This window comes from Pelophylax lessonae (genome assembly GCF_965119305.1).
Source record: "Pelophylax lessonae genome assembly, chromosome: 5".
NCBI lineage: Eukaryota > Metazoa > Chordata > Amphibia > Anura > Ranidae > Pelophylax > Pelophylax lessonae.
This window is the reverse complement of record NC_138772.1, coordinates 259,587,487-259,659,575: the sequence shown is the minus strand read 5'-3', so window position 1 is coordinate 259,659,575 and position 72,089 is coordinate 259,587,487.

The window sequence follows — 72,089 nt, the reverse complement described above, 5'->3', positions numbered from 1 at the left end:
GCAAAAGCCAATTGAGGGGGCAGGAGAATGCTAGGAATGTGATTGGAGTGACTAGGGGGTCCCTAGACCAATCATTAGTGAATACGTCCCCGAGTATATAAGATCGCCCCCGCCATATTCCTAGCATTGTTATACTGGACATGGAAGAGAGTGGAAGCAGTTCTGTTAATTTTACTTTAAAAGTGTCATTTAGCTATTTTTAGTGTGAGGAAAGGAATATCTAGTGTAGTTAGAGTGCTCCTTTACACTTAAGTTAGCTTCAAAAATTTAGTTTCTGTAGGGAAAGTGTTAAGTGTAAGGGGACCGTAGTGTAGTGTAGGGTTAACTGGCAGTGACTGCTATGGCAGGGTGACAAAACCCTTCCATAGCAGGGTGACCGCTATAGAGAAATGATCATTTCTCTGAATTGCTTCGGCACACCCATATGGCTTCTCACCAGCCACGCATTTTTCATGCTGCAGGGGCTGCCACTGCCAGTGCTTTTTTGAGGACATGTTTGATGTCAGACATGACATCTGAACATGTGTATAGGGGGTATATATAGACATATATGTCTGAATATATACCCCTAGACATATATAGGTGTGATAGTAGCAGAAATAAATGCTTGCGCTAATGAAATCATTTACAGTAATATATTTCTGCTACTATCACACCTATATATGTCTATGGGTATATATTCAGACATATATGTCTATATATACCCCCTATACACATGTTCAGATGTTTTGCCTGACTCAAAAGAACCCAAAAAAATGCCAAAAAAACGCTAGCGTCCAAAAAAAATGCCCAGGTGTGTTTTTGCTGGCATTTTTTGGGGGGTTTTGGAGGCAGGCAAAACATCTGAACTTGTGTATAGTGGTGTCAAAAAAACGCTAGCGTCAAAAAAAAATGCCCAGGTGTGTTTTTGCTGGAATTTTTGGGGGGTTTTTGGAGGCAGGCAAAACATCAGAACTTGTGCAAAGTACCACTATACACAAGTTCAGATGTTTTTCCTGACTGCAAAGAACCCAAAAAAATGCCTTCTATTAAACCGGCAAGGTGTTACAGCAGCGAAGCCAACCCCCTGTCTGAAAGTTTTCTAATACAAACAATCTTTTTTTTTTATGGTTCTGGACATGCTACAGAGCTGAAACTTCACATGTACATTTTTTAGACCCCCCCAGATCTGAAATCCAAAGTAAAAATCAAAAAATCTCTTTTTTTTTTTTTTAATTTTTCAATAATTGGCTTTTTTTTTATCAAAAATGACAATTTTTAAGAACTTTCTTTGTGTGATTTTGTGTCTGGGGGGTCTAAAAGGTGTACCTGTGAAGTTTCAGCTCTGTAGCATGTCCAGAACCAGAAAAAAAGATCATATAGGTGTTAAAGTTAAAGGAGGGTCCCGACCCACATCCCTGTTCTACTGAAAAATTATCTTTTTTTTTTTCATGGTTCTGGACATGCTACAGAGCTGAAACTTCACATGCACACCTTTTAGACCCCCCCCCCCCAGATACTAAAAAAAGTAAAAATCAAAAAATCTCTCTTTTTTTTTAAATTTTTTCAATAATTGGCTTTTTGATCAAAAATGACAATTTTTAAGAACTTTTTTTGTGTGATTAATAGTTAATGGGGCATGACCCAGAACCCTAGGCACTTTTTAGGGGCATTTATTGGGTTTTAGGGCTTAAAAATGGTGTTTTTTGATTACCGAAGTTCGGGTCCCATTGATTTCAATGGGGTTCTGAAATCCGAACCGAACTTTTGGGAAATTCGGGTGTTCTGGTCGAACCGAACTTTTCAAAAGTTCGATCATCCCTAGTGAGATAGATACACCTTTTGATATCATATTTTCTATTCCGCTATTCAATCTACACCCTTGGGGTAAAAATAATTAAATTGCGGGATAGTCTGTATCGGTACGTGTGAGATACACCTTCCAATCTTTTGGGGCCCATCATCAAACCGCCGAGGATTGCAGGGTGCTTCAGTTTGCCTCCTGTTCCAAACTCCTCCTACTCCTCATCCTCATCCTGCCTTTAGGGTAAAAAAAATTGTAATCGGGGCCCCGATATGTCAGAGCTGCTGCAGAAAGTGGGGGCCGTCTGTGCGCACTTTTGGCGTTTTAAAACTTGCCTGTTTGGGGGAAAAACCACACACCGCGCAGGAGTTGTGGAGGAGCATGGAACAGCAGACAAATGAGTGGTTGCTGCCAGCGAGCCTCAAGCCCGGCCTGGTGGTGTGCGATAACGGGTGAAATCTCATAGCAGCTCTGGGCCTAGCCGGTTTGACGCACATCCCTTGCCTGGCGCATGTGCTGAATTTAGTGGTGCAGAAGTTCCTTAAAAATTACCCCAATATGTCAGAGCTGCTGCAGAAAGTGCGGGCCTTCTCTGCGCACTTTTGGCGTTCTCACCCTGCTGCTGCTCGCCTGTCAGCGCTGCAGCGTAACTTCGGCCTTCCCGCTCACCGCCTCATATGTGACGTGCCCACAAGGTGGAACTCCACCTTGCACATGCTGGAAAGACTGCGCGAGCAGCAGCAGGCCATAGTGGAGTCTCAGCTGCAGCACGCACGCGTGAGTCGCTCTGCGGAACAGCACCACTTCACCACCAATAATTGGGCCTCCATGCGAGACCTGTGTTCCTTGTTGCGCTGTTTTGAGTACTCCACCAACATGGCCAGTGCCGATGACGCCGTTGTCAGCTTAACTATCCCACTTCTATGCCTCCTTCAAAAAACGATTCGGGCAATGATGGAAGAGGATGTGGCACAGGATGAGGAGGAGGAGGATGAAGAGGTAACATTTCCAAGGCTTTCAGGGCAATCATTCGCAAGTGGCTCCGAGGGTGGGTTCCTGCACCCACAAACACCAGGGACACAATTGTCCAGCAGGGGCACAGTTCTGGAGGATGAGGAGGATGAGGAGGATGAGGAGGAGGAGATGGAGGAGGAGATGGAACCATGTTCACACCAGGGTGGCACCCAGGCCAGCTCATGGCCATCACTGGTGCGTGGCTGGGGGGATACAGAGGACACAGACAATACACCTCCCACAGAGGACAGCCTTTCGTTGCCTCTGGGCAGCCTGGCACACATGAACGATTACATACTGCAGTGTCTCCACAACGACCGCCGAGTTGCCCACATTCTAACTTGTGCTGATTACTGGGTGGCCACGCTGCTGGATCCCCGTTACAAGGACAACATACCGTCCTTAATTCACTCACTGGAGCGCGATCGCAAGATGCGCGAGTACAAGCGCACGCTGGTAGACGCGATACTGCTGGCATTCCCACCTGAAAGCGGGGCCACAGTGGAAGCACAAGGCAGAGGAGGAGGAGGAGGACGAGGTCGCCAACGCAACCAGGGCACCGCCAGCACCTCAGAAGGCAGGGTTAGCATGGCCGAAATGTGGAAAAGCTTTGTCAGCACGCCACAACAAACAGCAGCACCAGCAGCTCATATGGAACGTCTTAGCAGGAGGCAGCATTTCACCAACATGGTGGAGCAGTATGTATGCACACGCCTACATGTAGTGAATGACGGGTCTGCCCCCTTCAACTTCTGGGTCTCCAAATTGGGCACATGGCCTGAGCTTGCCCTTTACGCCTTGGAGGTGCTGGCGTGCCCTGCAGCCAGTGTATTATCTGAATGTGTATTTAGCATGGCTGGGGGCGTTATCACAGACAAGCGCAGCCCCCTGTCCAGAGACAATGTGGACAAGCTCACGTTCATTAAAATGAACCAGGCATGGATCCCACAGGACTTTTCCGTACCTTGTGCAGAATAGAGATGGATACCGACCTTACCCAGCCATTGTTCTATTTTTGATCTTTCTCACTCTTTTGGGGTGTACCCTCATTTAAAATGACTGAAAAAAAGCAGTGTTGGCTACCTCATCCTCCTCCACCGCCGCTTCCACCTACACCGCCCATAGGTGTGCGCAGCCTATTGCGTTAGGGTGTGCACCCCAAAGTTTAAATACACATGCATGTGTTTGCCTACATGTATATGGCCCCTGGTACATTACTCTCCCTGCTGGCAAAGTGAAATAGAAGTGTGTGGCACTTCTCTTATGGCAGAGCAGGTCCGAGGGAGATCTTTCCCATCTCCTCACTGGCAAACAGAGCGATAATGCTAATGTGCCCTAGGTGATTAGGGTGTGCCCAGGCACACCCGGCACACCCTGTGCGCATGCCTATGACACCGCCACATCCACCACCACCTCAACCTCCCTCCTACTCCATATGGGCCTCGTCCTTCACAGATGAAGAACATTGTTTTATTTTTCTGTTTTTTTTTTGTTGTTTTAAGTTATTTCCCTATCCACATTTGTTTGCAGAGCACTTGCTCTTAACTACATTTTGCTGTCATTTGCAGCACTCTAGCCCTTTCCATTGGTGTTTTAGAGCCATTTTAGTGCCTGAAAGTTCGGGTCCCCATTGACTTCAATGGGGTTCGGTGTCCGGGTAAAGTTCGGAAAAAGTCAGAGACACGGACCCGGACTTTTTTTTCAAGTTCGGCCGAACCCGCCGAAACCTGGACATCCAGGTGTCCGCTCAACTCTACTGCTTACCAGTTTTACACTGCACCATCCTCTGCAGTATCTTAATTATTGTAGTGACACCTGAGGTCAGGACTCTGTGCAGGCCAGTCGCATTCCTCCAACCCAAACTCGCTCATCCGTGTCTTTATCGATCTTGCTTTGTGCACTGGTCCAAATCTTTTGGTGGAGGGGGAGTATGGTGACGGGTTGTTTTTTAGAGGTTGGGCTTGGCCCCTTAGTTTCAGCGAAGGTAACTCTTAAGCCGTCAGCATACCAGGACATTTTGGACAATTTCATGCTCCCAACTTTGTGGGAACAGTTTGGGGATAGACCCCTCCTGTTCCAACATGACTGCTCACCAGTGCACAAAGCAAGGTCAATAAAGACATGGATAAGTGAGTTTGGAATGGAGGAATGCGACTGGCCTGTACACCTAAATTTCCATAGACACACTCCTAAACCTTGTGGACAGCCTTCTCAGAAGAGTTGAAGCTGTTCATGTGTGTGTGTAAAGGCAGGCATCCCAATACATTTGACAATATAGTGTATAGAAAAAGTAAAAAAATGTTTAGCATTAAAAAATTTGAAATATGCAGTTATAGGATGACACAGAGTTGTGAGACCTTTAGACGCTAAAACTTTCAAAATGTGTCATATAAATGTGTTACAAAAATAAAATATTTAGGGATAAATATAATACCATTATCAGAAGATCTTTACCTGGCTAAATATGTACCTCTGCTAGAGGAGATAAAATTAAGTATTAGGAAAATATTGATCTGTCCAATATCCTGGTTAGGTAGCACAAATATGTTCAAAATTATAATTTTACCAGAAATAATATATAGATTTCAAATGTTACCTATTGCTATCTCTCTGGCATACTTTAGGACAATTAAATCATTGTTATTGAGGTATATATGGCATAGGAAAAAGTCTAGGGTGCAGTACACATCTTTCAGTAGAGAAAAGATGCCAGGGGGAGTGGGGGCACCGGATATTAGGAAATATTACACAGCGGCAGTATTGTCACGGATGATAGATTGGACAAAAAAAAATTAGAAAAAAGATGGGTAAAACTGGAGACTATATTAGGTCGGACACAATTAGATAAGAATATATGGATCCCACCAAAATAAAGAGTAATACACGATGACACACACAAACTAACGAGGGTTGTATATAAAACTTGGGATGCGGCTTAGAAGCAAACCGGGTGGAAATTCTGTTATTACCATTAGAAGGCACAATTTTGTTTTTCTACCTGGTAATGGGAAACATTTTTGAGGTGGGTTCATTTACAATTGGAAGATATACTACACAAATGGAAAATTAGGTCACTTCACAAACTCAACACAACAACTAGCGTTTCCTACACGCAATATGGCTTTATTAAGATTCTCTTGGGTGAATTTGTGCATAAATTTACTAGGACTGAGACAGATATGCCTCAAACTCATGGTAGTGTCAAACCTGAACCTCATCCTTGCAGGTCAGAGATTTACTAGGTAGCAAAACCAGAGTGAGGATGATTCTTGAGGATTAGTGATGGGCTTGATGTTCGAATTGAACGTAACGAACGTAACATTGGGTGTTCATGTGTTCGCCGAACACACGAATATCCAGGGGCGCTCGGTGGCAAGTTTGCCCGCTGATTGCAGTGCATTAGGTGCTTGCGATTGGCCAAAGCATGCACCTGATCTGTATGCTTTAGCCAATCACAGCACAATGTCCTGTCAGAGCCATGATTGGCAAAAGGCAGGGTGCCTTTAGCCAATCATGGCTCAGGGGCTTAGTCCACGCCCCACACTATATAAGGCTGCTGCTTACACGGCAGCCATGTGTAGTATGCAACAATAGAGATTAGGCAGGTAGTTAGTAGATAGTGTGTTGAGTAAGTTTAGTGCAGTCAGTGTAGTGTACAGGCATACCCCATGTTTAAAATGTATAGATATGTTGTAGTCCTTGGTCCCCTACTGGTGCTCCCCAAGCTTTGGGTCCTTGTCACTTATAGTTCGTGAGCAGTGCCATGCCGTTTCCCATAGATGCCAATGAGCACTGAAAGCTGAAAGTTGGTCTAGACAGGAAGGAGGTGAAAGTGCCCTATATTTAAGTAGTTAAGGGGAACCCTATGACAGAATTTAAAAAACAAATGGCATGGGGTCTCCCCCAAAATCTATACCAGGCCCTTTGGGGTGTCCTACATTAAATCTTGCTCTTCCAGTCTCACCGAGAGCTTCCAGATATCAGTTGTAGACGACATGGTCCGGCAAAGACAATATTCTATCTCTTCTATCTATAAGTTAACCATTCAGTATTCATTAGGGGCCAGGTCGTCCAGAGGAAAGTCAGTATTCCATTTATCAAAAAGGGTTTCCACCAAAAGCTTATTGGTGTGTACTTGAAGTTGGTTTTAGATAAAGGAGATAGCATATTTTCTTTGCCGGACCATGTCGTCTACAACTGACCACTGGAAGCTCCCGGTGAGACTGGAAGAGCAAGATTTAATGTAGGACACCGCTTGATGGTAATAGATCAAGTGAGACTGGGGTAAGTTGAATTCCTCAGCCAACTCTTTGAATGTTTTTATAGAGACATCTTTAGGGCGCACAAAAGAGTAGGCCTTGTTAAGGCTCTTTTTTTACCATAACTGATAAGCTGCGTGGTCCATGGATTGGGGAAATAGAGGATTACCATGTAGTGGTAGGAACTTGGAGATGTTGAATGGTGTTCCGAGGAGTTGCCTTACTTCTCTCCATGCAACCAGTGTATCCCGAATAAGCATGTGATGTTGGAGAGATCCTGAAGGATTTGGACTGCTTGTGCAACCTCTATAGGGTTCAGGTATCAGCTCATGCTACCAGTAGTAAAACTGACCCTAGCCTAATGCAAAATTAGTAAAAAACAGTCAGAAAAAGTGAGTAGGGAAAATCAATTTAAGTTGCCTCAGACTATAAAACCATTCCTGGTTTGGGGATTGTCTGATTGTTGCCCATCTAGTGCACCTGTTGTTAATTTCATTAACACCAAAGCAGCTGAAACTGATTAACAACCCCTCTGCTACTTAACTGGCCAGATCAATATCCCAGGAGTTTAATTGACTTGATGCTGTACTCAGAATAAAAGTGTTCCATTCATTTTTTTTGAGCAGTGTACAGTATTTGTTCTGGAAACTGGATTTATGGTTAGTCTTGGTTACAGTCCCAGCATTAGCCTTAATTTAAATGTCTTTAATGAATGTTTCAGAAGACTTGCACGTGGTCATTTTTACATTATTTGTCTGGGGACAGCAAGAAAATGCAAAAGCTAAATTAAATTGTGTTATGGATTTTTTACCTAAAAGAATAATATACCTTCCTACCTACATCTTGTGTTTTTCATCTGCATAAGACTTGCATTAATGATGTGGTGTTAACATGTTGTTTGTTGTTTTTAATTTCTGTTTTTTGAAACATGAGGCATGCAGCATGGCACTGCACAGGGTAATACATGACCACTGCCTCTAGTCTAAGAGCCAACACTTCCTGTAAAGAAAATACAAATCCCACAATCCCTGGGTTTCTCAATCTAGGTGCTGGTGGAAGCAATTAACAGAGCTCACCATGCTGTAATAGATGTGTTTGTTTAATAAACTTAGCACTCACATATTTGTGATGCAACACAGAGCAATGGTGAGGCATTGACTGGACACTGCATGACCCAGAACAAGTTGTTTGTCCTTCTAGTGAATAATAATAGAGTAAATGGATTAATGCATGGACATAGGAGAAATAATCAGCCATGACACTACAAATTACAGCCACAGCATATAAGCCCATCATTACAAAGTAAGGTAAACTAACACCACAGGGAATATAACTACACTCATACCTAGTTAAAACAACAAAAACATTTAACCGCTTGCCGACCGCCGGACAACTATTTACTGTGGCGGTCAGCCCCTCACAGGTGCAGAGGGAGAAAGGCAGGCGGCTGATGTAAACAAGCCGCCTGTCATTCTCCCCTGTGTAGAAACAGTGATCATACGGTTCTACTATGAAGAAAACCATTGATCACTGTTCCTACACCTCAAGCAACAGCCAATCACAGTTAGAATCACACCCCTAGGGACACACACCACCCCTCCCTCTCAAAAAAGTTAACCCCTTCACTGCCAGTGTAATTTTACAGTAACAGTGCATATGTTTAGCACAGATTACTGTAGAAATGTCACTGGTAACCCCAAAAGTGTAAAAAATGTCAGTCAAGGGTCAGATCTGTCTGCCGCAATGTCGCAGTACCGCAAAGAAAATCGCAGATCGTCGCCATTACACGTTAAAAAAAACAACAAAAATGACAAAAATCTTTCCCTTTGTTAGTAAAAGCGATAACTTTTGCGCAAACCAATCAAAATACGCTTTTTGTGATTTTCTTTACCAAACATTCATCTCTTTTTCATGGATAGTGTAGGACCCACTGATAATGGGGTACTTTGACGCAGTAGTGGGCTTGAGCACGATATGGCCATATGGTGGGACCAAACCCCCATTTTTATTTATGGACTCTCTTCAGATTTGGTAGTAATTTCTTTTGCATTTGCGCGCTATTCTTTTTTAATATACATGTCTTTTGGTTCATGGCTGCAGCAGCTTTGGAAATACATGGGTATGCTCCCCCAAATTTTTTGCCTGTTTATTATGTATTCGGTCTGACCAGACTATCGAGGTTGAGCAGCCCTCCCCACCCCCCACACACACCTGTACTCAATCAGTGTCCACCATCAAGTGGATATAGGAGGAGTCCCCTGTAGTGCATTTGCACATCCATCCCAGCAAGGAGTATTATCTCCAAGGGTTAGAAAGGCTGGATTCATCTCTTTTTCATGGATAGTGTAGGACCCACTGATAATGGGGTACTTTGACGCAGTAGTGGGCTTGAGCACGATATGGCCATATGGGGGGACCAAACCCCCATTTTTATTTATGGACTCTTTTCAGATTTGGTAGTAATTTCTTTTGCATTTGCACGCTATTCTTTTTTAATATACATGTCTTTTGGTTCATAGCTGCAGCAGCTTTGGAAATACATGGGTATGCTCCCCCAAATTTTTTGCCTGTTTATTATGTATTCGGTCTGACCAGACTATTGAGGTTGAGCAGCCCTCCCCACCCCCCACACACACCTGTACTCAATCAGTGTCCACCATCAAGTGGATATAGGAGGAGTCCCCTGTAGTGCATTTGCACATCTCTCCCAGCAAGGAGTATTATCTCCAAGGGTTAGAAAGGCTGGATTCATCTCTTTTTCATGGATAGTGTAGGACCCACTGATAATGGGGTACTTTGACGCAGTAGTGGGCTTGAGCACGATATGGCCATATGGTGGGACCAAACCCCCATTTTTATTTATGGACTCTCTTCAGATTTGGTAGTAATTTCTTTTGCATTTGCGCGCTATTCTTTTTTAATATACATGTCTTTTGGTTCATAGCTGCAGCAGCTTTGGAAATACATGGGTATGCTCCCCCAAATTTTTTGCCTGTTTACCAAACATATGTAGCATAAAACAAATTGGCCGAAAATTTTAAAAAATTTAGATTTTTCATTTTTATGGGGGGAATTTCATATAAAAAAAAATGTGAAAAATATTGTTATTTTTGCAAAATTTACACTCTTTTTTTGTTTATAGCGCATGATCAAAAAATCGCACAGGTGATCAAATACCACCAAAAGAAAGCTCCGTTTGTGGGAAAAAAAGGACGTCAATTTCGTTTAGGTACAGCGTCGCATGACCGCGCAATTGTCCGTTAAAATCACGCAGTGCCGAATCGCAAAATAGGCCCTGGTCAGGAAGGGGGTAAAATCTTCCGGGGCTTAAGTGGTTAAAAGTGGACAGTGCATTTAATACCCTAGCCCAAAATATTGAAATTCATTTTTTTACTTGATATCCAAGTCCTGATTTTTTTTTTTAAATATTAGCGTTACACCATGCAGTAGGCAACAAAACACCTATTTGGCAGTAGGGATGATCGAACGGTTCGGGTCGACCATAGGTTCGACCCGAACATTGGCTGTTCGAAATTCGGCCGAATTCCAAACTTTTTGCTGAAAAAGTTCGGAATTCGGCAACCAGAACTGACCAAAATGCAATGGGACAGGAAATGGGCTTTAAAAGCCCGTGATTGGATCAGAACCATCAGTAAAAGCCAATTGAGGGGGCAGGAGAATGCTAGGAATGTGATTGGAGTGACTAGGGGGTCCAGAGGCCAATCATTAGTGAATACGCCCCCCAGTATATAAGATAGCCCCGCCAAATTCCTAGCATTGTAATACAGGGACATGGAAGAGAGTGGAAGCAGTTCTGTTACTTCTGCTTCAAAGTGTCATTTAGCAATTTTTAGTGTGAGGAAAGGGATATCTAGTGTAGTTAGGGTGCTATTTTCCACTTTAGTTAGCTTTAATAATCTAGTTTCTGTAGGGAAAGTGTTAAGTGCCAGAGTGACCGTAGTGTAGTGTAGGGTTAACTGACTCTGACTGCTATGGCAGGGTGACCAAACCTTTCCATATCAGGGTGACCGCTATAGAGAAAAGATCGTTTCTCTTAGGTCACTTATAGAACAGCGATATGGCTTCTCGCCGGTCAGCCTGCTTTTTGCTGCAGGCGTTCATAGGGATTTTTTGAGGACATGTTTGGAGTCAGGCATGACATCTGAACTTCTGAATAGGGGTATATATACACACACATGTATGTATATATACACCTACACATACATAGGTGTGAAAGTAGCAGAACACTATGTTTACGCTAATGAAATAATTAACAGGCATATGTCTCCGCTCCTATCACACCTATATATGTGTATGTGTATATATACATATAAGTGTGTGTGTATATATACCCCTATACAGAAGTTCAGATGTTTTGCCTGCCTCCAAAGACCCCAAAAAAATGCCCAAAAAAACGCCTGCGCCAAAAAAAAAAACGCCCAGGTGTGTTATTGCAGGTTTTTTTTTGGGCATTTTTTTGGGGTCTTTGGAGGCAGGCATGACATCTGAACTTCTGTATAGGGGTATATATACACACACATGTATGTATATATACACCTATACATACATAGGTGTGAAAGTAGCAGAACACTATGCTTGCGCTAATGAAATAATTAACAGGCATAGGTCTCCGCTCCTATAACACCTACATATGTGTATGGAAAAAAGGGGGTTCCCCTGGGATTGGGACTTTTTAGGCACCAGTTGACGAATCTTAGACAAGTAATAAAATGTAAATATTTTAATGAAAAAATGCACAAAACAGAAAAAACATATGAACAAGCAAATATTGTATAAAAACAATTGCAAGCGCAAGTGTATGTGCAATATAACCAGAGAAAACTCAACCAAAGGACCAGGAGATTCGACGCGTTTCGGGGTTCTTGAGACCCCTTAGTCAGGGATAACGCTGACTACACCTATATGTGTGTAGGTGTATATATACATACATGTGTGTATGCCTGTGTGTAACACACCTGGGCGTTTTTTTTGGCGCAGGCGTTTTTTTGGGCATTTTTTTGGGGGTCTTTGGAGGCAGGCATGACATCTGAACTTCGGTATAGGGGTATATATACACACACACTTATATGTATATATACACATATATAGGTGTGATAGGAGCGGAGACATATGCCTGTTAATTATTTCATTAGCGCAAGCATAGTGTTCTGCTATTTTCACACCTATGTATGTGTATGTGTAGGTGTATATATACATACATGTGTGTGTATATATACCCCTATTCAGAAGTTCAGATGTCATGCCTGACTCCAAACTTGTCCTCAAAAAAGCCCTATGAACGCCTGAAGCAAAAAGCAGGCTGATCGGCGAGAAGCCATATCCCTGCTCTGTAAGTGACAAAAGAGAAACAATCTTTTCTCTATAGCGGTCACCCTGAAATGTAAGGGTTTTGTCACCCAGTCTGAAACTTGCTGTTTCAACCCTGCCATAGCAGTCAGAGTCAGCTAACCCTTCACTACACTATGGTCCCCTTACACTTAAAACTTTCCCTACAGAAACTAGATTATTAAAGCTAACTAAAGTGGAAAATAGCACCCTAACTACACTAGATATCCCTTTCCTCACACTAAAAATTGCTAAATGACACTTTGTATCAGAAGTCACAGAACTGCTTCCACTCTCTTCCATGTCCCTGTATCACAATGCTAGGAATTTGGCGGGGACTATCTTATATACTGGGGGGCGTATTCACTAATGATTGGCCTCTGGACCCCCTAGTCACTCCAATCACATTCCTAGCATTCTCCTGCCCCCTCAATTGTTTTTTTACTGATGGTTCTGGTCCAATCACGGGCTTTTAAAGCCCATTTCCTGTACCATTGCATTTTGGTCGGTTCTGGTTGCTGAATTCGGCCGAACCTCGAACAGCCAATGTTCGGGTCGAACCGATGGTCGACCCGAACCGTTCGATCATCCCTAGTGATTAATAGTCCCTGGGGCATGACCCAGAACCCTAGGCACTTTTTGGGGCATTTATTGGGTTTTAGGGCTTCAAAATGGTGTTTTTTGATTACCGAAGTTCGGGTCCCATTGATTTCAATGGGGTTCTGAAACTTTTGGGAAGTTTGGGTGTTCTGGTCGAACCAAACTTTTCAAAAGTTCGATCATCCCTATTTGGCAGTAGCTGAATGTCATATATATAGTAGCAAGTGTCTGACCTGCTACTTTATATAAAAGCATCCATCTTTTGTCAGTGGTTGTTAAAGAAGGCACCAGCAGCATCCTTAGCAACTGGTAATGCTACCTGGCCACATCCATTTACCATCTGAGAATCCCTAGCCATATAAACAAACTAGACAGGTTTGGTTTTTAAGAAAGGGGGAATCCCACACAAAAATCAAGAAATAAAGCATGAGGTCCCTCCCACAAACCCACAATAGAGTTTAATGTGAAAATGTAGCCTGGTGGGCCAGGAAAGGGGGGGAGGGGGGAAGCATGTGCTCCCCCTCTGAACAATACGAGACTACTACATGCCCTCAACATGGAGGGGGTTACCTTTCCCACGGCAACCCCCCCTCCCACAAAGCACCTTGTCCCAGTGTTTATAGAGACAAAGGCCACTTCCCCAGAACCCCACATACTGGTTCCATTTGAATGTTTAAGGGGAACATTTCACAAAGAAAATATATAAAGTGTAAGTAAAGATAACACAGTTTTTGTCCATAAATAAAAAAATAAAACTGTCCCACAAGGTACATCCTTCGCTATTTAAAGTCATCCTGTGATACAGAATCAAGTCAATCATGATGCCAACTGCCTGCTGACATATAGCTGTTCCTGTTGCTTCCTTCTCTCAAATTGCTAATGACAGCTGAATTAAACAAGGGGATGGGTCCCCTGAGCCACATCATCCATCACATATGGTCATATCTGTTAGGTCAATGATGTCACCCTGAAGATCCCTCCTCTATGTTTACATTGTAGCTGTGGGGACCAGGAGCTGGAAAGGAGCAAGGAAAATGATGGGACATGTGTCAGTGTTTTTTTTTTTTTCTTTTCTGGCCTGCAGGCTGCATGCTCAGATAAGGTTCTGATGTGGATTTTTTGGGGGCCCACAGCTGACAATACATGACTTATGTAAATCCACTAAAAAAGTAGTGAAAGCTTCCATTTTACAGTGGTTTCCCCATGTTAAAGGTAAACACTAACATTGAGCTTCTCTTATTTGCTCCTATTTGGTGTTAAAAATATGCAATTGAAAGTATTGTGTTATAGTTGTTTGCAAAGTGATCTTGTCAGAAATCTTATCGGACAACTTCATATGCTCTGTCCCAGGCTGCACTGTTATATTTTATATTGTTTCTGAGGATTACAGGACCCCACCCATGTTAAATCATATGCTCTGTGCCCGGGCTGCACTGTTATATTTTATATTGTTTTGAGGATTACAGGACCCCACCCATGTTACATCTTAGGCCCCTTTCACACTAGCGGACCGTTCAGATCTGCCTGTCAGTTTTTCAGGCAGATCTGAACGGATGCCCCATGCATCTCTATGGGGCATCGGATGTCAGCGGAGACATGTCCGCTGACATCCGATCCAATCAGGTCCATCAAATCTGGATGGATAGAAACCTATTTTCCATCCGTCCAGCGGATCGGATCGAATGGGATCAGATGAGAACAGACAGGCGGTCTGTTCTCATCTGATTCCCCCATAGAGAACAGCGGGGACCTGACAGCTCTGTCTCCGCACACAGCACGGAGACAGAGCTGCCATCCACCTGCTCAGCGGGGGATCAGCGGATCGATCCCCCACTGAGAAAAACAGAGTTCGCCGACTGACTTCTATGTGTGAAAGGGGCCTTAATGTCAAAGAGGACAGGGGAGTTCCCAGTAGTCTTGTCCAGGTTCTGCTGTCCTGATACAGTATGGTGAGTAAGCATTGTCATACTAGTGCAGGCAATATGTTACTAACCAAGTCACACTGTTAAAATAAAGGAAAAAGCCTAAAACAAGAAGACATATGCTGCCAGCACATCTAAAAAAAAAGCAAACTACAATGCATTTTTTTTATTTGAGAACAGATTCACTTTAACGATATCTAATTTTGGAAAACAAAAGCTTTGTAGCAGAACAAAATGCCAGGATATTTTTAGTTAGTATAAATACTGTATGCCATTTAGTCTTGGATGTGCTATTCCAGGATACCTTCTTTCACACGAAGTAGTATCTGTAAATGCATACCTCACAAGCATCCCTGATTCCCTGGGACCGTCCCAGGATTTAATGTATGTCCCGAAGGAAATAAAGGCTTAGTCCTGGAATGGAGCCTAGTGTTGGAATAAGTTCTGGCACTTGCCCGGCAGAAGAACACTAGTGCTGCTTATGCGGGGTGTCTGGGATCCACACACCGCAAGCAAAACTTTGTATGACAGCTGGCATCTCTCCCCACTGGTTGCCTCTGACACATATACAATGCAGAGCACAGTGAGAGTGGGAGACATGGGAAAGTGGTGAGGGGGGCAAGTTTACAAAGTTCACTTGGAGTGATGAGAGGGTCGGGGAGGATATCTGCTAGGGGGCACTTTGGGATTGGAGAGGACTTGTACTAGAAGAGGGTTTGGATATGAAATCAAATGTTGCACTACCTTTTTTGTGAATCTCATTGTGTATATGAAATCCATTCCCCAGTCCCTCACACCCACCCCCTCACCCCTCTGTCCCCCCAGCACAAAACTTCTCTCCCCCAAAGCACCCACCTCATGTTGAGGGCAAGCGGCTTGGTATGGTTCAGAAGGGGGACGCATGCTCATCCCCCCCCCCGCCAGGCTGCATGCTCGGATAAGGGTCTGGTATGGATTTTGGGGGGATGCCACGCTGTTTTTTTTTTATTTTGGTTTGGAGTTCCCCTTTACAATTTATACCAGACCCGAAGGGCCTGATATTTGAATTTTTGGGGGGATTTTTTTTTTAATTCTGTCATAGGGTTCACCTTAATCACTTAAATAAAGGGCACTTTCACCCCCTTCCTGCCCAGACCAATTTTTAGCATTCAGTGCTCATTGGGATGGGATATGGGACCTCTTGGTCAGCTTGATATGGCACTGCTCATGAACCATAAGTGACAGGGACACAAACTTGGGGAGCACCGGGAGGGGACCCAGGACTACAACATATCCATTAATTTTAAAAGCGGAGTATGCCTCTATACTACACTGACTGCACTAAACTGACTGAACTCACTATCTACTAACTACCTGCCAAATCTCCATTGTCACACACTATACACGGCTGCCATGTAAGCAGCAGCCTTATATAGTGTGGGGCGTGGACTTAGCCCCTGAGCATGATTGCCCAAAGCATACAGGTCAGGGGCATGCTTTGGCCAATCATCGGTAATCAATGCACTGCAACAGTGCAGTGCATTATGGGGCGTTGATCGGTAGGCGAACGTCCCGCTGAGCGCTAAATTTATTTGTGTGTTCAGCGAACAAAATACATAAACAGAAATATTTGTTCACAGCAAAGTCCTTGCAGCCTATCTCAGTAAGGGAATGCTGTGTTAATAACTCTAGTCATTCACTGGGAAAAATCCTGGATCCTCTTTCTAGATTCTGTGGACAGAAATAACATTCCTGTGTGTATGTGACCATGTGTCCTCTGGGAAGGGCTTTCCTACAATGACCCACAGGAAGCAGGTTGATGACAACACCAGTCATTACAACTAGGGCACAATAGCCATGCCAATATTGGCAGAATGCATAAACTAAGCTTAAAGCTCAATATATAGGCTACGTCCATAAGAAGAGATAGCGATCATGTTACTATATATTTTTATGTCACTAGAAAAATCAGTCTAGAGAAGTAGAACGTTTTGGATGTTTTCCATATGCAAAAAAATTACTTTGCATTCCAATTTTATCATCTTAGAATAACATTAGATCCAACATTCATGTGTTTTCCCTTTGTAGCAGGATTTCCAGGCATTGGGCCTGATGTGGTGCCATGGTCACCGGTAACACCAACAGCACATTTAAGCGGATTGCCCAAGTGTGAGATCTGAGACAAAGAACATCTTTGGTTTGTTTTGTTTATTTTAAATGGGGATGGGAGAAGGGAATGAGTGGGATACTCCTCTGACTCAACTAGGTACAAAATGGGATACTTGAGAAAAAATGCCTTTCAGCGCTGACTTGACGCCGGCTGGATGCCGACCAACGCTTGCTGGTGCTTGAAATCACTGACTTGCTGAACTGTATTGAAAACTGACTTTTATCTTCCCACGTGGATGCGGGCGGTAGGTTCATAGCAGTCACTTTATCCTCAGGTCAGAGGGAATGGGTTCTCGCTACCACATACGCCCCCAATTCCCCGTCTAAACAATTCTTCGAAGATTTGGCTTCGCAACTAGCTCCATATCTCCACGCCCCTCTAATTCTTGCTGGTGACTTGAACGCGGTTATGGACGCCAGGGAGGACAGATCACGCCCCATGCATTCACAGCCCCCTGGTCGGCCCCCCAACCCCAACCACTTGTCCGACTTTGCAGAACACATCCGACTTACGGACTTCTGGCGTCTCTTGCACCCTGATGGCAGGGAATTTACATTTTTTTCCAACTCACACAATTCCCTTTCTCGTATCGACTATTTTTTTGCTAATTCCCTTTCACAGCCCTTGATCACGGACTCTACCATACATGATCTGGCGATCTCTGACCACGCCCCTGTCTCTGTGGACCTTTTGGACGCATTCCCTAAACCTCAGTCGAGTGGCTGGAGGTTCCCCACTTTTTTGGCCCATGATGCCCAACTAGGAAAGATAATTAGCGATACATGGCAAGAATTCACGCTTACCAACGCGTTGCATACTTCAAACCCTACCCTATTCTGGGAAACAGGGAAAGCTGTATTGAGGGGTCACATTCTCTCCTACGCCGCTGGTCGGAAACGGGCCATTAGGAAAGCCTACACTGAGGCAAGTGCCTGGCTGCGCAACGCAAAATTGGAATTGTCACAATCAAACACCCAGTCTAATAGACAACAATGGCAGGAGGCAAAGCTAGCTTTTGACACTTGGGCAGCGGCACAGGAGAAAATGTACTCTTCAATCCAAGATCTTCAATATCACAAGTATGGCAACAAACTGGGCAAACTGCTGTCCAAACTGCACAAAGGTCCATTCACCCCTACGCACATCGCAGCACTAAAATCTGATGAGGGGTCACTGACCACCTCTCCCACGGAGATTGCTGAGATCCTTTCGAAATTCTTTTCTGACCTGTGCAGTTTGGAACCCCATGACGCCCAAGCTGCCGAGTCCTGGTTGGCCATGGTAAACCTTCCCACCATAGCGGAGGACTTGCTTTCCTCTCTGAATCCTCCAATCTCACTAGAGGAAATCAAGTCTACCATAGCGCAGCTGCCCCCAGGCAAAGCGCCGGGACCCAATGGTTTCACCTCTGATTTTTACAAAACGTTGGCAGAGGTCATAGCGCTGACCCTTCAATCCCTTTACCAATACATTCTGGAGGGCTACTCATACTTTCCGACGGGTCTCCAGGCTCATGTCAAACTGATACCAAAACCTGGAAAGGACCCAACTGAACCTGGCTCCTATCGCCCCATATCTCTCCTGAATCTAGATGGTAAAATACTATCAAAAATCGTAGTCACCAGACTAGCCCCCATCATGCCCACCCTGATTCACCCTGCCCAAGCGGGTTTCACTTCTGGCAGGTCGGCCACGGCCAATATCAGAAAAGTTCTTGCGGCCCTGGAGGCATCCCAAACTAATCCATCATCTGACGTGGCAATTATCTCCTTAGACGCAGAAAAAGCCTTTGATAGGGTGGACATTGATTTGCTACATCTGGTATTACAACGTTTTGGGTTCCGGGGCCCCTTTGTCCACCTTATCAAGGCCATGTACACGGACCCATCGGCCAATGTGGTAGCTAATGGCCATATTTCAGACCCATTCTCGTTGCGCAGAGGTACAAGACAGGGGTGCCCCCTGTCCCCCCTCCTGTTCGATTTAGCACTTGAACCACTAGCTAGGTTCATCCTTCACCACCCTGATCTACATGGTATCCCCATAGGCAGTTCTGACCTACGCATAGCCCTATTCGCAGATGACATACTTATCTTTACATCTGACACGGTCTGGGATTCCAAGCTAGTTTACGAAATCTTCGAGGATTTTCGTCTACGATCAGGTCTCAAAATTAATTTCTCTAAAAGCAAACTTCTACCCCTCCGTCATACTAAACATAACCCATGGCCCTTCACGCCAATCTTCTCTATAGCCAAGACTTCTATCACCTACTTGGGCATCAAAATTGGTCATACCCCATCATCTATATACCATCTAAACATCCCCCCCATTATCTCTAAAATTACCTCGACCTTAGATACGTGGATATGCCTTCCCCTCTCCCTCTTCGGCAGATGTCATCTACACAAGACGGTGGGTTTCCTCAAACTACTATACCCTCTTCAAACAATACCTCTATTAGTGAGACATAAAGACATGCAGAAACTGACTAAAGCTATTACCACCTTCCTATGGAATGGCAGGAGGCCTCGCATTGCCCTCAAGAAACTGTATCTGCCGAGGAGGGAGGGAGGGGTGGCGCTCCCTAACGCCTGCCTTTACAACCTTGCATGTGTGTTCAGAGTGGGGTTGGATTGGATTGGCAAAACTTCCAGGTACTCTAACTTCAAACTCTAATCCCGACTGTCCTCACCCTATGACCTAGCTCCCCTCTTACATTGTGAGCACAGTGACCTATCGATCCCATTGAAGAACTATGTTCTAATCAGGGACACCAATATTGCATGGAGGGAAATACTCCGCAAAACTCAGGCATCGCCTACCATGTTACGCCATTTGCCCATCTGTGGACGCCCTCTTTTCCCACAAGCTCAGTGTTACCTCCCATTCCAAGACTGGCGTACCCGGGACCTCCACCATTTTGAACAGTTATTTGACCCAGTCTTGGGCACCCCCTTACCCACCTCAGTGATCGCAGAACGTTTTCACCTTCCCAAGGGTCACACACTGGGAGTCCTGCAGGCTATTAGTTTAGTGGTCAAAACCTGCCCTAACTGACTGACTCGGTTCCAGCATACCATTGCCGACAAGTTTCTGGAACAGGAACTCCACAAGATTTTGGACATTTACAAAATTCTCATGTCTTCCCCCTCTATCAGCAAATCTTCATTCAACTCTACAACCTGGGTCAAGGACTTCCCCGACCCGAACGCCCACTCACTTATTTTGGCAGGTGACCTGGCCACTCACAAGGCCATCACCAACGAATTTTGGAGGGAACAACAGTTCAAAATTATGCACCGCAGCTATGTACCGTACTCAAGAAACAATCAAAACCTCCAATCGACTTGCTGCCCGCTTTGCTCAACTCCAAAATCTACTCTTGCACATAGACTCTGGTCATGTCCACACATCTCTACCTTCTGGTCCTCAGTCGAAACATACGTCAACACTGTTACGGGCTTGACACCTCTTGACAACCCCTACCCACTCCTGTTTGGAAACTTGGACATGCTCCTCACTAAACTTCCTAAGAGTCAATGTCTCCTCCTCCGGTCGCATAAAACTTGGCTGATAACCTGCTACATGATAGCCAGGAGGAGTATCCTAGCCAAGTGGATACATACTACACCCCCACTCTGGCTGAGGTGATCCTTGGTCTGCAACAACTATACGCCAGGGAAGCCCTCAAAAACAAAACTACCTCTTCTCCCCATCCTACCAAGTTTGATCGCAAGTGGGCTACTTTCCTGCACTCACTGTCGAATGTGAGCCATTGATGGATGACTAGAGTACTTACACCGTTTGCCACAGTTCATCTAGCCATTGAGCTACCGCCTAGCTGAAATTTATGGAAGACCTCGACAGTAATTCTCTATAACACTTGTACCTTTATCGCAGCTTCTGGCAATCACTGGTCGCTCGCTCCTTCAATACGCTGGGAATCTTGCTAACCTGTACTTACACAGCTTGTGCCCCTCAACCCACCACATGGATTTGCCCAATACCACTTTCTCATACTTCCTCGCCACTGGACTACCTCAAGTCTGGTCATACCTGCAGTTATATGTCTCATGGGACTCAGGCCGAGCCACAGGTTTTACAGAGCCCCTTCTCTAACCTCTTGAGCTAAGTTTACTGTGCCCTTGTTCATTGATATCTAGCATACTGGTCTTCAATTCTTGTGTTGGTGTTTTCCCTAATCCCCCCCTCACCTCCCCTCCCCCCCTCTTTCTCACCCTACCCCTTCCTACTCCCCTTCCCTCCCTCCCTTTCCCCCTCTTCCCTCCTAACACATTGTTGTTTGCAATGCATTAATACATGCTTTTATGCCTCATCTCAGGTTTTCCCTGCTGATACGCTGCACCAAGTCAATGAGGCTTGTTTGGTTTATCATTATTCCTTGTGCATTGTTACACCTGTTACTATACCTGTTCATGTGTTGAAAATCTCAATAAAATATATTAAAAAAAAAAAAGATTACCTTAAGAAAGGTGCCAAAGCAAAGCAAGCTTTAATAACCTCCAAAGACATCACCGGATGTGACGAAATGCGTAAGCTTTGGAACGCACAGCGTACGTGACGTGTGACACAGGTGGAGCGCAAGCCGGAAGTTCTCCCGCTCGCCACCCTGTATTCAATTTGCGCTGACACACACGATCACTAGCGGCCTAAAGTGGCCCCTTTTTTAATTGGAAAACATTTTATTCGGCTAAATCCTTTGTATTACTTTGTATTACTGCCAGTACGTTTTTTACCCATGATTGGGGAATAAAATTTATATCCTAAAAATACTACACTATCCGGAGCTTTCTTGTCTTCCTTCCTATTTGGCCTGAGGTGAGAGAAGAGAGAGGGGGAGCCCGCCATCCTATCTACCCAAAGCAAGCCACGAGGAGACCCCTATCATAGCCTGGAAGGCTACCTAAGCCTGGTTGGTCTTGATGCCATAAGGCATACATGACCCACACCTTTTGGTAAGTGACACACTCTTACCATTTATCACGGTGGAAATAGAAGCTGCACCGATAATCACAGAGCGAACTGAGAAATCACCACGCTGAGCACTTGCACCTACTTTGTGAATAAGTATTGTTTGCACAAGAGACTCACCATTTACTTTGGATTTTAAAATTTTGGGAACCTTGTTGAACTCTCGATACTTTCACTACAGTCACCTTTGATGGACTTTTATGTATGAATTATTTTGTGTATATCACTATATGATACTTTCACTACAGTCACCTTTAATGAATTTTTATGTATGAATTATTTTGTGTATATCACTATATATAACTAGAGGATTTTTTATTTATCTATTTATTATCAACATTTTACTGAACACTTTTATTTAAATCAATTTTAGCAAGCGCTATAGGTAGCCTACTACAGACTACTTTCCTACAACACAAGCTTTAATAAGGTTATTCAGAGGGATATTAATTAAGCCATGCGGCAAAATGGTCAGAGAGGGTCAGGCAACAAAAATGTGATACTCCCAGAACAGCATAAACAGTAGCAGTGCCACTCAGAATAAAAGACAGGTGGTGAATGGATCTTTGATTTAGCAATAAAGGAACTTTACCACCCCTTAAGTTCCAACAGTGGATGTGCTAGGCCTAGACTGGCTGGGTCAACCAAATTAGTGTTCAAAAGCATACATGGTATAAAGATTAAGGAAAAAGGAACTATTGCATTTAGTTGAAGGGGCAGTCTCTAATGAGTGCTTTCTGCTGGCTAACGTTGGGGCACTTAGATGAGCACTAGGGGTAGTCCTTCTACTCTGAAAACCATAGGAGGTGCAGCATAACCTAAACAAGGCAGAATGGATGTGTCAACTGATGTGTCAAGGGGTGCACAATGAGTCTGTGTTATACCCTGAGTTTGTAATGGTGTGGCATAAACTTAGTTTAGATGGCTGTAAATGGATGCGTGTTAGATTACTGCTCTTGGTGGCTTGTCTTTTGGTTAATAGTATTTGTGGGCCATCATGGTGATGCAGTCTCTGATGGAAGGGCCCCCCTGTTGGTCTGGCCCAACATGATGTGACTTGGATGACAGATCATCTGGCATGATGATTGCTGTGGTCTCCCAGCAGCAACCTTGCAATGCAGACTAAACAGTCACCAATTCTGGCCTACTCCCAAGCTTCCTTGGGTAGCTCTATCTGTACCCCACTTGTTCTAAAAGGTCTGGATGCTTGGATTCCCTTGGCCCCAAGAGAGCGGCTGCCTCCAAGAGAGACTTTTCCCAGGCAAAGTAATATAAAGCCTCTATCAGTAGTTCAGAAATACAGTTGTTTCATTACATGGCTGCCACCTTGAACTACACTTTCCAGGATTTCAGGTGTTCTGCATTAAAGTATACAGGCTTGATGTAACTTGGTTCTCCTCCAGCAGGCTGGAGGAGAACTGTACAGCAGCATTAACAACTCAGCAGAAGGGAGCAAAAAGAAAATGTTTCAGAGCAGATCCTTAATCTCACACCACTGTAGCCCTGTGCCTGGCTACACAAAATCTCACACTTGCAATTTTACTTTGCCCATAGTTCCTTTGAAGTGTATCACCAACTGAGGTCATCTGATCTCTCATAATTTCCCAAAGCAATAGCAAACTACCTTATAATTTTTGTTCTATCACAGCAACTCTAAAACACATAGCCATAGCTGATCAGTGCATTTATATGCAACAACTAATTAATTTACACAAAGTGTCAGGAAGAACAGACAAGATAAGAAGGAAGTTGAAATGAAAAATTTGCAATGTTACAAGTAGTAGAGGAAATAAGCAGAGTTAGCCACTTGTTGTGACTTGAATCCAAGATGCTCTATATGTAAAGCATCATATATAACTGCTCCACAGTGCCTGTGTAGTGATTAGGTCAAGGAAGAGGTAGTTTTAAAAATATTGTAATGCTTATTATGAAGATTCAAATAGCTGGATGTCCGTGACTGGGCCAAAGGTTCACTTTAAGGTTCAAAATGCAATCATTACCTGTTACACTTACCTGACAATGGTTATGAAGTAACTTGGCTCTATCCCTGGTGTTATTTATTTGCAAGCAGTGTTTCCATTTGGCCACCTCTGCCTGAGCCGACAATCTGTTGCATTTCCTAAACTAACATACCCTCCCATACTGCTCCGTAACAACACTTCCTTCACTGCCCATGCTTTATTAGTAAGTAAAGAAACTTATTGGTTAAGTTTATTGCTAATATAGAAGGTTTACTTACATATTCTGACATTTATATAATTAACTCAGTAAAGACACAGCAATGTGAAATGCTATGTGTGTTAATTGCTAAATAAGCTTGCCATTATTATTGCATACAAAATATTCCTATGAGCTCACAAATTTTTTCAGCCAACTGTAGAACTGTATCATCTGTTTAAATCAAAAAAGAGAAAAGAGTGATGTCAAGTAAATTCTGGGCATGCATTAGCATCACTACACTTAACCAACATCAAGGATTAGAATTTGAATTCAGTATGATCTTCAGGTTTGGGTTGAGGTGAATCCAGCCTGTTCACAGTTCACGGATATTGCAAACTGATGCAACCGGCTATTTTCCTGAGGTCTGAACTTAAGTTAGGTGGTTTAGAATGGGCAGTAATTTGGGCTTTTTGTGTGCCAGCACCTCACTATAAAAAGGGTTTTTTTTTTTTACTATTAAAATATTATGATCCCCGCGCTATGTAGTGTGCGGAATGCATTTACAAGACTGCTGCTGAGATGTTAGGTGTATATTCCCCTCAGGTATTTTTACCCAGCACTGTCTAACCATAAGTGCTTAATATGTATCTCTATTCATTATTTGTGCAGAAACATAATATTTAAATCACAATACATACTTTTTAAAAAATTAAAGTGCAATCAGTGCAAAAATGTGTGTGAATGTGCATGAACAATAAGTTCTTTAAATTTCTGGTTATCTTATTCTTTCAGTGCCAGTATGCTCCAACAAGTGCCGTTGTGCTCCCCTCCTTATGTGCCCTTACTCACTGACTAGCGATGGGTTAAACGTCTGTGTTTTAAAAATAATCCTCCAGTGGCACAACATTTTTTTTCTTTCTTTTGTGACAAAAGAAAGAAAAAAAAAAAAAGAAAGTACACTTAAATTCTTTTTTTTTTTAGTGTCTCCCAAAGTAGATGTAAACCCTTCACCAAATGTCTTTAGGTAGCAAAAAGCTGTGTATTTTAGGAAATTTGGGATGTGGGGTTTACATGCTAATGCTGCTGATTTGTGTTCTGCAGCCTTTTTACAGCCTCATGAGGAGCTGAAGTAGTGTTTTAAAAAATTGAATATTTCCTGTTTGGTTTTGGCTGCAATTTTTTTTCTACAGGCTGTCTCAATACATTTACCCTATCAGTAATGCCAGTATTACCTAATATGTAATGCAAGAATATGTTATCACTGACCATAAGAATCATACTGCTCTGTAACACCAGATACCACTCTCATGGCCGGAGATAGAACAAGGCCCGGTGGAAGCCATACAGCTGATAAAAATGTGGTTGGGTGTTGACACCTGGAGGTCCTGGCTCTGCTATGAAGTCTCCCACTCTCTTCTAATCAGTGGAGGGGTCCATACAGTTACCATAAATTATCAGGAGGCCACTGGATGATCAATCAGCTTAAGTGCTTTTGATCAATTATAATCTAATGGCCCATATTTTTTGGTAAGAGGCTTTTTCTAATGGTGGTGCACGATGGTGGAAGCACTTTGTAAACTGGTATTGTGAACGCACATTGAGTTAACACATTTTGCACTGTTATGAGTTTGCTTGTGGTTGCACTTGCACTTTAATTTTGCACAAAATTTTTTGTTTTATTTTTAACACTTTATTTTTTCAAATGAATTGTGTTTGTATTTATTTTGTGTATACTGTATTTGGGAGGTTGCTATTACTTCTTGGATGGATTTTGTGCTGCTTTAAATAAACATATTTTTCACACGATTGGTATCACAATTGCACAGCAGCAGCTTTCCTTTGATTTTGTTTATGACCAAGTGCAGCAGTTTTTTTGATTGAATGAATGCCAGAAGACATTTAACACTTTTGGAATAGTAATTTATTAAAAAATAAATAAGGTAAAATGACAAATTCCTGACTTACATATTGTAGTCAGAAAAATACTTTAAAATGGCTTCCCATTTATAGGAACCCAAGTATGGGTAATTAAGTCCATTAAATATATAGAAGTAACTGTATTGATTATAACTTAGTATAACAGCTAAGGTAATTATCTAACCTAGAACTTTACAAAGAAGAGACAATGCTTTTAAAATCATCATGCTTCCCAAACTTCTGTATTTATTTAGAACAAATTGTATTCCCTTATCCCTATCCTTTTAGCTGCAAGCTATTATTAGCAAAAATTATGTCTAAATAACACAGAATAACAAATGAACAAACACAATACTTGCTAGATTTTAAAGAGGCAGGTGGAATCAGATTACCGCATATAATCTATTGCCAACAAAGCTATATTACCTGACCAAACAAAATTCTGGTGGTCGTATGTTTCAGACAATATGTATAGTCATATATAGGAAAACGATATCTTACCTGCTTCAGTATACATTTCTCATCAATGGCCTGAAAACATAGAGCTATTAATCATAGTCATGCCATAATCCAAGCCACAAGCAAGGCAAAAATTTGAATACTCCAAGGTTAACGGAAAATTGCTAAACTCAATTCCAATGCTGAAAGAATCTTTGGAATATTGTATTTGTGAGATAAACCTCAGCAGTTGAAGAAAGAAAGACAACCACTGTCTATGAATTGTTTTCCAAGGTTACACTCTTAATCTTTTTGCCACTTTATTAGAAGAAAGTAATTTGCAACAAGCATATTTTACAACTTTCTTTAAGTAAAATGATCAGTACAAAAAAAATGGTGAATGTAAATTCCTGATGTAACCCAAAGTTTTAGGCTTCCCAAAAAAATACAATCAGTCATATAAAGAGTTTACCCTCGTTTATAACACAAGTAACAAAGAACAAAAATCTTATAGTATGAAAAATAATTAATAGAAACAGGAAAAACATTACCTGATAACAAATAAGTAAAATACTTATGCAAGGCATCCCATTGTACAGAATATTGGAAGTTAATGCAAGAATTATTCACAAATAGTATTTCCTGCCAGACTCCATGGCAGCATATGTGTGGGTTAACCTCCTCTCCTCTCTTACTCTATAGGACCCCTACTCCCATAAACCTTTGCTCCACACCAGAGGTCACATTCTTTTTTTGTCCTCCTCCTAAGGACCAAATCGTGTCTATTCTTACCTCAGACAAGGTGTCCATGATCAAGTTGATTCCTGGAAGACGCGCAGAGTCTCCTGTGGTCCCCAGCTATTAGCGGGATGGAGAAGGGCAATGGATGAGGTACTCAGGAAGAGCTTAGCCTGGCCATTGGCAAGGAAAAAGCGCCAGACGGCCTATTAACCTAGCTATTAGCAGGTGGCCTTTTAAGCCCCCTGGACCTGTGCAGCAGCACCTTCTGGATCCTGGTGTGATCATGGGGATTCCATGTCTGGTGATGTATTTACCTTCTTTGTGTTTTGCTCCATGGCAGTAGTGTTTTTGTGTGTTCCTGTTATGTTACCTCCTATACCCTGGCTGTAGCTCTGTGGTCTATGGCGGCTGGAACGCTTCTGCTTTCCAAGCTGCCATCTCGGCTCCAGCCAAAGCCCGATCACTTCTGCACATGTGCTGTCCATTGCTGGGAATGAGGTTTGGTTCCGTACATGTGCGGTTCCATCAAAATGGCCACGGCCGCGATTGTCCGCAGGCTCCACCGGGCGGCACAGAGTTATGCACGTGCGCAGTGTCAGAGACAGTGATGTCAGTGCTGGTTGGGGATTTAAACAACTGTCAAAGCTGTTACAAGTTGGGATGAACTGCGGGTTCAGATGGCAGTTTCCACAGGCACTGTGTATTTTGAAGTCCATCTGAGGCTTTGTTTTTTTCTCTCTCCCCTCTCTCTCCTTGCAGTTCCTGCCTCTACAGTCTCACTGCTATGGATGTACCACCATCCCCTTCTGGCCAGCCCTCTCGTAGCAGGTAGGGTTCGGTAATTTAACCCTTTTCTCTTCTGTGCTGTCCTGGGTCCAAAGCATTTTAATACTTTTTTCCCTTCCCTCTTTCTCTTCCTTTCTCTCTTCTCTTCTCTCCCTTCAGCCCTTTTAGGTCTGAACACCAATGCAAGGCATGTGAAGCTGGAGATCCTCAGAGGTCACAACATCGGCAATCCTATGCAAGATCTGGTCGCCATAGGTCATCTTCCAGATATAGGCCTCACGGGGTCCTCATCCCACACTGCTCTCTCCACCACTCAAGCCATTCTGCAGGGAAAACCTGCTGGGGATGCAGGTCGAAGGTCCCAGAAGGCAGATCACTCTGCAAACCATGTTATGCCCGGGCAAGGGGTGAGAGAGAGAATGAAAGCCAGCAGGTGTAATCCCTGGTTAGATGAGTGATTAAGGAATTCCTTAATAATATGGGCACCAGCCACATCCACAGCTCTCCTACCAGTTTGTCAGGCTCTCCTTTTGAGAGATGTCGAGGACCCACTGGATCCCTCCAAGCCCAGCTGCCCATCCCTCGGTTCCTCAGATGGCGAGTCTGAGGCCGATGATTCCAGTGTAGGCTTCAACCTTGCCCTGGTACAGCCCCTGGCAAGGGCAATCAAGGAAGCATTAAAGTGGGAGGAGCCAGTCGAATCCCCCTCTAAACAGAAAAAATTCTTCAAGCATCTCAAGAAAGAGCACTCAAATTTTCCCTTTCTTCAAGAACTGTGAGAAATCATCACGGACGAGTGGGGCAAAGTTGACAAGAAGAACTGCTGACAAAGGTGGCCAAGATGTATTGCTTTAAGAGTGAAGAAGTTAAACACTTGGAGTCAGCACCTTTGGTAGATGCAGCATTGATGCATTTAGTAAAACATGTGACTCTTCCACTAGAGGATATGGTATCCTTTAAAGACGAACTTGAAAGAAAAATTGACACTGGCCTCAAGCGGATTTACGGCCGGCATGGCCTGAAAACCAATCCTGGCTCTGGCAGCCATATCAAAAGCAATGAAGGTCTGAAGGGAGAATGTGGTTGAGACACTGAGAAGTGTGTTGGAAGAGGTGGTCAGGAATTCGGCCGTTCAAGATTTGCGGCTGGCATCAACTTTCCTGGAGGAGGCCTCTATTGACATTATCCACCTGGTGGCATGGGTCATGCTTTCCTCTGTCACTTCCAAGTGTGTCCTGTGGCTTTGGACGTGTGTTGTTGGCCCCCGCCTCTAAACAGGCATGGTGTAGGATTCCCTTTGAGGGTTCCTCGTTATTTGGCAACAAGTTGGACAGCTTGACAACCCGTGTCACAGGGGGTAGGTCAGGTTTCCTGCCCCGGGACCAGCGTTTGGCAAAACTCTGAACACTCCAGAGACATTTGTCTCTACAGACCTGGCCATGATTTCAGAAAATACTGGAGGAAAAAACAATTATCACTTCAGAAATCTTCTAAAGGCGGTTTCTTGGGGGGCCGGAAGGCCTCTAAGTCTTTTTGAAATTGGGCCTGCTCAGGCAGGCCAGGTGGGGGCACGTCTTCTCCATTTTTGGCATGTCTGGGCGGCCTTAATCCAGGATTATTGGACCATCAGGTCAATCTCATCTGGCTATTCTTGGGTGTTCATCAGAACTCCCCAGCTCAGGTTCATTTCGACTACCCTTACTCACTCCGAAGGGATGAGACTAATGCTTCTGGAGTACGTAGAGTCTCTGGTAACACAGGGGGCTGCTGTGCCCATTCCAGATGGCAAAAAGATTCAGGAAATTATTTGCCCCTCTTAGTGGTCCAGGAGTTCTCTGTTCTCTTCTCATCTCTCGTGACAAAGGATTATTGGCACCATGGTAGCCACGACGCTCAATGGAGGATGCATCCTTTTCAGAAAGGAAAAGGATGCTTTGACAATGGAATCCAGGGAGTGAAGTGCAGACCATCTACATAACTCCTTCCATGAAGGAGAGCCTCCCTTGGTGGCTGCAATGGAAGAATTTTCTCAATTGCCACTCCATTACACCCATTTCTTGGGTCACAATGACTATGGACACCAGAAACCCAGGTTGGGGCACTCATTGCCTAACAGAGTTAGCCCAGGGCAAGTGCAACTTTCCTTCTCGCGGAATGGTCTCGGACATCCTGGAGCTCCGAGCAGCACTGTGTGCACTCCAGGCCTTTCGGGACGTAATAACAGGGGTGTCGGTGCTGCTAAGATTGGACAATACAAAGGTGGTTTCCTACATAAAAAAAGCAAGGGGGAACCCACATCCTTTCCCTGTGGTGGGAAGTAGAGCCAATCATGACCTGAGCCTAGAAATACCTGTCCAACCTTTCAGCAGTCTATGTTCCCAGACCCAAGAACACCCCAGCGGACTTCCTGACCAGGGTCCAGGTAGATCACAATGAAAGGGCTCTCCATGCCGAAATATTCAAGTGGGTCTTGTCTCTGGGAGTCACTCCGGAGGTTGATCTATTCGCCTCCCCATGCAACAACAAGTTGGAGAGGTTCTACTTGAGGAAACGGTATCCCCAGGCCTTTGGGGTAGATGTCCTGACAGATCGGTGGAAATTTCAGAGGGCCTATGCTTTTCCCCCGGTCCCGGTCATTCTTCGGTTTCTGCAGAGGCTCAGGACAGAGTGCGTGGAGATAGTAGTGATAACCAATACATGGTTTACCCTTCAGACTCAGCTCAGTTTCCAGAACACAGATCCCTTAGCTCTCAGGCTGGGTTTTCTGTCTCAAAGGGCTGCCCTACATCCTTGCCTGGCCCATCTGCACCTAAGCATCTGGTTCTTGAGAGGGGAGGCTGGAGGCCCTAGGTTGCCCGGATGGGGTCATCTCTATGATGAACAGGGATTATGAAAGAATATTGTCAAGATTTATGGAATACATGGCCTCCACTATCGGTTCATGCAACAGTCTGGCAGTCCAGGATATCTTGGGTTTCCTACAATCCGGCCTTGTCCTGACCTTGTCAGTCAGTTCCCTCCAGGTACAGGTGGTTGTGATTTCCGCTTTTACCGGAGTGTCCTGGGCTAGCCACCCTCTTGTCTGCCAATTTTTCAAAGGAGGATTAGGCCTCAGAGAAAGCCAAGATTCCTCAAATGGGACCATCCACTCGTGCTTGACTTTCTCTCTGGAGTAGGTTTGGAGCACGCTAAACCAATCTCTATCAAGGATTTTTCTCTTAAAGCTGCCTTCTTGGTAACCATCACTTCAGCAAAGAGAATCTCCGAGATTGGAGCTCTGGGTTGTAAAAAACCTGTTTCTAACCTTCTTTTCAGACCGCGTTTTGCTAATCCCTATGCTGGAGTCAAACCCCAAGGTTACATCTGTTTTTCATGAAAACCAGAAGATTGTCCTACCAACGTTCAGGTCATCAGAAAGTTCTAACATTCATCTGCTGGATGTGGGAGAAACTCTGAGTCTGTATCTGCAAGCCACAGCCCCTTTCCATCTGTCTGACCATTTGTTTGTCCTCTTCCATGGGAAGAACAGTGGAATGTGTGCCTCTTCCAAATCAATCTTGGCGTGGATTGTCCAGACCGTCCAGTGGGATTATATAAGTAAGGGCTTGGTTCCTCCAGAGGCGGTGACAGCACATTCAACCAGAAGCATCTCTACCTCATGGGCGGCCTCGCGGCACATCGTTCCTGAGGTAATCTGCAGAGCAGCCTTGTGGTCGTCAATTAACACTTTCATGGCTAACTACTGTGTTGAGCCGGCTTCTTTATCCTCTGTTAATGTTACATAGAAACATAGAAACATAGAATGTGTCGGCAGATAAGAACCATTTGGCCCATCTAGTCTGCCCAATATATCTGAATCCTCTGAATAATCCCTGGCCCTATCTTATATGAAGGATAGCCTTATGCCTATCCCATGCATGCTTAAACTCCTTCACTGTATTTGCAGCTACCACTTCTGCAGGAAGGTTATTCCATGCATCCACTACTCTCTCAGTAAAGTAATACTTCCTCATATTACTTTTAAACCTTTGCCCCTCTAATTTAAAACTGTGTCCTCTTGTGGTAGTTTTTCTTCTTTTAAATATGCTCTCCTCCTTTACCGAGTTGATTCCCTTTATGTATTTAAAAGTTTCTATCATATCCCCTCTGTCTCTTCTTTCTTCCAAGCTATACATGTTAAGGTCCTTTAACCTTTCCTGGTAAGTTTTTCCCTGCAATCCATGTACTAGTTTAGTAGCTCTTCTCTGAACTCTCTCTAGAGTATCTATATCCTTCTGGAGATATGGCCTCCAGTACTGCGCACAATACTCCAAGTGAGGTCTCACCAGTGTTCTGTACAGCGGCATAAGCACTTCTCTCTTTCTACTGCTTATACCTCTCCCTATACATCCAAGCATTCTGCTGGCATTTCGTGCTGCTCTATTACATTGTCTTCCCACCTTTAAGTCTTCTGAAATAATTACTCCTAAATCCCTTTCCTCAGATACTGAGGTCAGGACTGTGTCAAATATTCTATATTCTGCCCTTGGGTTTTTACGTCCCAGGTGCATTATCTTGCACTTATCCACATTAAATTTCAGTTGCCAGAGTTCTGACCATTCTTCTAGTTTTCCTAAATCCTTTTCCATTTGGCGTTTCCCTCCAGGAACATCAACCCTGTTACATATCTTTGTGTCATCAGCAAAAAGACAAACCTTACCATCGAGGCCTTTTGCAATATCACTTATGAAGATATTAAACAAAATTGGTGCCAGTACAGATCCCTGAGGTACCCCACTGGTAACATGACCTTGTTCTGAATGTTCTCCATTGACTACAACCCTCTGTTGTCTGTCACTCAGCCACTGCCTAATCCACTCAACAATATGGGAGTCCATGCTCAATGACTGCAGTTTATTGATAAGTCTTCTATGTGGGACAGTGTCAAAAGCCTTACTAAAATCTAGATATGCAATGTCTACTGCACCTCCACCGTCTATTATTTTAGTCACCCAGTCAAAAAAATCTATAAGATTTGTTTGACATGATCTCCCTGAAGTAAACCCATGTTGTTTTTCATCTTGCAATCCATGGGATTTAAGATGTTCCACAATCCTATCCTTTAATAGGGTTTCCATTAATTTGCCTACTATTGATGTCAGACTCACTGGTCTATAGTTGCTCGATTCCTCCCTACTACCTTTCTTGTGAATGGGCACGACATTTGCCAATTTCCAATCTTCCGGGACGACTCCTGTTACTAATGATTGGTTAAATAAATCTGTTAATGGTTTTGCCAGCTCACCACTAAGCTCTTTTAATAATTTTGGGTGTATCTCATCAGGACCCTGTGACTTATTTGTCTTCACTTTAGACAGCAATCGTAGAACGTCTTCCTCTGTAAAGACACATGCATCAAACGATTCATTAGTCATCCTTTCAAGTGGAGGTCCTTCTCCTTTTTCTTCTGTAAAAACTGAGCAGAAGTATTCATTAAGGCAGTCGGCTAGCCCTTTATTCTCTTCTACATACCTTCCGTCCTTTGTTTTTAATTTAGTTATTCCTTGTTTTAATTTCCTTTTTTCATTTATATATCTGAAGAATGTCTTATCCCCCTTTTTCATAGACTGAGCTAGTTTTTCTTCTGCCTGCGCTTTAGAAGTTCTTATAACTTGCTTGGCCTCTTTCTGCCTAATCTTGTAGATTTCCTTATCTTCATTGCTCTGGGTTTTTTTATAATTACAAAATGCTAGCTTTTTATTTTTAATGATTTGGGCCACTTCAGCTGAGTACCACAGTGGTCTCTTCCTTTTTTTGCTTTTACTGACCAGTCTAATGCAATTTTCTGTTGCCTTCAATAATGCACCTTTTAAGTAGTCCCATTTCTCCTGGACTCCATGTAATCCGTACCAGTCTGATAAGGACTCATTTATGACTAATTTCATTTTTGAAAAGTCTGTTTTTCTAAAATCTAAAACTTTTGTTTTCGTGTGGTGTGACTCTTTCACAGTTCTTATATTAAACCACACTGACTGGTGATCACTGGATCCCAAGGTTTCGCCTACAATGACATCATATACCGAATCCCCATTTGTGAATACCAGATCCAAAATGGCCTCCCTCCGGGTTGGCTCCTCAACCACTTGTTGCAGAGACAACCCCAGTAGGGAATTTAGAATATCTGTACTCCTGGTAGAACTTGCTATTTTGGTTTTCCAGTTTATATCTGGAAGATTGAAATCTCCCATAATGATAACTTCTCCTTTCATTGTCATTTTAGCTATTTCTTCAACTAGTAGATCATCTAGTTCTTTGACTTGACCAGGTGGTCTATATATCACACCTACACAAGTTACTGCATGATTAGCAAACTGCAACGTAACCCAAACTGACTCTATGTTGGCTTCACCAACTTGTATTAGGTTAGATTTAATGCTATCTTTCACATACAGGGCCACTCCTCCTCCTTTCTTGCCTTCTCTGTCTCTTCTGTATAAAGAGTACCCTGGTATGGTTATGTCCCAGTCATTTCTTTCATTAAACCATGTCTCCGTAACAGCCACTAAATCTACATTCTCAGATGCCATAATTGACCCAAGTTCATTGATTTTTTTACCTAAACTGCGAGCATTTGTAGACAGGACTCTGAGCTTATCATTTCTTAACCTCTGTGCTTCTGACCTGTTCTGGCATTGTTTCGGGGGGCAATTGGACTCTTGTAATTCCACTCTTTTGCCCCCCCTTCCTAGTTTAAATATGTTGGCTTGTAAATTCTGTCTGTTGACAATGCAAATTAAACCTTCTTTTTTGATCAGCAATTGCCTATTCAGGTGTGTTTGGCTAGTTATTTCCAACACGGATGCTGCCATAGAGTCTGTCAGGAAAACGGAAAATGTCCTATCAAAAACTTACTGTATTTTGCTTTTCCTGATGGACTCCATGGCAGCAAGAGTCCCCTCCCAATTGCTGGAATAGGCTAGTTATGGAACACAGCCTCTGGTGTGGAGCAAAGATTTATGGGAATAGGAGTCCTATAGGGTAAGAGAGGAGGCGGGGTTAACCCACACTTATGCTGCCATGGAATCCATCAGGAAAGGAAAATTATGGTAAGTATTTGATAGGAAATTTTCGGTTTTTACCCCTATAAAATAGTTCAAATTTCACTTTCTAATTCTATGATGAAGAAGGTTGTATGTGAGAATTTAAATTGGCTCTCTAAACATTATGTGATACTGCAGAAATCCAATAAACTATTGAAATTAAATGATTAAACTCATCTAAAAAATGTGTGACATATATAACAATAGAATTAACCCTTCTACAAATTGGGATGAAGGACTTTCATCATGGTCACCAAGAAGCTACTGTATAAATCCCTTACTACAAGCAGCAAACCTTAATGTAGCAAGTAAATGCAGTTATGCCTCATTGCAAAAGATCTTAGATATAATATAAGACCTTATGCAATGAGCTTTAGAAAAAAAATATTACACTAGATAAACTTGTATTGACCAGTGCTAGGTAAATACAAGAAACCCAAAGCTGCTGTTGGACACTCTAAACTGTCCAAAATATTGGAGTACATATACAGTATGTACAGTGCTCTACTTTGCAACACCATTACATATTTGTCAGAGAAAAGAAGGCCTCCATAGTGTAAAACCTTTTAAGATTTAGGATTCACATTAACAACATATAAATCACTTTAGAGAACTGGCAAGTGGCGACCACCATCCCTCTGTGCAAGTCTAATCCCCAATTCTCTACCTCACTTCCAGAAGTAGTGTAGTACTTACTCACGGGAGTATTGCCTCAAAAAAACACCTGTAGCTCCGCCTCAATGTTCTTTGTCACTTACCATCCTCAAGTTAGTGGGCACCAAATCAGTCAGCCTTGACTAGAGAGAGAAAGCTGCCATGGTCTCACCTGCTCCATTGGCTGGTCTAGTTACGAATAACAGATTTGCTTCAGCAGAGTGCAAGAAATGACTTTGATAGTCTACAGTTATATCCGTTTTGCTTTTTGAAGCAATCATTATTGTGTTTCTTTTAGGCAATGAGAAATTATCTGACTCTGAACCTCAACTGTAGCTTTGTACACTAGTGGTTTGCTGGTTGGATTTTTCTAAAGGGCCTTGTGACTAAACCCTGCTCTGATTCACAGAACTGCGAGATATAGGTTCTGCACCTTGGAATATATGGTTTTTGAACCCATGATTTACAATGTAAAAACAATAAAAATCTTAGAAAGGGGTCGTTTTATTAATGGAAGCAGACTGTCAGTTATTTTTAGCATAGTTCTGCTTTTGTACTAATAAGAATAAAACTTGCTTATTAACAATAACATAACAAGTGCAGTGATACCTAACTGAAAATGAAAAGTATGGCAAGTTGTTAAACTTCTCTTTCATTTGCTATAGAGAATTGTACTGTAATGTTTGTTTAATGTTGAACATTAAGGGGTGAATTGATAAAGCAGTAAATGTAACATTCACTAAACATTAACAGCAAGTATATATGTTTTAAATTGCCATGATTAGTTAACCTTCAGTTAACCTTCAGTGAATGTTTGGTACATGTCACATTCACTGAATAATAAATATTCTGTGTCAATACTGAGCAATCATATACATTTTTTTATTCATATTCTAATACAATGACAAACAACATTTGTACCTCAATGTTACTAAAATGTAGCTATGACTCCTTATTTCATGCTCATGCCTAAAATTGTTCAAAATATCCTAGGATCATTACGTTTCAATACGCCCCATGTCAGACCATTGACTTAATTTCTTTTGGGGATTGACTGACTGACTTAATAAGGCAGAAAACATCATCATGTTACACATCACTACAAATGACATCATTTGCTTAACTATTTGATTGGCTTGACCTGTGGATGTTGCCTGTCTCCTCAAACAAGGCTACTGCATAATGTGAGTAATGATGTAAACCCATTATATAAACCATTAATAGAACAAAGGGTTTGCAAGTCAAGTAAGCAAAAGCATTGATTAACCAAGAGACTAAGCAAAAAAACAAAAACAAAAAAAAAAAAAAAAAAACATACTGTATTCACTATTTTACTAAAAGATGCATATTCATACTCTAAAAAATAATCAATTAAATCAAGAGTATAACACATTATTGGATGATAGTAATAATGAGTGTTTCTGTCATTAGATAATTGTTACTGCCAAAATGCAGAAAGCAGTTATTTAGGAGATCTGTTATAATTACTTATTTCATATCTTTTACTTATTTTATTTTTTTTTTTACTATTTAGGTGATTGTAAAGTAAATTTTTTAAAATAAAATAACAATATTACATTATGAATTACCAACACATACTAGGGTGTGGTCCGAGGAACTGGGGAAGGAGTTCTCAAGGGTTAACTGGCAAACCTCATTCCATTTTACACATAAGTCTACAATTTCTTGCTGCTCCCAGGGAAAAAAATTAAGATCCTTTCCCGATGGTAGAGGGACCCATCGACAATACACAAGATGTTTCTGTCCACCCCTGATACCTGTTAGCACTGTGGCTTGGCTGTAGACATGTATTACACATCTCGTGGGACTGTAAGAGGATACGACCATTTTGGTTTCAGGTTTTCAGGGTTTACAATAAAGTCTATGAGGAGTCACTGACATCTACTCTGGAGATCACCCTCTTATCCATGTTAGCCTCCCAGAAACAGAGTTTACAAAGATGCTCACAACACCTGATAACTTTATAACTACCTTCATTGTGCAATGGTATTCAAAGGAGCGACCACAAACCTCCTCTTCTGGGATCCCCCTATGACGATCTTGGCTCCACATGTGGGCTCACTCATGAGTAATGCTGCGTGTGTCCATAGACACACACAGTGTAGCTCGAACCCACCCACACTCTCTGCTCATTGGATTAATTTTGACTGACAGCAGCAGGAGCCAATGTCTCTTGCTGCTCCCAGCAAAGCCTTTGAAACTAGGAAGACCGGGAGAGAAGACCTGCAGCTGCGCACAGTGCTGGACTGATATAGGAGTCAGATAAGTGTTAGGGAGAGGAAGGGGGGAACGCACAGTGGAAGATTTTTTACCTAAATGCAGAGAATGCATTAAGATAAAAAAGATTTCGATTTTAGAATGACTTTAATATTTGTTTTATTACAGTAAGAATCTTCTTCTTTGGTATGAAAGTATTAATATAATCAAAGCTAGCCTTTTCACTAGAAACCCACCAAACAAACTACTCAACTAAACAATCTGCCCAGTAACAGTGGAGAGAGTGGAGAAAGCTCTCTGGTCTTTTGCACATTGCTAGATCAAGATTAGGCTCATAATATAAATATATCATAAAAGTATAAAATATAATGGGGGGCTGGAGTATCCTCTGGCACAGAAAGTACAGTACAACCAGCCTGTAAGATTTTTGGCATGTGATTATTTCTAGCGGCTATAGCAGTAATTATTGTGTTCTACTGACTGGAAAGGCTCCCTATGTCCCCCAGCTGGCAGAACACAATGACTGTATTAATGGGGGAATCAATTGATTTTCTTTCTTGCACCCCGTTGTTGCCGGAAAAAAAATTGAATCATCTATAGCTTGCCTTAATGATTTAGTAGACTGGAGTTTCTCATCACATCTCTGCTGACAAAGCAAATAAGAACAGGAATAAACTTGCCCTACCCATTCCTACTTCCTAGGTAGCAACTGAAAAGCTGCCAAACATAAAACAAATAGTAGATGTTAGCTTACTGGAAGTGTGGTTATTTCATTCTGAATAATCTGATTTCCTACTGTAAGACTGGTGAAAATGCAAAAATATTTATTGGCTACATATTAGTATTATGTATATATATTATGATTATAAAGTCCTAAAAAAGGAAAAAAATGTGGTTACAAAAAAGGATAATGTAAGTATTTATACAAAGTGGACGCAAGGGGAAATAATGATACATTAGGGCATTCATTTCCTATCCTGTAATTAAATATGACAGCTGGTTTCTTTGCAGCTATGAATAATAGTTTATGTTTCTTCCAGGTGGTATAACTAAGCACCAATGAGCATTAAAGAATAACTTTACATTAAATTGCCCTCCAGTAACGCACCCCCATATGAAAGCAGTTCTCAATTCTTCAAGAAAGTCTAAAAGCAAGCAAGTCATGTGCTGTTCTGTTTCCTTGGATAATTACCACTACTAAAAAAAGATGATTATATATATATATATAGACACAGTATCTCACAAAAGTGAGTACACCCCTCACATTTTTGTAAATATTTTATTATATCTTTTCATGTGACAACACTGAAGAAATGACACTTTTTAAAGTAGTGAGTGTAGAGCTTGTATAACAGTGTAAATTTGCTGTCCCCTCAAAATAACTCAACCAACAGCCATTAATGTCTAAACCGTTGGCAACAAAAGTGAGTACACCCCTAAGTGGAAATGTCCAAATTGGGCCCAAAGTGTCAATATTTTGTGTGGCCACCATTATTTTCCAGCACTGCCTTAACCGTCTTGGGCATGGAGTTCACCAGAGCTTCACAGGTTGCCACTGGAATCCTCTTCCACTCCTCCATGACAACATCACGGAGCTGGTGGATGTTAAATACCTTGCGCTCCTCCACCTTCCGTTTGAGGATGCCCCACAGATGCTCAATAGGGTTTAGGTCAGGAGACATGCTTGGCCAGTCCATCACCTTTACCCTCAGCTTCTTGAGCAAGGCAGTGGTTGTCTTGGAGGTGTGTTTGGGATCGTTATCATGTTGGAATACTGCCCTGCGAGACAGTCTCCAAATGGAGAAGATCATGCTCTGCTTCAGTATGTCACAGTACATGTTGGCATTCATGGTTCCCTCAATGAATTGTAGCTCCCCAATGCCAGCAGCACTTATGCAGCCCCAGACCATGACACTCCCACCACCATGCTTGACTGTAGGCAAGACACACTTGTCTTTGTACTCTTCACCTGGTTGAGACCACACACGATTGACACCATCTGAACCAAATAAGCTTATCTTGGTCTCATCAGATCAAAGGACATTATTCCAGTAATCCATGTCCTTAGTCTGCTTGTTTTCAGCAAACTGTTTGCGGGCTTTCTTGTGCATCATCTTTAGAAGAGGCTTCCTTCTTGGACGGCAGCTATGCAGACCAATTTGATGCAATGTGCAGTGTATGGTCTGAGCACTGACAGGCTGACCCCCCCCCCCATCCCTTGAACCTCTGCAGCAATGCTGGCAGCACTCATATGTCTATTTCAAAAAAGGGGACCTCTGGATATGACGCTGAGCACGTGTACTCGACTTCTTTGGTTGACCATGGCGAGGCCTGTTCTGAGTGGAACCTGTCCTGTTAAACCACTGTATGGTCACTTCCAGTTCCGGCGCCCATGTAGGTAGCAGCACAGGACGGCGGCTCCAGACCTAATCGGCAATATCATTGGCTTTCACAGTCCCGCAGAGCTTACCGAAGCTGTGACTCACCCACTTACACCCTCGGGGTTCCAGCGGCCATGGATTGATTTCTCCACCACCGAAGTGCCCCGGCGCAGCCGCAACTCAAGACTGCAGCTTCATCTGCGGCCTCCACAGAAGTAGATATGGCGGACGCCACGCCCCAGCCTCACGCTGCAGCAACCGGTCAGTCACAGAGCCCACTCCCTGACACACAAATAGCCTCCCTGGCCCAAGCGGTGGCATCATTATTATCCCCCACTATTACAGAAGCGGTGGACAAGGTTATATCCCTGGGGATTACCCAAAAAAAAAAATGAGATGGGGGAACACACCCATAGACTGACTGAATTGGAACACAGGATGTCTGACCTGGAGGATGAGCTACAAGGATCCTTTTCCATGGATCACCAAGCCAGGCAGACTCAGAAATATCTCTTAGACAAAATGGATGATTTGGAGAACAGATCTAGGAGAAACAACCTCCGGATCATTGGGCTCCCAGAATCTTTTGGCGCTGATTCTCTCTTTGAGGTAGCGACCACTCGCCTCCCTGCAGCCCTGGGGATCCAGACCGTTTGCACAGTGGAACGTGCATACCGACTGGGGGCTCCCTCAAATTAGAGACGCACTCCGACGTCCGGTTATAGTGTGGTATCTCAACTATATGGACAGATAAAAAAGTCTTTCCGCAACTCTAAATCTCTTCAAATTGATGGCCATAAAATTTTGGTGTTCGCCAACTACTCCCAGTAAGTGTCCAGGCGTAGAAAGGCCTTCCAAACCATCTGCCAGGCCCTGTACCACAAGTTCACCCTGGCATATCCAGCCACCTTGCGACTCAGACTTATCCCGGAAGCAGAAATCATTCACATAGCAAGAAGAAGCTAGCCAATTTTTGCATCGCCATTTCAACATAACCCTGGATACACCCTCAACCCCCTCACCTCAACGTCCCCAAGGCGCAAGGGAAAAGAGGAGCCCCAGGAAGGAACCGGCCAAGAAACAGCGAGTACATGGCCCCTCTTCCCGCCATAAATCACGCTGACCAACACTCCTTCAGTACCAAACAGGACATCCATCTCTCTAACTGTGAGGAATGATCATCCAGTGTTTGCCCTACCACACTCCTTCTCTGGAACCTACCATGAATAGGACAAGAGAAGACACCGCTCTCTACTCTATGTCAGGTTTACTTAATGTTTATTGTAAGCCCTATTTACTAACGGTATCGGGTGATACACCCAAATGCTGCATAATGTGCTTTCAATCTTTAGTATGTTGAATGTGTTCTGGGTTATGAAATGTTTCTATTTACTGTTATAGGATTTATATCGCATACCCTCAATGTACTGCCTTGCCAATTTCCTAGAGTCTGACGGCACTTTGCTCACCATGTGACCTCTCGCTTAGACCACCGTTACATTGGTCAATTACATCCTATTATCACTGTGCAGTGGACGTCAGCCTACAGGATCTGGTAACGCTGTCTGCTACGTATGTGATTCTACATGCGGAAAAAAGAGGAGTCAAGACTTCACGAGTTTTGTGTTTCTCCCTCTCTTCCCTGTGCCCATGTTGGGCTAACACTTCCCCTGTCCCTCTCTACTACCTCACCAGTAGCTAGTGGCAACATGCCATGCCTCAACAGCTTCCTCTCTCTTATATTGATCATACTTAACTCTGTACAGACACCCATGATTACTGTAATACAGCAGCATTACTTGCCCCGCATTTATGACCCTGCATGAGAGTGTTCTCCTGGAACGTTAAAGGGCTTAGGTCTCCTAACAAACAAATGGCGGTTCTCAGACATCCAAAACGTCTGAGAGCTGACATCGCAGTTCTGCAGGAAACCCACTTGGAAACAAGGGACTTCAACCGCATGCAAAAACTGTGGGTAAGACAGGTTTTTTGGTCCCCGGCTGTAAAGGGAAAGGCAGGTGTCCTAATACTAATCCACAAAAATCTCCCCTCCACATTGCAGACTTCTACCATAGATAACGCGGGTCGACTAGCAATACTCCAACCTAATACGACACAGCAGGAGTGGACATTGGCGGGGATCTACGCTCCTAACATACCCTCTACAGCATTCTTTTAGGATGTAACCCAAAAACGAGCCCCTTTCTTACACTCGCCGTTATTGGTGGCAGGTGATTTCAACCACTTAATGCACCCAGTGGAGGATAGATCCTCAGCAATGAGTGCCCAGCCCTCTAAACGACAGCGTCACTCTCCATTATTGCAAAATTTTGTAGAGAGCTTACATATATATATGGAGGCTTCATAACCCAGAAGGCAAAGAATACTCCTCACATATATATATATGTGGTTACCCTCACACTATATATGACACCACCGTCTATTAAACAATGGCGTTTCCCCTCTTATTTAGCCAAAGACCCGGGGATCTCCTCACTCGTCAAGGACGTCTGGTCTGACTTTATCAGCCTAAATGATACACCGACCACCTTGCCAACTCTCCTTTGGGAAACCGGTAAGGCGGTCCTCATGGGTCGCATTATCTCCTATGCTTCCGCATACAAGAAAAGGGTGGCCAAAGCCTTTGTGGATGCCAGCTCCTCCCTACGGGAGGCACAATCCAAACTAAATCAAAAAAACTCTGTCGAACTTAGAGACCTATGGCGAGCTGCCAAGGCGGACTTTGAAGGGTGGGCAGAGACCCAGGAACTCATGTACAAATCGCACCAAGAATGGAAGTTCCATTCCTTCAGTAATAAGCCCGGAAAGTTACTGGCATCTCTATGTAGAGGCCCTTTCTCCCCTACTCATGTACCTACCCTTAAAGACGCAAAAGAGCAGACACCCCCAAGGAGGTTGACCAGGTCTTCGAACAGTTTTACCGAACACCTATATAGCCACGAACCCATGAACGAGGCGGTAGCTGAGAATTTCGAATTCTAATTCTACAAATTAGCGGTGGACTCAGTGGCCCCCACACTTCAATCAGTCTTCAACTATATTCTCGCAGGCCACCCATATATGTCGACGGGCTATCAGGCTCATGTAAAATTAATCTATAAAAAAGGCAAGGATCCTACTGACCCAGGCTCTTACAGGCCAATATCCCTTCCTAATGTGGATTCCAAGCTGCTCGCCAAATTGATGGCGGACAGATTGGCATCCATCATGCCATCTCTTATACATGCAGCACAGTCAGGATTCACAAAAGGTAGATCAGCCATGTCGAACATTAGAAAAGTGCTGATAGCACTAGAAATGTCGAAAGTTGACCCAAACACAGAGGCTGCAATTATTACTTTAGATGCCAAAAAGGCTTTTCGATAATGTTAACATTCAATGGCTTGATAGAGTATTGTCTCATTTTGGCTTCTCGGGCCCCTTCCTGCACCTGATTAGAACAATGTACGCCTCCCCCGAGGCACAGATGGTGATAGTGGGTCATATTTAAGACTCCTTTCTACTTAGGGGACGCGTCAAGGATATCCTATTTCGCCCTTGCTGTTCAATTTAGCCTTGGAACCCCTCTCAAGGTTCATGTTGGGGCATCCAGAACTTAGGGGCATCAAGGTAGGGTCTGAGGAATTGCGCACGGCGATGTTTGAAGACGACGTCCTAATCTTTACAGCAGATCCAAAACATGATCTTCCGCTATTCCAAGATATATTTGCGAATTATCGTCTGTGTACGGGTCTTCGCATTAACTTCAACAAAAGTGAAATTCTTCCCCTGAATACTACCCGCACACCTCTCTGGGCTTCCTTCTCACCATTGCGCATAGCCACTAGGAATATCACCTATCTAGGGATCAAAATTGGGCGATTTCCCTCTTCTATTTACAACCTAAACCTCACCCCGGTTATCGACAAAATGATTGCCGAATTACAGACCTGGGCTAAATTGCCATTATCCTCCTTTGGTAGGTGCCACTTATATAAAATGTCCTCTTTCCCTAAACTGCTATACCACCTTCAAACAATCCCTCTACTTCTTAAACATTCTGATGTGAAAAGGTTACACAAAGCAGTTTCATAGTTTATTTGGAGAGGGAAGAGATCCCGCATTTCTCTTAGCAAATTACATATGTCTAAGAGGGATGGGGGACTCGATTTACCAAATACCATAATATACAATGTTGTCTGTCTGTTAAGGGGATGCCTGGACTGGATAAACAAGGAATCTAAGTACACTAATGTCTTATTAGAATCGCAGATGGTTGCCCCCCTACGACCTGACAGCCTTGCTACACTGTGGAACAGGGGACCTTCCTACTTGCCTTCGCAACAATATTCTGATCAGGGACACTGTGGCGGCATGGAAGGAAGTGAAAAAGTGTCTGGGGTCTCCCCAACGCCTATCACAATACCTACCTATCCACCAGCACTCTATGTTCCCGCAGGTGCAGCAACACTCTGTTTATGGGATGTGGCCATCACAGGGGCTTAAAATGTTTTCTTAGTTGTTTGATATGACCACTAGAGATGTCGCGAACATAAAATTTTCCGTTTGCGAATGGCGAACGCGAACTTCCGCAAATGTTCGTGAACGGGCGAACCGGGTGAACCTCCATAGACTTCAATAGGCAGGCGAATTTTAAAACCCACAGGGACTCTTTCTGGCAACAATAGTGATGGAAAATTTGTTTCAAGGGGACTAACACCTGGACTGCGGCATGCCGGAGGGGGATCCATGGCAAAACTCCCATGGAAAATTACGTAGTTGACGCAGAGTCTGGTTTTAATCCATAAAGGGCATAAATCACCTAACATTCCTAAATTGTTTGGAATAACGTGCTTTAAAACGTCCAGTGTGTGTATACGATCAGGTATGATGTTGTATCGATCAGGTAGTTTAAGGGTTACGCCCGCTTCACAGTGACAGACCAAACTCTGACAGACCAAACTCCCCGTTTAACAGTCAGTCAGTCCATTTGCACAACCGCAAACTCCCCATTTGCACAAGGTTGGATACCAAGCTAGCCAAGTCCCGTTCCTTGTCCTCACTGACGTCATTGAAGGTCTCTTCCTCCACCCAGCCACGTACAACACCAAGGGTCCCCGAAAGGTGACAACAAGCCCCCTGGGACACCTGCTGTGGTTGGTCTTCCACCTCCTCAAAGCCACCTTCCTCTGACTTCTCTTCTTCAGACTCCTCTCTCTGCGTTGCCACAGGTCCAGCAATCGACAAGGCTGCTTCTGGTGGTGATGGGGACCACAACTCTTCCTCTTCATGCTCATCTACGGCCTGATCCAGCACTCTTCACAGGGCACGCTCCAGAAAAAACGCATATGGGATGAGGTCGATGATGTTGCCTTGGGTTTGACTGACCAGGTTTGTCACCTCCGCAAAAGGACGCATGAGCCTACAGCCATTGTGCATGAGCATTCAGTACCGCGGCCAAAAAATACTCAGCTCCGCAGAGGCTGTCCTCTTTTTTTTAAATTAAAAAAATCTGTTCTTACCAGTTTAATCTCTGTTTTGTGCCCTATCAGGGGCCGGTGTATGGAATAGATTTTAGGAACCGGGAGATGGAAAAAGATGGTTGGTCTGTCCTCTCACCTCCAATTTTTGGCACGGCGCGTGCGCCGTGCAATTTACTGAGCCATCCTATATGAGTGGTGTGTAAAGTAGTACTATTCTTATCAGTTTAATCCCTGTTACGTCCCCTATCAGGGGCCGGTGTATGGAATAGATTTTAGGAACCGGGAGATGGAAAAAGATGGTTGGTCTGTCCTCTTACTTCCAATTTGGGGCACTGCGCGTGCGCCGTGCAATGTACTGTACCATCCTATATGAGTGGTGTGTTAAGTAGTACTATTCTTATCAGTTTAATCCCTGTTATGTCCCCTATCAGGGGACGTGTATCGAATTGATTTTAGACAACCGCAAAGAGTTGTCAATAGTTGACACACTCATGACATAAATTTTATTCCTCTATGCGTCAATCTTGGTGTAGTGATGACTGTGCTCATGCACACGTTTGGGAGATTGCAGGCGATGGTGGTTTTTCAAAGCCTATGGTCATGCTGAGGTAGTTCAGTGACAATTAAGTGACCCAGAAAACAATGATTCTGCAGTGTGGGCCCATTGTTGGCCTAGTAGGCTTTAATGATCACCTAAGATGATCATAAAGAAAATTAATGTTTTTTCTATGAAAAATTATCCAGCCGATCGCTTTTGGTCAGTTCATTATGAAGCAACGACCTTATCATCTGGGGTGTGTCAACATTGCCAACACACTCCTAGAGGTGATCGCTTCATTGTGATACGGAAGCCCCTTCACCACAACAAGGTAACGATCACGAAGGGGAATTGACACATGTATGTGCCTTTTTTTTGTGTTTTGTTTTTGCAGCCACAGTGTAGCACCAGAGGCCAGAAAAATTAGGCATGTACACATGCCTGAAAATGTAGGTATTGTTTCAGCTGCAGCGGCCGTAAAAATCAATGTTTTCCAGGCAGAAAGTGCACTAAAACATTGCGGCTTGAACCCTAGTTGGTGGCGGAGAAGTCACGTAAGTCATCCGGCATGCAGAGATTAAATACAGCAGCGTGTGGACCATTTTTAGCCCAAGGCATCTCATCAGGCCTTTTTTAGTCAAATGCATCCCCCACTGTCAGTCCCTTTGGGATCCATGCCTCATTCATCTTAATAAAGGTGAGGTAATGTAGACTTTTTTGACCTAGGCGACTTCTCTTCTCAGTGACAATACCTCCTGCTGCGCTGAAGGTCCTTTCTGACAGGACACTTGAAGCGGGGCAGGCCAGAAGTTCTATCGCAAATTGGGATAGCTCAGGCCACAGGTCAAGCCTGCACACCCAGTAGTCAAGGGGTTCATCGCTCCTCAGAGTGTCGATATCTGCAGTTAAGGCAAGGTAGTCTGCTACCTGTCGGTCGAGTCGTTCCCTGTGGGTGGACCCCGAAGGGCTGTGGCGATGCGTAGGACTTAAAAAGCTCTGCATGTCCTCAATCAACAACACGTCTGTAAAGCATCCTGTCCTTGCCGGCGTGGTCATGGTAGGAGGAGGATTACTTTCACCTCTTCCCCTGTTAGATTCCCGTTGTGCTGGGACATCACCCTTATACGCTGTGTAAAGCATACTTTTTAACTTGTTTTGTAACTGCTGCATCCTTTCCGACTGCCCGTAATTCGGTAACATTTCAGACACTTTCTGCTTATACCGGGGGTCTAGTAGCGTGGCCACCCAGTACAGGTCGTTCTCCTTCAGCCTTTTTATACGAGGGTCCCTCAACAGGCATGACAGCATGAAAGACCCCATTTGCATGCAGAGCTACTCATGTCCAATTCCTCATCCTCACTGATCTCATTGAAGGTCTGTTCTTCCCCCCAGCCACGTACAACACCACGGGTACCAGATAGGTGACAACGAGCAACCTGGGATGCCTGCTGTGGTTGGTGTTCCTCCTCCTCAAAGCCACATTCCTCCTCTTCCTCAGACTCCTCTTCCAGCATTGCCACAGGTCCAGCAAGTGATGATAAGGCTGTTTCTGGTGGTGATGGTGACCACAACTCTTCCTCTTCACGCTCATCTACGGCCTGATCCAGCACTCTTCGCAGGGCACGCTCCAGGAAGAAAACAAATGGGATGATGTCGCTGATGATGCCTTCGGTGCGACTGACTAGGTTTGTCACCTCCTCAAAAGGACGCATGAGCCTACAGGCATTGCGCATGAGCGTCCAGTAACATGGCAAAAAAATACCCAGCTCAGCAGAGGCTGTCCTAGCACCCCGGTCATACAAATACTCATTGACAGCTTTTTTCTTGTTGGAGCAGGCGGTCGAACATTAGGAGTGTTGAATTCCAATGTGTCGGGCTGTCGCAAATCAAGCGCCTCACTGGCATGTTGTTTCGCCGCTGAATATCGGAAAAGTGCGCCATGGCCGTGTAGGAACGCCTGATATGGCGACACACCTTCCTGGCCTGCTTGAGGACGTCCTGTAAGCCTGGGTACTTATGCACAAAGCATTGTACAATCAGATTCAACACATGTGCCATGCACGGCACATGTGTCAACTTGCCCAAATTCAATGCCGCCAACAAATTGCTTCCGTTGTCACACACCACTTTGCCGATCTCCAGTTGGTGCGGGGTCAGCCACTGATCCACCTGTGTGTTCAGGGTGGACAGGAGTGCTGGTCCGGTGTGACTCTCTGCTTTCAGGCAAGTCAACCCCAAGACGGTGTGACACTGTCGTATCCGGCATGTGGAATAGCCCCTGGGGAGCTGGGGGGATGCAGTTGGTGTGGAGCAAGACGCAACAGCAGAAGAGGACTCAGCCGAGGAGGTTAGCGAAGAGGATGGAGTAGGAGGAGTAGAGGAGGTGGCAGCAGGCCTGCCTGCAAGTCGTGTCGGTGTCACCAACTCCTCTGCAGAGCCACGCATTCCATGCTTGGCCGCCAGCAGGTTTACCCAATGCGCAGTGTAAGTGATATACCCGCCCTGACCGTGCTTTGCAGACCAGGTTTCAGTGGTCAGATGGACCCTTGCCCCAAGTCACTGCCAGACATGACATGACTTCCTTTTCCACAATAGAGTACAGGTTGGGGATTGCCTTTTGTGAAAAAAAAATTTGGCCGGGTACCTTCCACTGCGGTGTCCCAATAGCTACAAAATTTCTGAAGGCCTCAGACTCCACCAGCTTGTATGGTAAAAGCTGGCGGGCTAAGAGTTCCGACAAGCCAGCTGTCAGACGCTGAGCAAGGGGGTGACTCTGTGACATTGGCTTCTTACGCTCAAACATTTCCTTGACAGACACCTGACTATGGGCAGATGAGCAGGAACTGCTGAAGGTGAGAGGCGGAGTGGCGGGTTGTTGATAGGGGGCAAGGAGGACAGCAGTGGTTGACGTGGCTGAAGATGCTGGACCAGGAGGAGGATGGTGGCTTTGAGTTTGTGTGCTGCTTATACTCATCATGTGTTGATCCCATAGGCATTTGTGATGTGAGATCATGTGCCTTCGCAAAGCAGTTGTACCTAGGTGGGTGTTGGACTTCCCACGACTCAGTTTCTTTTGGCAGAGGTTTCAAATGGCATCGCTGTTATCAGAGGCAGACACAAAAAAAATGCCACACTGCTGAGCTTTGCAATGACGACATTCTGGTGGTGGCAACAGCTTGCGTTGATTGGCGTGCTGTCTGGCTGACCCCGGGTGCCGATACATGCTGTCTGACTGTGCCACTAGCTACTTGCGATGACATCTGCCTGCTTCCAACTCATCTCCTCCTCCTCTCTGTCTCCCCATCTGAACTTTCCCCCTGTTCTTCTCTTCGAGCAGGCACCCACGTGACATCCACGGACACATCGTCATCATCAGCCGCTTCACTTGCATTTGACAACTCAGCAAAGGCAGCAGCAGCAGGTACAACATCATCATCATCATCACAACGTACATGTGTATAATGCTGCCTGACTGAGACATATCCCCGTTATCTACATCCTCTGGCACTAATGGTTGCGCATCACTCATTTCTTCCAACTGATGTGTAAATAACTCCTCTGACAGATCAAGTGAAGCGGCTGTGGTGCTAGTGTTGGTGGTGCCGGCAGGCAGGCGAGTGGTAACTTGAGAGGTGCCCGAAGCTGAGCTGGAGGAGGATGGTGCATCAAGGTTCCGAGCAGAAGCTGTAGAAGATTGGGTGTCCTGTGTAAGGCAGTCAACTATATCCTCAGAATTTTTCGAGTTCAGGGTATGTGGCCTCTGAACACTGGGCATTATTCTAGGGCCAAAGGAAATCACAGCACCAGGACCACAAGGGCCCCTGCGGGGTGGCCTGCCTCTGCTTGTCATTTTTTTTTTAGATTAGTGGTACTATGCGTGCAAGGTGTTGTGCCACCCTATATGAGTGTTGGGCAGTGGGCAGTACAGTCTGTGGACCTGACACTCACTAGCAGGCAACTGGAATTATATGACAGAGGAAAAAATAAATTATTTTTTGATCTGCAAGGGGCTGTGCCACCGTATATGAGTGTTGGGCAGTGGGCACAGTACAGTCTGTGGGCCTGACACTCAATGGCAGGCAACTGCAATTATATGACAGAGGAAAAAATTAATTATTTTTTTAACTGCAAGGTACTGTGCTACCCGATATGAGTGGTGTGCACACAGTACAGTCTGTGGGTCTGTGGCCTCTCACACACGGCGGGCAGGCAACTGCAATATATATATATATATATATATATATATATATATATATAAAAGCAGACTGATGTACCAGCCCTAAAAAGTGCTTTTTGGGGTGCTGTCAGAACACTGTCCTTACAGCAGGAGTGGACACAGAACACTGGCCTAGCTAACAATTTCCCTATTAATTCGGCAGCAGCAGCACTCTCCCTGCTCTACCTAACACTGCAGCTTCAGAATGAATCTAAGATGGATGCTGTTCTTGCTTTTTTATAGGCGGTGGGAGGGTCTGGGAGGGAGGGTATGCTGATTGACTGGAATGTGTCTGCTGACTGTGAGGTACAGGGTCAAAGTTTGCTCAATGATGATGTATAGGGGGCGGACCGAACATCGCATATGTTCGCCCGCCGCGGTGAACGCGCACAAGCGATGTTCACCGGGAACTGTTCGCCAGCGAATAGTTCGGGACATCTCTAATGACCACTGGCAAACCACTGGCTTTCTTGGATATCTCAGCAAATTTTCAACTGGCGAAAAGTCATTATCTCTACTATAGACAGTGTGTGAGTCTTGTGGATGCTATATGCCATACCTCTCTCCAACGATTCCAATCGACACTCATAGATTCATGGACACAAATGGGCAAACACAGGATATCACAGCTGTACAAGCCTTTACACCAAGAGCTGTTCAAAGGGGTCTCCCATTCCATTGCAAAGCCATGGAACAGGATACTTACCTCCGAGACCGCTCAGCAAAGGATACTGTCTGGATACCTTGCCACTCGTAAGCATATATCCAATGAATATTGGAGAGAACAACAGTTTAAAATTATCCACGGAGCTTACATCCCGCATATCCGCTGGTCCAAGGATCCGAAACACCACTTCTGCACTCTATGCCGGACGCACTATCCATTTCTACTTCACAAGCTATGGCAATGTCCTATGATATCCTCTTTCTGGGATAAGACATTACGCTACATAGACAGAAAACCGGGAATAGCATTACCCAAGGATGTCTCCTATTCAATCACCTGGATCCGAAGTGTATCACCTTAATGCAGCACAAACAGTGGGTAGTAACTTGTCTAATGTCGGCTAATGTCGGCTCGCAGGCTAATATTGAGACATTGGATGGACTCTGTCCTTCCCACCCTCACCGAATTGGCCTCGGACTTGCACTCGTTGAAAGGTCTGGAAACAGTTGGTCTTTCCCTGGACCCCACCAATCTCAAACTCGCTTTGCACGCAAATGGACCTGTATGCCTGATACGGATTGAGTTTCCTCTTTTTGAAACGACCTAGACCCAAAATTACTATCACGACAGACTGGAATATCATAGTATTGTCAATTCTTACTGCTTAGCCTATAATACTGCATTCTATTATCAATTTCGCCCCCCATGGTGTCTTAATTCTTTTGTGGTAGATTTGAGATATTAATTTCAGCCTCGTTGAGGATCTGCTACTGATCCATTTATGAGTTCTTTCAAGTACTGGTGTATTGATCTAACTTCCCCCTCCCTGTCCTTCTTTCCATCCCCCATCCCATTGGTTCTTTGCCCCCCTAACTATCCCTCCTCCCTCCCCTTACTCTGATACCCTTTGACCCACCTTCTTCACCCCCTTCTACCTTCCTTCCCCTAGGAAAAATGTTTTCATACTTACATATTAAGTTCATGCAGTGCCCTGCATGGAGTTCCTCGAGGTAGTTGTTTTTGTTTGCCGAGCATAATGTCTTGTGGTTGTTATTATTTGTTATTTTGCTGCTCACCATTTACTTTAATGTGAAGAGTTGAACTTCAATAAAATGTTATTAAAAAAAAAAAACACTGTATGTTCTTGGCCACTGTGCTGCAGTTCAGTTTCAGAGCCTTGGAAATCTTCCTATAGCCTGTGCCATCTTTATGTAGAGCAACAATTCTTTTTTTCAGATCCACAGAGAGTACTTTGCCATGAGGTGCCATGTTGAACTTCCAGTGACCAGTATGAGAGAGTGAGAGCGATAACACCAAACTTAACACACCTTCTCCCCATTCACACCTGAAACCTTCTAACACTAATAAGTTACATGACACCAGGGAGGGAAAATGGCTACTTAGGCCCAATGCGGACATGTTCACTTAGGGGTGTACTCACTTTCATTGCCAGCGGTTTAGACATTAATGGTTGTGCGTTGAGATATTTTGAGGGGACAGCAAAGTTACACTGTTATAAAAGCTGCACACTCACTACTTTACACTGTAGCAAAGTGTCATTTCTTCAGTGTTGTCACATGAAAAGGTCTAATAAAATATTTTCAAAAATGTGAGGGGTGTACTCACTTTTGTGAGATGCTGTATATATTATCCTTTTTTTTTTTCATAAAATACTGCAGTCTGGCATTTAGTCTAATATCACATGTGTAACATCTTTAATCTGGCAATCATGATGCAGTGATTAGATGTCTTTGAGGCTTATCTATTAAGCAGTTTTAACATTACACTTTCTCTGTGTTATCACCCCTAACTGAGCCAAGATGAAGAAAATAATATGGTGGATTTCAATATCCCTCTGATTTGAGAGGATTGGCAAATATATCAATACCTGGTAGACAGCTGTGCACATCTACGGCCAGCCAAAGTGACAACTGTTCCTCTCTCACCAAAAAAAAATCTTTAGCATGCACCATTTTCTTTTTAAATGGTGCATTTACAGCCTCCGATAGGTATGGAAGTTGCAATATTCAATCCTTAAAGCGGAGTTCCGGCCTCAAAAACGACTTTGGGCCATCAGCTTGCTCTGTGTCACCTGTAAAAGAAATGGATAGTTCAGATTTTTTTTTTTTTTGTTTACTTACTTTGTTATTGAAGAAAATATACTTACCTTTCTTCCATTTCCTCCCTCTGCGGCCGTGGCCTGTGCCGTCACTTCCTGCTTGCATTGATTCCTGGGAGCTGAACGTCATCGCTCCCAGGAATCAATGCGCCTGCACCGGCCCCGCTGTGCAGGGATGACGCGCCTGCCCCGGAAGTGACGAGCAGGGCCGGTGCAGTGCATTGTGGGACCGAAGAGGACACTGAAGAGGACGCAGAAGAGGACGCACTGGCTTCAGCTGCCCACACCTGAGATGGCAGCGCTGGAGAAGAAATTTTCAAGGTAAGTATTTCTTCTAAAAGGTAAGTGCGACCTTGGACAGTTCAGAGGCTATCCATTGTGGAATGCACTAGGCCTGACTGTCCCGGGGGTATTTTTAGTGAAAAAAAGTATCCAAGGCCGGAACTCCGCTTTAAGCATACGTTGATAGTTGTTAGTAAAGATCCATTGGAACAGAGATGTAACTAAGTGCACCCATGTGCATGTAAACATAAAGGGGTTTATTAACTAACTACAGATAGGCTGTTCAATTTGTAAGGTAAGGTACATTCATAATGCCTAAAAGAAAGAAAATTAATTCCTATTTTATGGCAAATGGTAACCAATGGGCCAAATGAAGACAAGTTAACATCCTGTTTCATCACTGATAACTATTCATTATGCTAGGTAACATCCACAGATTAAATCAATGCACATTTAACTACAATTTAAAATATTACAATTATCTTTGTAGCATAGAAAATTTGGTAGTTTTATTGACCCTTGTGAAAATGAAATCATTACTGGACTATGATAAATGTAGTGTGATAACTGATTGCAAGGTATCACAGCTTGTAAAGATCTAATTTTACTCTGCAAATTGATTTTAAAAACAAATGGCCCATTTTTATTTAATGACAGTTGAAAAGCAGTATTTAAAAACAGTCAATTAGCATTGGCTTTGCGCTGTTCAATATAATGGACAGAAAGCAGGCTGAAGATTTCTGTGAGAATAGATTTGATGCTTCTGACCCTACAGAAAACCATGTGGACAGTCTCCTGTTCTATGCTCTGTATTATGTTTTATCCTCTGGTGCTAGATCCATGTACATCAGAGAATTTCACTATACACGGCAATATTTAATCTTTACTTTTCCCGTAGCTGTTTGCACATAATTTGTGATTGATTAAAGATACACCGATTACACAGAATAGTAAATCTAAATGAATGACACTGCAATGCAACACACATAGTACCATGCATTAATGTGCACATTTTACTGTGCATTACCACAGCAGATAAATGTGAAGACAGCCTTAAATTGTTATGCAAATCTGGTCATTAATACCATATGTTTTGTCAAGCATAACCAGTGTGCTTTGCTTACATTGAGGCTCTTCCAAGTTACAAAGCTGATTTGGAAATCTTCCTGCATAATATCACAACTGACATTCAACTGAAAACAATTGATATACCACAGAAACAATGAAATGTAAGTAGTTTTACGTTTTAAATCTGCCATTTAGATCATCATATATAGTTTTCTCCTTGAAAGGGGAACTAAACTCTTTCAAGTAACACTGACTATTTGTAATCCTTATGCTGCTAGCATTTGGAAAATAGATAGAAAGTTATATTATATTTTTTCTTGTTTTCATCTTTTTTTTTTTTTTTTTAACCATTTAAGCCCCGGAAGATTTTACCCCCTTCCTGACCAGGGGGTATTTTGCGATTCGGCACTGCGTGACTTTAACTGACAATTTCGCAGTCGTGCGACGCTGTACCTAAACAAATTTGACGTCCTTTTTTTCCCACAAACAGAGCTTTCTTTTGGTGGTATTTGATCACCTGTGCGATTTTTTGATCACGCGCTATAAACAAAAAAATAGCGTCAATTTTGCAAAAATAACAATATTTTTCAAATTTTTTTATATGAAATTCCCCCCCAAAAAAAAAGTAAAAATCAAAATTTTTTAAAATTTTCAGCCAATTTGTTTTATGCTACATATGTTTGGTAAAAAAAATCGCAAAAAGCGTATTTTGATTGGTTTGCGCAAAAGTTATCGCGTTTACTAACAAAGGTCAAAGGTTTTTTGTCATTTTTGTTGTTTTTTTTTAACGCGTAATGGCGGCGATCTGCGATTTTTTTTGTGGTACTGCGACATTGCGGCGGACAGATCGGACCCTTGACTGACATTTGTGACACTTTTGGGGTTACCAGTGACATTTCTACAGTAATCAGTGCTATACATATGCACTGTTACTGTAAAAATACACTGGTTGTGAAGGGGTTAACTTTATTTGGGAGGGAGGGGCTGTGTGTATCCCTGGGGGCGTGCTTTCTACTGTGATTGGCTGTGACTTGAGCTGTAAGGACACTGATCAACGGATCTACATACTACATACTGTTTACACAAGCTGCCTGACATTCTCCCTCTCCCCCGCCGATCACCAAGTGACCGGCGGACATCGGGTCCGCTGGTCACACGCGCGGGGGGGTCCGTGACCACGCGGGAGCGGGAGCACGCCTCCGGGGGCGCGCGCTCGCTCCCTAGACCCTCACAAGCTAGTGACGTAGCCCTACGTCACTTTGCCTGTGAGGGGCTGACTGCCGACGTAGATCGGCGTTAGGCAGTCGGCAAGTGGTTAATTCCAGTCGCTTCCTGCTTTCTGGCCTAGTTCAAAATTATTTCATACATCCCAGGGGTCTTCATACGCATTTTATTCCTTTAATCTGGAATGGGGGTGGAGGGTTTTATTTCAGCTAAGCACACCCTCCTGCCTGTATGCCTGGCTTAAGGGTAAATTCCAGGAAGTACAGTAAATACTACATGAATCAACTGCCCTTACTCAAGATGGATAAAAATGTATGTGTTTCAAACTGATTTCTCAACAAAATAAAGCTTGAAGAGATGGATGGTTGAGTTTGCTTTGAATATTAAAAATTAATTAAATAACATTTTCAGTTTGAGGTGCTGAGATACAGTATAGTTCCAGTTTAACATAAAATGTATTGTTCCACAATCATGTATTCATTTTTAATAAATAAGCTTATAATAAATAAGCAAAAAATATCTACTTCTTGACTTGCCTAATGGACACTTATACCTCTTCCTGCCCAGACCAATTTTCAGCTTTCAGTGCTCTCACACATTGAATGACAATTACTCAGTAATACAACACTGTATATTCACATATGACATTTTTGTCTTTCTTTCACACAAATAGAGCTTTCTTTTCGTGGTATTTAATCACCACTGTTTTTTTTTTTGGCGCTATAAGTAAACAAGGCTGGAAATTTTATTAAAAAACACACACTTTTTTATTGGTTTTAATATTTTGCAAATTAGTAATCTTTCCTCCAAATTTTGGCCAAAATTTATACTGTTAAATTCCTTTGGTAAAAATAACTCAAATCGGTGTATATTATTGGGTGTTTGGCACCATAGCTTGTAGACTCAATCTCACAATCATTAAAAATGAATCACCTAATGCAATTTCTTGAGACACTAACAGGCCAGTACAGTATAAATACCCCCCAAATTACCCTTTTTGTAAAGTAGACATTCCAAGGTATTTAGTAAGAGGCATGGTGAGTTTTTTTTTAAAGTTGTAATTATTGTTTCTCATAATTCTTTGCAAAATCATTCCCCCCCCCCCTCACACAAAATAGTGGATAAAATCACATTAACAGGTATTCCTCTCACATGGCATATGCATACTTGACACTATACCCCAAAATACATTCTGCTACTCCTCCTGAGTATGACAATACCTCACGTGTGATACTTTTTCACAGCCTAGCCACATAGAGAGGCCCAATATGCCGGGAGCCCAATATGCCGGGAAGGTGTTTTAGGGACATAAATGACACATCTAATTTCTTGACTATCTTTAACATTTTTGAAGGCCATGGAGCATTAGGACAATGTAATTACCCACAAAATAACCCCATTTCGAAAGCAATCACCCCCACATATATTCTATGTGGCATAGTGAGTTACTTGAACATATTATTTTTTTTTGGAAAATGTGGAAAGAAAATGAAAACCCATTTATGAGATATTTCTAACACATAACATGTACATAACAAAAATGACACCCCAAAATACATTTTGCTATTCCTCCTGAGTATGATGGTACCACATTTGTGAGACTTTTACACAGCCTGGCAACATACAGAGGCCCAACATTCAAGTAGCTCCTTTGGGCGTTCTGGGAGCATAAGTTATACATCTTATTTCCTGACTACCTATTCTATGAGGCATAATAAGTCTTTTGAACTTGGCATTTTTTTATGCAAAGTTGTCCATTTATAAGATATTTCTAACACAAAGCATGTACATACCAAAGATTATACCTCAAAATACATGTGTGAGACTTTTACACAGTCTGGCCCCATACAGAGACCCAACACACAAGGAGAACTGTCAGGGGTTCTAGGGACATAAATTACACATCTCATTTGCTGACTAACTATTACATTTTTGAAGACCTTTCATATTTCTAACACATAGCAAGCACATACTGAGAATTACACACCAAATTACATTCTTCAGAGCAAAAAGGTAAATAAAAGTTTTCCTGTGGTTTTAGTAGTACAGTTGTCCACAGAGGAGAGCATTGGTCCAAGCAGCAGGCAGGGACATGGTCAGCAAATATTGTCCATAGTCAGTACAGGCAGCAGGCCTGTCCATATACAGTCCAGGGTAAGTACATGCAGCAGACAGAGATATTATCAGCAAAGCCAAAATATTGGTCCTGGTAGTAGGCAGGAACATGGTCCATAGTACAGGTAGCAGACTGAGGTGTGGTCAGTTCATACGGCAGGAAGCATGGTGGCAGCATGTTGACACCAGGCAGAAATATCAGGCTTAGGGTCTCAGTCAGGTAGGACCTGGGCACAGGGGTAGAAGCTTCTCCCACCTAAATCTCTTTGACGCCTTAGGTCTCCAGACCCTAAACTGGGAACTACAAAACCCAGAGAAAACCAAAAAATGTGTTTTCTCCATCTAGAAAAACTATTCTGAAACCTCTCACAAATGTGAGACCCCTGTGTTATCATGAATCCCACTTCTAAAGTAGCAGGGTAAATCAGTCCAAGCAGCAGGCAAAAAACATGGTCAATGAACAGTCCGGGGTCATTTCCAGAGCAGGCAGAGGTATGTTCAGTCTAGGCGGCAGGCAGAAGCATGGTCGAATAACAGGCCAAGGTCAGTTCAGAAGCAGGCAGAGGTATGGTCAGTTTAGGTGGCAGGCAGTGGCATAGTCAAATAACAGGCTAGGGTCAGTTCAGGAGCATGCAGAGGCATAGAAAATGTGGGCATGAGGCAAATGGCAGGAATTGAGAATTACATTTACCATGCATCACTAATAATGTAGAGAAGATTGGTAATGGTGAAAACACCTATGCAGAGGCATGGTTAGGAAGGCCACTGGGGACAATAATAAGTGGTGTCTCTTCCAACTCCTCCTCTGGAGCACACCCTACATTTTTTTGATATTTCTGGCCTGTTTCTCTGGGTGGGACTTTCTCTGGAAAATGGCATTCATGGAGTCTGCCTATTACATCTGATCAAATGTTTTCTGGTTCCGGCTATATAAGGGAAGTGATGATTTCCTTGTTATAGCCAAGGAAGGATACGGGTCTCTCTGTGGATTTGCACAGATTTATTACATATGAATTGTACATTGCCAAATTAAAAAGATAAATTGAGACTTTTTTACACCAATGGGAAGTTATTCTTGTAGCAAGGTAGGGTTGGATCATTTGATCGCTGAAGTCAACTCCAGGGGCACAGGCTGAGGTTGGGGCGCAAAAAAATTGGAAGTGTTAGCAGTGATTTTTGCACCCTCTGCATAGCCTGCGCCCACAGGCAGCGTGCGGCTCCAGTCCTGGAGCCCTGTGTCCACTCCAGGCAGCGGCAGTGTCAAGCTTTCCAGAGCTCTGGCTCCACTCACACATGCGGCTGGCCAGTGGTCACATGACCGTGACATCATTAATTGGCTCCACCTCGGCAGCAGGCTGGGGGTGGGGACTGCACTGGGGCTGTCAGAGGAGCCATACCATGGCTCAGCACAGCGAGACTCCTTCAACCTCCTCTCCACTCCCAGGCCCGAAGGACAGCCCCCCCCACTGTCACCACCTCCCTCTGTCACCCCCCCTCTCTCTCTATCATCCCCTCTCTCTCTCTCTCTCTCTCTCTGTCACTCCCTCTCTTTCTCTGTGTCACCCTCTCTCTCTCTCTGTCACCCCCTCTCTCTCTCTGTCACCCCCCTCTTTCTCTCTGTCACCCTCCTCTCTCTCTGTCACCCCCTCTCTCTCTCTCTCCCTCTCTGTCACCCCCCCTCTCTCTCCCTCTCTGTCACCCCCCTCTCTCTCTCTGTTACCCCCTCTCTCTCCTCTGTCACCCCCCACTCTCCCTCTCTCTGTTACCCCCCCTTCTCTATCTCTCTCTGTCACCCCCTCTCTCTTTCTGTCACTCCCCCTCTCTCTGTCGCCCCCTCTCTCTCTCCCTCTGTCACCCCCCCCTCTCTGTCACCCCTTACCTCTCTCTCTCTCTGTCACCCCCCCTCTCTCTCTCTCTGTCACCCCCTCTATCTCTCCCTCTCTCTCTCTCTCTGTCACCTCCCCCTCTCTCTCTGTCATCCCCCTCTCTCTCACCACCTTTCTCTCTCTGAACCCTCCTCTCTCTCTATCACCCCCTCTCTCTCTCTCTCTGTCATTCTCTCCTCTCTCTCTCTGTCTCTCTGTCACCCCCCTCTCTCTCTCTGTCACCCCCCTCTCTCTCTCTGTCACCCCCTCACTCACTCTCTCTTTGTCACCCCCATCTCTCTCTCTCTCTGTCACCCCCTCTCTCCTTCTCTCTCTGTCACCCTCTCTCTCTCTGTCACTCTCTCTCGCTTTCTCTGTCACACTCTCTCTCTCTCTTTCTGTCACCCCCTCTCTCTATCTCTGTCACCCCTCTCTCTCCCTCTCTGTCACCCCCTCTCCCTATGTCAAACCCCCCCTCTCTCTCTCACTTTGTCTCAAACCCTCTCTCTCTCTCAGAAGTGGGGGGTGCCGATACAACTCCTCGCCAAGGGGCTGGAGACCCTAGGTATGCCTCTGTGGATGCCACTGTTTTTTTTTATGGTAGCCTCCTCCTTGCCAGAACGCCTTCATTAGGTGGGCACACTATCCTCCTGCTCTGACTCTGTTAGTGTCTCACTGTTTAGCACTGGCTTGTAATCAGAATCCAAAGCAGAATCCGACACAGAGAGCTCCCCGCTGCTCTAGTCGGCCGCACTTAAAATTTGGTATGCCACCTCACTTGAAAATAATTTGTTAGACATGGTAGTGGTGATGAGGCTGCACAGATGGGTGCTGATGAGCCTGCATAGATGGGTGCTGATAAGCCTGCACTGATGGCCACTAATGAGCCTGCACAGATAGATGCTGATAAGCCTGCACTGATGAGGCTGCAACGATGTGCACTGATAAGCAGCCCTGATGTGCACTGATAAGAGGCACTGATCAGCTGAACTGATGGGCGCTAATGAGGTTCCACTGATGAGGAATGTTGATATGAGATATGTCGCACTGTGTGACACTGATAGCACTGAGGGCACTGTGTGATACAGGATTACACCTATGGCACTGTGACATTGAAGACACTGATGGCACTGTGACATTGATGGCACTGATGATGCTGATGGCACTGTGACACTGATGACACTGATGGCACAATGACAATGATGACTCTGATGGCACTGTGGCACTCATGACACTGATGGCACTGTGACACTGGTGACACTAATGGCACTATGACACTTATGGCATTGATGACACTGTTTACACTGATGGCACTGTAACATCGATGGCACTGTGACACTGATGGCACAGTGTGTGCACTGTAGCGAATTGTAACAACTCACTGCATGCCCAGAAGCTCTCCTCTTATCACATTCGGTCTCTGTGTAGGAGAAGAGAGATGTCAATGGAAGATGAGATCATATGTTTACATTTAAGATCTTCTCAATGTGTGCCTGAGGGTGTGTGCAGAAAGCGTGTTCCGGAGAGGATGTCCATGGACACCATCCGGCATTGTAAGCCCACACTGTAGCTGTTTTCTGGCTATAATGTGGGCGAGAACTGGTAAAACAGATTGAAAATCTTGGCCAGTGAGACCTACTGTCTTTACATGGGTATTAAGTTACCCTTTAAAGAGGATGTACACTTAACCACTTTAAGACCGGAAGGATTTACCCCCTTAAGCCCCGTACACACGTACCGATCGTCGGCCGACGATCGGCCGTCTTTTGTCCCCGGGCTGTCGGTGTCTGTTGAAAAGTGCAAAGACAGCACATGAATTTTGTCCGCCGACTACAGCCGACTGCAGAAGTGATGTCATGTAATGGTTAACTTTCCCTGTGTTTTTTCTTTTCTGAGCATGCCCAGTCTTGCAAATCTGCGGTTTGTCGGCCGAATTCTGTACTGACTGGCGAACAATCGGCCGCTCTGGTGTCGGCATACAAAAATTTTAATGCTTGCATGACAGATTCTTGTCGGCAGAATGTGCGCTGATGGCTGTCGGAGGCATCATACTAACAAGCCTACAATTGGCAGATCGGTCGTCGGCCGACGCTTTTCGGCCGACGATCGGTACGTGTGTACGGGCCTTTAGTGACCAGGCCCTATTTTGCGTTTCGGCACTGTGTTACTTTAATGGACAATTGCGCGTTAGTGCGACGCTGTACTCAAATAAAATGTATGTATATAAATAGAGCTTTCTTTTGGTGGTATTTGATCACCTGTGAAGTTTTTAATTTTTGCGCTATAAAAAAAAAAGAGCGTCAATTTTGAAAAAAACAATATTTTTCACATTTTGCTATATGACATTCTATCAAATTTAAAAATCTATTTTTTTTAACATTGTAGGCCAATTTGTTTTCTGCTACATATTTTTGGTAAAAAAAAATCGCAATAAGCATATTTTGATTGGTTTGCGCAAAAGTTATTGCGTCTACTAACCACGGGAAAGATTTATGTCATTTTTATTGTTTTTTTTTTTACTAGTAATGACGGCAATCTGTGATTTTTTGAGGGACTGTGACATTGCGGCGGACAGATCGGACCCCTGACTGATATTTTTGACACTTTTGGGGGGACCAGTGAAATTATTACGGTAATCAGTGCTAATAATGACGCTGGCAGGGAATGGGTTAACATTATGGGTGATCAAGTGGTTAAATGTGAGCCTAGGGGAGTGATTCTAACTTTGGGGGGCGGGGCTTCTGAAATGACCATAGAGAAATGTGATCCTATATAGAAGGATCACATGGGCTCTATGATCATTGCAGGGAGAAGAACGGTTAGCTGTGCTTACAACAGCTGACAATTCTTCTCTCTCAGCAGGGAACGATCGCGGGAGTCAGGTCGCAATTGGCGCCGCCTGCTGACACACGCATCAGCTTCCCCCCCTGACAGGCGGGAGTGGGAGCGTGCCCCCAGTGGTGCGCGTTCACCCCCTAGCCAAGTATACCTACGTCACTTTGTTCAGGAGCGGCTGCCTGCCGCAGTATATCTGCGGTGGGCGGTCGTAAAGTGGTTAAACACTCAAAACGTAGGTATGTGAGTGTTTAAGTTTTGCTGATAAGGACCTTTGATGCAGGGTACATATTTTGGACAAAATACAAACTCACCTCATGATTTTGGTCTTTTTGTGGGGAAAGGAAAACAAAATGCATTTAACCACTTAAGCCCCGGAGGATTTGGCTGCTCAAAGACCAGGCCCTATTTTGGGATTTGGCACTGCGTGACTTTAACAGACAATTGTGCGGTCGTGCGATGCTGTACCCAAATGAAATTGATGTCCTTTTTTTCCCACAAACAGAGCTTTCTTTTGGTGGTATTTGATCACCTGTGCGATTTTTATTTTTTGCGCTATGAACAAAAAAAGAGAGACCATTTTGAAAAAATAACAATATTTTTCAAATTTTTTTTATATAAAATTCTAAAAAAAAAAGTAAAAATCAAAATTTTTTAACATTTTAGGCCAATTTGTTTTCTGCTACAAATCCCAAAAAATCCCAATAAGCATATTTTGATTGGTTTGCGCAAAAGTTATTCCGTTTAATAACTACGGGGAAGATCTATGTAATTTTTATTGTTTTAGTAATGGCGGCGATCTGTGATTTTTTTTGCGGGACTGCGACATTGTGGCGGACAGATCGGACCCCTGACTGACATTTTTGACACTTTTGGGAGTACCAGTGACATTACTACAGTAATCAGTGCTATAAATATGCACTGTTACTGTAAAATTGACACTGGCAGGGAATGGGTTAACTTTATTGGTGATCAGTGGGCTAAATGTATCCCTAGGGGTGTGATTCTAACTGTGGGGGGCGTGGCTTGTGATGTAACCACAAAGACATACGATCCTACATAGCAGGATCATATAGTCTCTGCACTTACATCAGGGAGAATGACAGACGGCTGTGTTTACATCAGCCGTCTGCCTTTCTCCCTCTCCTGCGGGAGATCGCGAGTGGCCGGCGGACATCGGAGCTGCCGGTCACATGCTTGGGGATCCTTGTGAACGAGCGGAGGCAGGTGCGCGCCCCCGGCGGCGCGCTCGCCCCCTACAGGCTCCTGGGCGAGCGACGTACTACTACGTCGCTTTGCCAAGGAGCGGCTGACTGCCGCACTAAATGTACTTGCGGCGGTCGGCAAGTGGTGAAAATACATACCAGCGCACTTTCTTGATATACAGTATACCCTCTTTATTACTCTTTATGTATTAACAGGCTGTTATTGTTAACCACTTGACCCCCAAAATTTTTTATCCCCTTCATGACCAGGGCATTTGTTTGCTATTCAGCATTGTGGTACTTTAACTGGCAATTGCTTGGTCATGCAAATGCAAATTAAATTTATATAATTTTGTTTTTACACAGTCAGAGCTTTCTTTGGGTGGTATTTGATCACCACTGTTTGGTCTTTTTTGCTTATATTAAAAAAAAAAAAAAAAGTTAAAAATCTATATAATACAACATACTGTCTATGTTGGGTTTTGGTTGCTGCTGGCTAAGATGGATGGCTAAACCTAGAGATCTGGTGCACAGTGGGAATCAAATAGCTCCCAGCGACTTCCCAGGGCACTCTAATCCTACCTCAAGCAACCAAACCAAAGCAACACCTCCTGAATACTCGGCTGAGTAGTCTTGATTTTCTTCTGATAAATTCCACAATTGTCCTGCCTTCTTTACCTCATGGAGATGCCTAAATTTAGTGTTCAATGCCCCCGAGATTTGAGCAGTATTACACTGCACACAGGTCACATTGATCATACTTTTATTACTTGTTTGTTTGACTGTTTTGTTGCATTTCATTTTTTTCTCTCTTTCGGTATACCATTTGATCTGCAGAACCACAGCAGATTATACGGAGTCTTTGTGTCACGGTCTGGAGTCAGGCTCAGAGGCCAGTAGCTATAGCAGTGGAACAGCACCCACCGACAAGAGGGACAGGTAGCAGGTAACCCTAGCTGATAACACGGGTTCACCTAAGGTTACGGAGTCTAAGTACAAGTATTCACCATAGCTCCTGATGGTGGAGATGGGTTTTGCTGTGTGTAAATACCAGGTCATGGTCCTCAGAATCACCCCACAAGGAGTTAAGTAATAGATCTAGCAGGTAGGGTTCAAGCAGAAGCAAAGCCAAGAAAACAAGCCAAAAGGTCAGTACCGAATGGTTGCAGGTTGGGATTAAGAAGAAGCGTAGTCGAGGAACAAGCCAAAGGTCAGTAACGTATGGTAGCGAAGGTACGGATGACAGCAGGAGAGACAAAAGCGAGATATTAGCTGGAAGGAACACAAAAATCTGGCAAACAGGAAGTGCAGAGACATGGCTTCAATCGGGAAGTTCATTGGAGGAGAAAAGAGTTCAAGGTTTTAAGACCAACAAGATTTAAGGCAGGATTATTCAAGGAATTGTCCAGGGACTGTCCAGCAGTCCAGGTGACTCAGCAAGCAGAGTCATTGCCAGACACAGCAGAGGTCCCAGGATCAAGTCCAAACTGTGACACTTTGACTGGTATGTCACATATCATAAGACCATCTTCAAGCCTACCTACATGTACAGCTGTTTCAGTTATCTCTACAAGGTGTGAGTACATAATAATTCTACAACCTCATTTAAGCAGTGACATATTGGGAATCATATTTTTGTCTATATATACGCTAGGGGACTCAAGCACCCCATTAAAACAGCATCTTTATGGAAAAGATCTTCACAACTGTGATGTTCTCTGTGTGCAAGAGGCTCACTTCCACCTGCAATTTCCCAAGTGCACACACAAAAAATTCCCTAATGTTTACATGTTCAATATGCTAGATGTCAAGGACTTAGTAGTCTTCACACTCCAGAAGGAGAAAATGGATCAAGCAGGTAATTTTATTATTCTCATATGCTATATTAACTCTACCCGGTTAACCTTGGTGAATGTGTGTGTACCTAATACCCACCAGATAAGATTTCTGAACTCCCTGAGCCAGAAAATTAAGAAAGTACAGCAAGATTCCCTACTTCTTTGTGGAGATCTTAATATTACTGCAAACCCACACATGGACTCTACTATGGGCACTTTAAGACATACTCCTTCCTTATGCAACTTTTTACAAGCCAATGTTTCATTTGATGTATGGCTCTTGTCATCGTACCAACGACAAATACTTTACCTATATTTCAACAAGACACTGCTCATACTTCCAAATCGACTATTTCCTGACCAACAAATGGCTTCTGCTGAAAGCCAGGAAGTCCTCTATAAAAACGGAACTCCACCCAAAAGGGGAAGTTCTGCTTTAAGGACACATCTATTAGGCTCCTCTTGCGCAATTGGCATGCACAGTGGGCACCCGGCTGTGAAGCCGCAAGCTGTCATAGCTGGGTGCCCATAGTGAAAATGGGAGGACAGAGGATGAAGATGGCTGAGCTGAGTGCACCGCTGGATGTGAAACAGGTAAGTGGCTGTTTTTTTTTAAGTCAGCAGCTACACTTTTTGTAGCTGCTGACTTTTATTTTTTTTTGACAGGTGGCTGGAACCCCTTTTTAACACCATTAGTTGATCAGACCATGCCTCCATTTTGCTTACAATCAGTGATCAATTCCCCTCTACTAGCTCGTTGGTGTTGAAAGCTAATTGTAACCTTATTCAAACCCCACAACTGAAGAAAATATTTGAGGACAATTTGCTGGAGTTTTTCCAAGTCAGTACATTGTCGGTAGATAGTTCTCTCCTTGAAATGCCCATACAGCATTTATCAGTGGTGTCTTTATTAAACTAGGGCCATGTGATAGAAGAGAGAGGCAGCAGCAGCGTGACACAATTATTTATGAAATTTCTTCTCCAAAATGTAAAAATAAATAAAATCCCTCTCCCCAAGTTAGTGCTAAATTTTTTAACCTACGACAGAATCTCAGATAGCTCCTTTTGCACAATTTTTAATGAACCACACAGAGGCTAAAAATGCTTCATTATACTTCTGGAAATAACTCAGGCAAATTACTAGAAAGTAAGTACTTCTAAACTACAGGGCCATCACTCTAAAACTAACATTCCCCTTATTCATAATCTGTTTTCTCATGACCAAATATTCGATCTTTAGGGAATTGTAAGCGCTTTTAGCTCCTATTACAGTGGGTTATACAAACCTGATTCCAAAAAAGTTGGGACACTGTACAAATTGTGAATAAAAACAGAATGCAATGATGTGGAAGTTTCATATTTCAATAGTTTATTCAGAATGCAACATAGATGACATATATATCAAATGTTTAAACTAAGAAAATTTATAATTTTAAGGGAAAAATCAGTTGATTTTAAATTTCATGGCATCAACACATCTCAAAAAAGTTGGGACAAGGCCATGTTTGCCACTGTGTGGTATCCCCTCTTCTTTTTATAACAGTCTGCAAATGTCTGGGGACTGAGAAGACAAGTTGCTCAAGTTTAAGAATAGGAATGTTGTCCCATTCTTGTCTAATACAGGCTTCTAGTTGCTCAAGTGTCTTAGGTCTTCTTTGTTGCATCTTCCTCTTTATGATGCGCCAAATGTTTTCTATGGGTGAAAGATCTGGACTGTAGGCTGGCCATTTCAGTACCCGGATCCTTCTTCTACGCAGCCATGATGTTGTAATTGATGCAGTATGTGGTCTAGCATTGTCATTTTGGAAAATGCAAGGTCTCCCCCAAAAGAGACGACATCTGGATGGGAGCATATGTTGTTCTAGAACTTGGATTTACCTTTCAGCATCGATGGTGCCTTTCCAGATGTGTAAGCTGTCCATGCCACACTCACTCATGCAATCCCATACCATCAAGAGATGCAGGCTTCTAAACTGAGTGCTGATAACAACTTGGGTTGTCCTTGTCCTCTTTAGTCCGGATGACATGGCGTCCCGGTTTTTCCAAAAAGAACAGTTTTCCACTTTGCGACAGTCCATTTTAAATGAGCCTTAGCTCAGAGAAAATGCCTGTGCTTCTGGATCATGTTTAGATATGGCTTATTTTTTGGCCTATAGAGTTTTAGCCGGCAACGGCGAATGGCATGGTGATTTGTATTCACCGACAATGTTTTCTGAAAGTATTCCTGAGCTCATGTTGGGATTTCCATTACAGTAGCATTCCTGTATGTGATGCAGTGCCATCTAAGAGCCCAAAGATCACGGGCATCCAGTATGGTTTTCCGGCCTTCATCCTTACGCACAGAGATTGTTCTAGATTCTCTGAATCTTTGGATGATATTATGCACTGTAGATGATGATGTAGTTGAGGACTTTACCTTTTTAAGAGTATACCCTCAACCCAGCAGAGGGTTTCCGGAAACGGAAACGACACGCAGCGAGGAGAGCGAGGAGATCTGAGAGCTGTGTGTGTGTGTGTAGAGGAGGAGGAGCCGCCGCACGTGCGGAGGAGAGCGGGGGAAGCCGCACTAGGAAGCCGGGGGCCGGGGGCAGGAGCTCGGAGCCTCGGACCAGGGAACCAGTGCGGGGGACAGCCGGGGACAGGAGACGCACGTGCGGAGGAGAGCGGGGGAAGCCGCACTAGGAAGCAGAAGCAGTGCGGGAGACAGCCGGCGGCAGGAGCCGCACGTGCGGACGAGAGCGGGGGAAGCCGCACTCGGAAGCAGGAGACAGGAGCTCGGAGCCTCAGACCAGGGAACCAGTGCGGGGGAGACAAAGACCGGGACCAGACTGAGACCGAGGGACGTAAGTTGGAAACAATCTGATCTGATCTCCTGGTAGGGGGGCGGGCTGGTGGGGGGACTACAAGTACAAACTACATACAAGTACAAACACTACAGGCAATACAGGCTACTAAGGGGTTACTATAGACTGAGAGGTGCTCTGCGACTTGCGACTGGTGAGTATCTTGCGACTGGTGGGTGAGCATCTTTGCGACTGGTGAGCATCTTTGCGACTGGTAAGTATCTTGCGACTGGTAAGCATCTTTGCGACTGGTAAGTATCTTTGCGACTGGTGAGCATCTTTGCGACTGGTAAGCATCTTTGCGACTGGTAAGTATCTTTGCGACTGGTAAGCATCTTTGCGACTGGTAAGTATCTTGCGACTGGTGAGTATCTTTGCGACTGGTGAGTATCTTGCGACTGGTGAGTATCCTTGCGACTGGTGAGTATCTTTGCGACTGGTGAGTATCTTTGCGACTGGTAAGTATCTTGCGACTGGTGAGTATCTTTGCGACTGGTGAGTATCCTTGCGACTGGTGAGTATCCTTGCGACTGGTGAGTATCCTTGCGACTGGTGAGTATCTTTGCGACTGGTGAGTATCTTGCGACTGGTGAGTATCTTTGCGACTGGTGAGTATCCTTGCGACTGGTGAGTATCCTTGCGACTGGTGAGTATCTAGTGACTGGTGAGGGCATTAGCGACTGGTGGGTACCCCAGGTTTAGTACCAGGGAAGTTAGAGGTAGTGTAGGTAAGGAAGAGCAGGTCGTTAATATTATCCCCATAGAGTAGTGGGTAATAATGTCCGACAGGATTGGGGATGCCACTCAGTGCACTTCTTGCGGCATGTATGCGTTCCTTGATGAAACAATCGAGGACGAATACTGCTGTGCAAGATGTGAGCGACTTGTTGCTCTGGAAGCCCACATCGTGGATCTAGAGAGCACAGTGACAAGACTGCGTGGCATCTACAACCTGGAAAGGAGCTTGGACTTTACCCATCAGGCGCTGGCAGGGGTCAGCATAGAGGAGGGAGGATAGGGGAGACGCAAGCAGCAGAGGTACGCAGCTGGGTAACTGTTAGGAATGTTAGGGGGAGGAGAGTCAGGGAGGCCAGTCCTGAGTTGGTACACCCTAACATGTTTGCCGAGTTGCAGGTTGAGGGGGATATCAACTCAGGGGTGGCAGAGCTGGAGCAGGCACCCTCCCCCAGCTGCCAGGGGAGGGACGGCTCCAGGAAGAAGGGGGGCCGTAACGCAGGAAAGGTTAGAAAGGTTGTGGTAGTTGGGGACTCAATTATCAAGAGGACAGAGAGGGCAATCTGTAAAAAAGATCTCGTGAACCGAACAGTTTGTTGTTTACCGGGCGCCCGAGTTCGGCACATCGCAGATCTGGCAGACAGATTGATGGGGGGGGCTGGGGATGACCCAGCGGTCATGGTGCATGTGGGCACTAATGACAAAGTTAAAGGTAGGTGGAGGATCCTTAAGAACGATTTCAGGGACTTAGGTAATAGATTGAGGAAAAGGACCTCCAAGGTGGTTTTCTCTGAAATACTGCCTGTACCTCGAGCCACACAGGAGAGGCAGAAGGAGATTAGGGAAGTTAACAAGTGGCTGAGGAATTGGTGTAGGAAGGAGGGGTTTGGGTTCCTGGAGAACTGGGCTGACTTCTCAGTCGGCTACCGGCTCTTTAGTAAGGATGGGCTGCACCTTAATGGGGACGGTACAGCTCTTTTGGGGAGAAAGATGGCCACCGAGTTGGAGGGGCTTTTAAACTAGGAGACGGGGGGGAGGGCTCAGAAGTAGAATCAGTCAGGAGGGAGCAGAGGACTGAAGGCAGTTGTAGGGTCAGCAGCGACATTAGGTCAACAACATCAATTGGCGGGTCTGTGCGGGAAAACAGCAGACCAAACAAAAATAAACATAACCGCCAATCACGTTTAACTTCCGTAAAACTAAGAGGGGTATATGCTAATGCCAGGAGCCTAGCTAATAAGATGGATGAGTTGGACATGTTAGTACATGAGGAGGACATAGACCTTGTGGGAATAACAGAAACTTGGTTCGACCCCTCACATGACTGGCTGGCAAATATCCAAGGGTATTCTGTGTACCGGAAGGACAGGGTAGGAAAAAGAGGGGGAGGGGTATGTCTCTATGTCAAGAACAATATAAAGGTGCTAGAAAGGAGTGACATTACGGATGGGATGAGCATGGATTTAGAATCTGTGTGGGTTGAACTCGATAGGGAAGAAGATAAGGGAAAAGTAGTTGTGGGGGTTTGCTATAGGCCACCTAACCAAGGGGAGGAGGTAGAGCTGGAATTTTTAGCACTAATAGGTAAAGCGGCAAAACTGGGATCAGTCATCATATTGGGGGACTTCAATTATCCCGACATTGACTGGGAAGAGGGGACTGCACACTCGCATAAGGCCCGTCTATTCACGGAAACCTTACAGGATAACTACATGTCACAGTTGGTGGATTCCCCTACTAGAGAGAATGCAATCCTGGATCTATTGATCACTAATGACCCAGACATAATCTCGGAGGTAGGAGTCCAGGACAATCTGGGCTCTAGCGATCACAGGATGATCACATTTAGTATAAATAACAATATAAAAAGGCAAGTGGGGAACATAAGAACCCTAAACTTCAGAAGGGCAGACTTTCCAAAATTGTACTCAATGATGGAAAGGGTAAACTGGGACCAAACCCTGGGATCCCTGACCACTGAGGAAAAATGGGAATGCTTTAGGAACATATTAAGCAAAGGCATCTTGCAGTGCATTCCTATGGGGAATAAATTTAGAAGAGACAAAGCCAAACCTGGCTGGCTAAACAGTAGCGTTAAAAAACTTATTAAGGGAAAAAAATTGGCCTTCAAGAAATATAAATCAGAGGGCACAGTATCGGCCTTCCAGCAATACAAGGAGGAAAATAAGAAGTGTAAACACGAAATCAAGATGGCTAAAATCAACTTTGACAGACAAATAGCGGAGGATAGTAAAAAAAACCCAAAGAAATTCTTTAAATATATCAACAGCAAAAAAACTAGGGCAGAGCATATTACACACATAATTAACGATGATGGGAGGATGGTTACAGAGGACACTGAAAAAGCAACCGTGCTGAATGCTTTTTTCTCGTCAGTCTTTACGCAGGAAAAGGAGGGGTACACTGACCATGACTGTATGGTTAGTAGTAATACACAGGACTTGCCACTATGGCTAACAGAGGGGGAAATCAGGGAAAGACTGGATAAACTTAACACAAACAAATCACCAGGCCCGGATGGCGTACATCCGAGAGTGCTCAAGGAACTCAGTATGGTTATATCTAGACCACTG